Below are 72,089 nucleotides of genomic sequence, written 5' to 3'. Positions count from 1 at the left end.
TAGCATTATGTTTGTTAATTATATATTTAAATTAGGGGTGCACCGATTGCAGTTTTCTGGCCGATCAACGATCACCGATCCTTAGGCAACCTTACCTGCCGATCTCGATCTTGTTTCTTTCATAACTAAAAGACAGTTACTTCAATGTTTCCATTTTTATTGAGTAATTTGATATGAATACTCACAAAACATGAGGTAGTGTCCTCAAATATAAATGAACATATAAATGAGCATTGCTGTTTGAACTACAAAATCATATTTTTTCTTCCAGACTTTAATTTCTCTAATTTTGTAAAAAAAAATATATATATATAGCTGTTATGACACACTTGTCCAAAAAATAGGGAGGGAGGCAGCCTGCACTGCACCTCTCTCGGGAATGGGAGAAAAGGCTGATTTAACCCTCTGGGGCCTAGGGGTAGGAAACACACTTTCACTGACTGGGGCATGATCACACATTTCATCACACTTAATTCATGGCAAATAAATTATTTCTTATATATTTGTTTTGCCATTACACTCATCTTTATTTTAATATATATTGTAAATATGTCAGATTTTTGTTAAGTTTGAAATTTGACATCAAAGTATAGACATTGCAAAATGCAGTTTGGAACACTTGCAGAAACATTATAAAAGTACATAGTAAGCAATGCTGCCAGTTTGTTTTGATCCCAGATATCTGATCACCAAAGTCTTGGCTACATGAAGATGACTAAATGGTGTAGATGCAACATTAATTTGGATAAATAAATAAGAAAAACCTAACTCATGTAACTATTTCTGGCTCCTTTAATTGAATATGTAGCAACTTTCATGTGTATGAATGAGCCATTGTCACCTGGCCACGTCCCCAACCCCCTTTTATGGCGCTGAAGGGGATGTATCTGGATCGCGTTTCACCGTTGCGCTGTTAATCAAATTACCATGCGAATGCGATTTGAATACGCGCTAATGCGGCTATTTAGAATGTGAATAGCGATCTTCGGGTGAGAGCGGTACTACACGCCCCCGATGCAGGTAAAACAAAGAAAGATGACATGGTTTACTTTTTTTGCCGATTTAACCTAATTAAAAAAACTTTAATACTTCCGACAATGGACGTTTTGAAAAGAAGACAGATTACGGATTTAGCCAGCGTTTTTTTCATGATTATACATTAAGATTTCAGCGAGATATTTATAAACTGAAATAGACGCGAAAAGTACGCGATGTCGTCGACGACATACTCGATCCCAAAGAGTTAAAAGCATATAACTAAGATCGGTGGATCTCATGGGAATATGGTCGATTTCTGATCCCCTCAAATTAACGTGATCGAGGCCGATCGATCGGTGCGCCGATCGATCGGTGCACCCCTAATTTAAATGTGTCTTGATATCTTTTAATGTGTGTCTTGATTTTATCATGAGTTGACACACATTAAATTAATAAACAAAAAATAAAAACACATAGTTAGATCTACTCTAATTAGGGCTAAACTTAAAATAAATATATGAATAAAAATGAAATAAATCCAAGGTACAAAAATGTACCTTTCACATCTGAATCTGAAAAGTTGTACCTTTATAACTCGTTTTGGGAACATAATTGTACCCTAAGGACCAATTGTGGACCTTTAAAGGTACCATTATATTTTTTGTTCTCCTAAGAACAAAATTGTACCCCTGCGGTACCTTTTTTTCTGACAGTGTGGAGTGTGACCAAGCATTCGATTCGTTGAGGAGTGCCCTGGCGAATTGTGTGGTCCTAGCACATCCTGACTTTGACAAGCCATTTATACTGGCGGTGGATGCATCCCTCAATGGGTTGGGAGCAGTACTAGCTCAGGTGCAGGAGGGATCGGATGTACCGAGGCCAGTGGTGTTCGCGAGCAAGTCACTTACTCGAAGCCAGGCTAACTACCCTGCGCATAGGCTGGAGTTTTTGGCACTTAAATGGGCAGTTTGTGACAAGTTTAGCCACTGGCTAAAAGGGCACCAATTTACGGTATGGACTGATAATAACTCGCTCACTTATATCATGACCAAGCCGAGGTTAGACGCGTGTGAGTGTCAAAGAGAGAGTTGGGTGTCAAAGCTGGCCCCCTACAACTTTGCCATTAAACATATTCCAGGCCGGCTGAACATTGTTGCCGATGCATTGAGCAGGACCCCGTTTGTGAAGCCCCTAAGCCAGCGACTGTTGTCAGAATCCTATCATGACATGCTGACTGATGTGCGGAGTGGCGTGGTTCAGGATGTATTTAGATTGACTTGTCATCCACAGGTTTACGGTGAACCTTCCCAGTCAGTGCCTGTCTCCCGGGTATCTATGCAGGAGGTTGAGGATTCGGCCTTATTGGATGCGGTCACGGAATGGGGTTCAGCATCGCATCTGAGGGCTGTGAGTATGGCAGATCACATATCTGAGGTGATTGCCCCTGGCCGACATACTTTACCTGCTTTTTCACTGGATGAGCTGCAGGCTCGCCAGAGGCAGGATGCAACTATAGCAGCAGTGATCCCATATGTGCTGAGAAATCGCAGACCAACTCGACAAGAGCGTTATAGAGCGCTCCCTGCAGCCCTGAAACTAGTTAAGCACTGGGATAAGCTCAGAATGCACAATGGCATCCTCTATAGAGTTTCCAAGGACCCCACCACCAAATGCAGCAGATTCCAGTATGTCTTGCCCAAGTCATTGTTTACTGAAGCACTTAGAAGTGTGCATGATCTTGCTGGCCATCAGGGTCAGCCGCGCACACTCAGTTTAGTGCGTTAGAGATTTTTCTGGACTGGTATGGAACAGGATGTCAGAGACTATGTCAGGAAGTGTGAAGGTGTGTGCTCAGTAAGACGCCAGAACCAGCTGTGAGAGCTCCACTAGAGAGCATTAAAACATCTGCCCCGTTGGAGCTGGTATGTATTGATTTCTGGTCTGCTGAAGGCAAACAACAAATCGGTTGATGTGTTGGTCATTACTGGCCACTTCACCAAGCTGGCCCATGATTTTCCCTGTCAGGACCAGACTGCAAAGAGGGTAGCCCGAAAACTGTGGGACAGCTTTTTCTGCATTTATGGGTTCCCTGAACGTCTCCACTCAGACCAAGGAGCTAGTTTTGAAAGTGAGCTGGTAGCTGAGCTCCTTCACCTGTCTGGCGTGTCCAAATCATGTACCTCCCCTTACCACCCAATGGGGAATGGTGGTACTGAACGTTTTAATAGGACACTGGGTAACATGTTGCGGTCATTGCCAAATACGGCAAAGCAAAAATGGCCTCAGTTGATTCAGTCCATGACCTTCGTTTATAATTGTACCGTCCATGAAACCACAGGCTTTGCACCTTTCTATTTGATGTTTGGCCGAGTCCCTAGGCTGCCGGTGGATATGATGTTCTGCAGTGTGTTGGTAGATGATGCTGCTTGTGATCATGACATGTATGTGAAATCTCTGGTGAGTGATTTGCAATCTGCTATGTTGCTTGCGCAGGAGCATTGCAGAGCAGAAACATCAAGCATTGCAGGGCAGAGCAGAAACATCAAGCATTGCAGTACAATAAAAGGGCAAAGGGGCTGTCACTGAATATAGGTGAGAGAGTGCTGGTTGCTAACAAGAACTGCAGGGGAAAGAGGAAGCTCGCAGACAAATGGGAGAAAACTGTGTATACAGTGATTGAGTCACAACCCTCCCTTCACATTTACCGTATCCGTGACCAGGCCGGTGCTGAGAAGGTGGTGCATCGCAATCTGCTGCTACAGGTGAACTTCTTGCCTCTGAATTTGGGTCCTGACTGTGAGTCAGTAATGGCTACTGGGGACTGTGGAGGTTCGATGGAAACGGCGTCAGTTGATGGCAGTGATCTGATGTATACGCAAGCCAGCTCGGTTAGTGCTGAACTTCCAGCAGACAGCGTTTCCCCTCCACACGACACGTTTCTCAATTCCCGTACCAGTTCCTGGGTGTTGGAGCAGGCATCCACGTTGGAGAACAACATCCCAGACTCCCGGAGTGTCGGATCTTCTGAGTCCCAGAGCTGCACTGTTGCACCTAGTCTGGCCATCCCTTCTGCCAATTCTTTAGTTGCATGTCCTACATCACGCTTTGGTTGCGGTCTTAGACCGGTTTGTAGATTGATCGAGTCAATGGCTCAGTGGCAGGCTGTTTTGAATACTGAGCTTCCGACAAGGATCATTCATTTGTAGAAAAACAAATTAATAAAAATTTCTTGGATGGCCTGCAGGTTCTGTTCTTGCCCCTGTAGGCTATGTCATGTCATTACTGTGTAATTGAGGGGGCCTATATGTATGCTTTCTATATTTTTTTTTGCATGGGTTGTGGTACCACGGTTGCCTGTTATGTTGGGCCTCGTGCACAGTGGTGTTATGGGCACCACTGTGTTCTGTGGGGAGTTTAGGGACTTGATCAACCTCTCTTCTCTCCTAACCCTGAGTGGGGGTAGCATCTGTGCTGTTTCTCCGTTGGCTTGTTTTGGCTGTGGTGGTACTTGTCTTGTGTTTACCTTGCTTTCTCCCTTGATCTTTGTGTAATTCTAGGGGGGTGAATGTAACAGCGCAGAAGTTCATCTGCCTTTGTATAATTACACAAAGATCTACCAGAGACTTTTATTTGATACCTGGTCACGAGGCTGATATTCCACATTTTATTTTCCCTCCCCTGCGGGACTCTTTCCTGTAGCCCGGAGGCATAGGAGGAGGTAGGAGCTGTTGCGCTCACTCTATTGTAATAATATCATATATATTTTATTACCGATAACTTTCCTATGTATAACATAATTATAAGCATATAGATTACATAAGAACATAAGAAATTTACAAACGAGAGGAGGCCATTCGGCCCATCAAGCTCGTTTGGGGAGAACTTAGCTAATATCTCAGAGTTGTTAAAATCTTATCTAGCTCTGATTTAAAGGAACCCATGGTTTTAGCTTCCACTACAATAGCAGGAAGACTTTTCCATACTCTGACTACACGCTGTGTAAAGAAGTGCTTCCTCAAATTTGTTTTAAAATGTTCTCCCGCTAATTTCCACTTATGGCCACGAGTTCTAGTATTTAGACTAATATTGAAATAGTCATTTGGCTGAACAGCATCCAGACCCGTTAGAATCTTATAGACCTGAATCATATCCCCCCTTAGTCTCCTTTGCTCAAGGCTGAACAGATTCAGTTCCGCTAACCTCTCCTCGTAAGACATTCCTCTAAGACCAGGAATCATTCTCGTAGCTCTTCGTTGCACCTTTTCTAAGGCAGCAATGTCCTTCTTGAGGTATGGTGACCAAACCTGCACACAGTATTCTAGGTGGGGTCTTACCAAGGAATTATATAAGTGTAACATCACCTCCCTTGACTTAAACTCCACACATCTAGAGATATAACCCAACATTCTGTTCGCCTTTTTTATTGCTTCCCCACATTGGCGAGAGTGGGACATGGAAGCATCAACATACATACCGAGATCTTTCTCGTAATCAGCTACCTTTATTTCAGTGGAACCCATAAAATATCTGTACTGTATATTTCTGCTCCCTGCATGGATTACCTTACATTTATCTGTGTTAAATTTCATCTGCCAAGTATCAGCCCATTCGCTAATTAAATCCAGATCCCGTTGAAGCCTCTCTGCTGCTAGATTAGTATCTGCTACCCCGCCCACCTTAGTGTCGTCTGCAAATTTAACCAGTTTACTGTATGTATTCGTGTCAATATCATTAATGTAAATTAGGAACAATAGTGGTCCTAAAATTGAACCCTGCGGTACCCCACTATAAACGGAGGCCCACTGTGACATAGTGCCTCTAATAACTACTCGCTGCTTCCTATCAGTTAGCCAGTTTTTGATCCAAGCTGCCACAGTTCCTAAAATTCCTGCAGCTTTAAGCTTTAACAAGAGCCGTTTGTGGGGGACAACATCAAAGGCTTTCTGGAAATCTAAGTAAATCACATCATAGGCCTTTTTGTGATCAATTTCACTTGTAGCTTCCTCAAAGAACTCAAGCAGATTCGTTAAGCAGGATCTACCTCTCCTAAATCCATGTTGGCTATCCTTTATAATGTTATTTGCATCTAGGTAATCTACCATTTTCACTTGAATTATAGCTTCCATTATTTTTCCAGTAATGCTAGTTAAACTGATTGGCCTATAGTTTGCTGGATTACTTCTATCCCCTTTTTTGAATATGGGTGTTATATTAGCATGCTTCCAATCTGATGGTACCACACCCGCAGATAACGATTTCTGGAATATTAAAGTCAAAGGTTGGCTAATAATATCCCTCATCTCTTTCAAGACTAAAGGTAAGATGCCATCAGGCCCCTGCGATTTATTTATTTTGAGTTTAGCTAGGCTTAGTATCACATCAACCTCAGTTATACATATATTGGTCATAGACGATGCTGTATTCGTATTAATTGGTGGTAAATTACTTGTGTTCTCTATTGTGAACACCCTTGAAAAATAATCATTAAACTCGTTTACCATATCAATTTCGTTATCAATTATAAGGCCCTCACTATCCTGCAAATTAGTGATTTCAGCTTTTAGTGCTCTCTTGGAGTTAAAATATTGGAAGAAACCTTTACTGTCATGCTTAGCCTCCAATGCAATTTTTCTTTCTACATCCCTCTTTGATAGCCTAATGTCATTTTTTAACTCTGCCTGTAGACTTTGATACTCCTGCTTGATTTTGAAATCATTAGTTATTTTCCAGTTGTGGAACAGAGCCCTTTTCCTCCTGACTTTATTCTTAATTTCCTTAGTAAACCACCTTGGTTGTCGTTTCTGGAAACAGGTATGAAGTCCTCTTGCACTTGCAACAATGTGCTTTTGAAAAATTCCCATGCAAATTATAGTATTAAGTTAACATATTATCCATAACAGAATAAAAGTGATATAACTTTATATAGTAAGGAGCGGGTGGTTAGCGACCTGGGTTAATCTATCTTCTATGATTGCTCCTGGCAGGAAAGGTGTCCGTTTATCCCCAGTATATTATCGGCCAGTGAACAAACATTTTTGTGATTACCAGGAATAAAACTGGATGGTTCAAACCATGGGTCATTCCTTTATTTAACCGGCGGACCAAGCAACACCAAACACAACGCAGAGGCAACACCCCGGTCCGCTCTGGTTACACAAACTCGCAGGCAAAGCTGGCAAGGAAATACTCCCTTTTAATAGGAAGAAACTTTGAGCAAAACCCAGATCAAGGGGGTGACCCACCTAGTATTAGGGTTATATTGGTCGCAACAACACAGCGGGTGCATGTATTATTCTTTATGACATAGTGTGTTCAATACAGCTCTAACTTGCCTCATGCACAACAGCCTAAAAAGGAAAAATTAACTACAGAAGGGAAAGAAATTTTGAGATCATTTGTTACTTACTGCTCCAAGGCCTTTTGTGTTCGCCCTTCAACGTAGGCCCTTGCAGCTTCCTCTACAAGGGCATGTCTTTGCTCTATTGTGTGGAGAAACCCAGGACACCCAAGCAACCCCAGTAAACCAGAAGCCTCCATAACAGCATTGCGTGCATCCTGCACTGTTTCTGCATCTTGTATCTATATGACAAATGGATATTCAGCAATACATTTGTTAGTGGTAGTCCTGATGGGCACAATAAATGTAATGACACCTTATTGTAAAATATAATATGGCATGTGCTACATTCTAACATAAGCATAATTTGTTTGCTAAAATCTGTCATGATGAACTTGCCAAACATACTTAAACCAACTATCCCTAAATCAAAACATCCAGTAAGCAGATCTTTAATAAGCAAGATGAATGTTTTCCCACTTATCCCTCCATGTGATGACACTTGAGGTGATATTTACCTTTTGCAGCTTCTCCCTAAGTTCCCAGTCATCCACTTCCTCAACACTGATTTGAGAAGTTGGAAGATGAGACACATACAGCAATACAGGCGCTCTGAAAAAAAGGATGGCTTGATGCCTCCATGTACAAGGGCTACAGACAGCATCTGTCCAACAAGTCTGTATTCCCCAGCATCCAAAGCTGAAACAAATTGTTACACAAGAAAAGGTATACAACCAGACACAAATGGACTTCAATATCCTGGGTGCCATTAGTACTGGCCAGCTGTGTGTATATTTATATAGACACAGTATGTGTTGGTCAGTTGATAAACAAATTGTCAGTGAATGTTTAAACAAGTAAACTGTGGAGGTTACATATGCATGTGTGTGTGTCTGTGTATAAAAATGAGTGCTGCATACCAAGGGACACCAAAGACAAGTTTTTCTTGTCTTCTTGTCCATAAAAGTAAATGCTGTCCTTAACTTCCACGATCAGCAAGCAAAGGAATTCCCTTGTTGGCCTGCCATCATCTACAGCCCCCTCGGTGATGCCATCATTGTCAACAAAGACAACATTGAGGCGATGAGCTGGAGAAAACTGTTACTCTATAGGAAATTAAGACAAAAAAATGTTTTTCAAATAACTGAGCACCACGTTGTCAAAGTTGGTATTGTATTTATATATAATATAATGACACTAGCCAATATCACTATATTAACATTTTACCTAAATCAAGCTCAAATGCAATCACCAGACTCTTCAGCAGCCAATCCTCAGATACATGCACAGACAGTAAGTGAATCAGAGTAAGGTTACTATTAACTTACAGGTTACAGAGTTTATTGTAGCTATTGTGCTATTTTTCCTGCTGTTCAATACATTTGGCCAAACTGTCCTATTATGAAAGACTGAGTGCTACGAACAGATTATTCTCTCTAATCAGAGCCTAATAACTCTAATAAGAGTTTCAAATGGAATGACAATGCACAATATAAGCACCAGTTTGACAAAACAGAAGGGGTGATTTTATATGGGACACACAAGAACAACAGTTTAACTCCACTGCCTTTTTGTCCAACTCCTGTTCGAAAGTAAAAAAAAAAAAAAACACACACACGCACACACACAGACATTTGCTTGACAAAATTCGACACAGATGAATGACAAGCACCCATCCCCCTTTTGGCTGCATTAATCATGTTTAGCTCAATCATGTTTCATGAGGCATTTTTACCGATCCATTTGTCAGGCAACCATTGTTAGATCATACAGTCTGACAGGGAACACAGTTAAGACTGAGAGCAAACAATATGACGTGATGATGTTGTAAGACTGCTGTTGTCACAGAGTGTATAGCTGCCTTTAGTGTTCCTGGTGTAAATGTTATACTTTTTAAAACAACCAACTCTTTATTTAGCCTTGCATTGTAGCTCTTGCACTGCAAACAACCAGAGACTGTCAAAAATATTCCTCAAAAGCTCGAGTTACAGCTACCATAAGCCAGACAAGCAGAAATAAAATTTTGTTGTCATGTGGGAATGGGAGTGACAAAGTAAAGTCAGTCCTTTAATCTACTCCCTTTCTAACTAGCATCATTACCAGTAATATACTGGCATAGATTCCGTGGGTTGTGAGCAGTTGTCATCAGCAGATATGGCAGGAACCCCCCGAGACATAAATAAATAAATAGCATTGACCAATAGCATTGTTTTATAAAAAAAATTTAAAAAAAAGACAAAATATGTAGATACGAGGTTTCTGCCTGACAGCGTAAATGCTGGAGTCACTGAAAATGAATGGATCCAATTCCATAAAGCATCACAGTTTATGGCTGCTGAATGTAACTTCATTAGTGGTGTTTCTACTTACTCGTTTGCTATATCCTCATCCAAGTGTTCATCACTAGATAACAAAATCACTGGCCTGAAAAGAAAAATAAAACGGATAACTTGCCATCAGGAAGCATCTACCACATATGAATTTTCTAAAATTACCTGGTTAACATTGGCTATGAATTATACATTAAGGTATCAAAATAGTATTGACTTAACTAGTAAATGGTACAGGCACTGATAACCAATAGACTGCTTATATACTGTATATATAACTGAAGCTGATGTTTTGCAAAGCCTAGCTAAGCTCAAATAAATAAATCACAGGGCCCTGATGGCATCTTACCTATAGTGTTAAAAGAGATGAGGGATATTATTTGCCGACCTTTAACTTTACTGTTTCAAAAATCCTTATCTGAAGGTGTGGTACCTTCTGATTGGAAGCATGCCAACATAACGCCCATTTTCAAAAAAGGGGATAGAAGTAATTTGTCAAACTATAGGCCAATCAGTCTAACTTGTATAACTGGTAAAGTTATGGAGGCTATAATCAAAGAGAAAATGGTAGATTACCTGGACTCAAATAACATTTTGAGGGATAGCCAGCATGGATTTAGGAGAGGTAGATCCTGTTTAACAAATCTGTTGGAGTTTTTTGAGGAAGCTACTCAGGAAGTTGATGATAAGAAGGCCTATGATGTCATCTACTTAGATTTCCAAAAGGCTTTTGATGTTGTCCCCCACAAGAGGCTCTCACTTAAACTCAATGCGACAGGTATTTTAGGAACTGTAGCGACCTGGATTGATAACTGGTTAACAGATAGGAAGCAGCGAGTAGTTATAAGAGGCACAATGTCACAGTGGGCCTGCGTTCATAGTGGGGTACCACAGGGTTCAATTTTAGGACCACTATTGTTCCTAATTTACATAAATGATATAGACACCAATATAAACAGTAAACTGGTGAAATTTGCAGATGACATCAAGGTGGGTGGTGTAGCAGATACTGAACTAGCGGCTCAGCAGCTACAGCGGGATCTTGATTTAATTAGTGACTGGGCCGATACCTGGCAGATGAAATTTAACATAGACAAATGTAAGGTACTCCATGTAGGGAGCAGAAATATAAAGTACAGGTATTTTATGGGACCTACTGAAATAAAGGTAGCTGATTATGAGAAAGACCTTGGTGTGTATGATGATACTTCCATGTCTCATTCTCGCCAGTGCGGGGAAGCAATAAAAAAAGGCCAATAGGATGTTGGGGTATATCTCCAGGTGTGTGGAGTTTAAGTCAAGGGAGGTAATACTAAGATTATACAATTCCTTGGTGAGACCTCACCTAGAATATTGTGTGCAGGTTTGGTCACCATATCTTAAAAAGAACATTGCGGCCTTAGAAAAGGTGCAGCGTAGGGCCACAAGAATGATTCCTGGTCTTAGAGGAATGTCATACGAGGAAAGGTTATTTGAGCTAAATTTGTTCAGCCTCAAGCAAAGGAGACTGAGGGGGGACATGATCCAGGTCTATAAGATTCTAACAGGTTTGGATGCTGTTCAACCAAATAGTTACTTCAGCATTAGTTCAAATACAAGAACTCGTGGCCATAGGTGGAAATTAGCGGGAAAACATTTCAAACTGGATTTAAGGAAGCACTTCTTTATACAGCGTGTAGTCAGAGTATGGAATAGTCTTCCTGATAACGTAGTGCAAGCTGAATCCTTGGGTTCCTTTAAATCAGAGCTAGATAAGATTTTAACAACTCTGAGCTATTAAAGTTCTCCCCAAGTGAGCTCGATGGGCCGAATGGCCTCCTCTCGTTTGTATAGTTCTTATGTTCTTATAGTCAAATGACACATCAGGACGGCATCTATAAACGACGCAGTCAAACGACAGAAGAGGATGTCATGCATAACGATGAAGAGAACGGCATATCATAACGACGTTTCGACATGTTTGGTCGATATGCAATACAACATGTAAAACGGCAGGGGTGCTAAGACGACAGAAGTACAGTGTAAAGTAGAATTGATGCATACAAATGTTTTGTTGGGTGAGCAATCGACATTGTCAAAATAGATTTGTCACAAACGAATGTTTTGTTACGTTCTTATTCGACGTGGACAGTGTACTAATGACATATTTTTGGCACAAATGGAACGTACAAATGTATATGGATGCATTTTTGGCACTAATGGAACCCCATACAAACACAGGAAAGAAGCTCTGTCATGCCAAATGTCTCACCTCTATGGAACGCCGTCTGAGTATGCGTGCCGAGACCATCTCAAGAATGAGGAGCGTTTATCCTGCCCCACAAGGATCGTGTTAACTGCAATGTGGTACAGAAGTACGGATTAACACTATTCGAATTATAATTTAATCCGTTCACATTTATGCTCCTCTTTGCATAAGCCCAAACACACTCAGAGTGCATTCAATGCGTGTATACACGCACAGACATGCGCACTACGTACAGTGCGGATTTAAATTATTTGAAAGATTTAAGACAATTAATCATGTGCCTGTAAAATCAATAATTGTTATAATTATTACATATTTTACTCTATACAGACAGGTGTATGTGCATGAGATCTTACTTTTAAATGCAAAACAGGCTGTCGCTTGTGACTCTCCTTTAAAAACTCGCGTGCTTCCCGCCGTTAGGGTTAAACTGTTCTGTGAATTTGGATTACAGGTAAATTACCAAATTAGTTTTACAGCCAAAATGTTCGCCTATGTCAGATACATAGATGACGGATGTAAAGAAATCTTTCCCACTTCAGATGTAAAGGATTTTGACAGTAAGTGTTTCAACGTAAAATTTACTGGGTGCGCTGGCAGGAGGATTTTTTCAAGAGTCAGATATTGTTCCTGAGAGGTAAGTCGCAATATCTCAAATACTTTGTTAGTAATATAACTTGAAAAGTTAAATACAAGTTAATTGAATAGGTTTAGGTAACACTAGTTAACTTAAATATTTGTTTTGACTAACAACGTATGCTAAACGTGCTACTACCGCTGAGTTAAAACGTTTTTTTTTTCATCTGGGAGCAATGTAGTGTCTCAGACAACTATTAGTATTGGGTGATACTAGGGGTGGGCGATATATTGAATATACTCGATGTATCTCGGCTTGTTCCACGTGTGATGTAGTAAATGACTATATCGTGAAGATTGAGTATAAATCCTAACGTTATTGGTAAACAGACAGTATGTACTTCGCTTTCCAGTTTTGCTTTTCTGCCCCATCAAAGCAGACAGCTCGCTCCCCCGCCCATCCAGAAAATTCTCCTAGCGCATGCACGTTTTTTTTTTTACCGCTTTCGTGTTGCGCTTCTCTGCTCGCACCCCGCCCATCCAGAAAACTCTCTGCATGCGCGTTTTGTGCTTCACTAAGCGGAGAGAAGTGAATCCGCGGAGATAAGTGAAAGCCCGCAGAGAGATTAATTGGAGATGGAGGCGGACAACTTCGTGCCAAAGAAAAACAGCAACGGTCTGTTATTTGGCAGTGGTTTGGATATCGTTGAGCAAAGTATGCCACAAGTCCATTGCCACAAAAGGTAGCAGTACCACAAACTCGTTTCATCACCTGAAAACCCATCCACTGCAAAATGAAGAATGCCTCAAACTTCGTATGTCCACATCTACACCTACACCAAAGAAAATTGAGCCAGCCCAGAAGCAAATAACTCTGGCTGCTTCATTTGCTAAATCAATCCCATACAAGAAAAAAAGTGCAAAATGGAAAGAGATCACGACCGCATTAACAAAACATATCGCCACAAATATGGTCCCAATTAGTATAGTGGAAAAGCCCGGCTTCAAAAATCTCATAAGGACACTTGACCCAAAGTATCAACTATCTGGTCGCAATTTTTTTGCTGCGAATGCGCTACCGGAGTTGTACATTAAAGTGAGAAAAAAGGTGGCCGACCAGCTAACAAACGTGAGCCACTTCTCCACAACTGCAGATCTGTGGTCCAGCAGAACCTGTGAACCTTATCTCAGTTTAACAGTACATTACATCCACGAGTGGGAGTTGAAAAGTTTCTGCCTCCAAACTAGCTTTTTCCCAGATGATCATACAGGAGAGATAATTGCACAGGGGCTGAAAGTGCTCTCATGTCATGGAACTTGTCAGAAACCTGTCATTTGTGAGTGGACAGCAAAGTAAGAATTTCATTGTACTGAGAAATACTACTTTTTCTGTACATATGATAATAAACGCTTTGAATCTTGAATCTTGAATCTTGAATCACGACGGATAATAGGGCTAATATAGTCAAAGCCATGAGCCTGAATGAGTGGACTAGACTACAGTGTTTTGGCCACAGGCTGCACCTTGCCGTTGGTGAGTATTTGTTTAGATTTGTTTATTATTAGCAGTAAACTGATTACTAATAGACATCAAATAAGAACTGTGTTTAATTATTTTGTCATTAAATAAAAAATTAGGTGTGAGTATTTAATTTTTTTTCATCCAAATGTATTTTAAGTACTATAAAATATGTAAAGCATATATTGCCTGAAATATTTGGTCAAAGTTTAAAATCTGTGAGATTTGTTGATAATAATAGAAAATAAATAATAATAATAATAATAAAATAATAATCATAATTATTAGGCATGTTGTTGTGACTGTCTAAGGGAGAAGTAAGGTGTGAGGCAGATGTGACCACAAGTGGTACTAATGGTTTGAGTTTTGTTGAATTTGTCATACAAGATATTTGTCAAATAAGTTAAAGAGAAGTAAGTTAGACTATTATTGATTTAATTAGGCAGTGTAAGTCGCTCTGGATAAGAGCATCTGCTAAATGTGTGAGGGCTTGTATTTAATTAGATACATTTTGTCAACCGCTTGACACCATTAATAATACAGTTCCAGATATAGGCTAGGGCATTAGGCTAAGTGAATCTATTGTTGGATTTCACAACAATTATAATATCTTTTTACTTTCTTTTTATTCTCAAGATTGAAGCATGCAAGACCCCCGTATCAAGTGTGCAGCTGTTGTTTGCAAGAAGATTGTGAGCAGCTTCTCATTCAGTTGGAAGAGGAGGAAAGACCTGGCCTTAGCACAGAAAGAGCTAAATATCCCTTAACACCAGCTGATCAGCTGGAGTGAGCAATTTCTCAGGTCTTTACCTCAGACAAAAAAACAAGGCATCTCGTTCTGACCTGGCAAGACCTCGAGGTCCTTGAGTCAGTGAAGAAGGCTCTTAAACCCCTTGTGGAATTCACTGATGCTCTATCAGGTGTCCTACGTGAAGCCTGTGCTTAATCTCTTCCACTCTACCATCTTAGCAGTTCAAGAGGATGACACTACATTGATCCAGTCCTTTAGAACCTCCATCCTGGATTACTTGAGGAAGAAACGTTTCACCCACAACTGCAGACCTGCCGATGGTTCCAACACCATCATTAAGTTTGCAGATGACACCACGGTGATTGGCCTCATCAATGATAATGATGAGGCCGCCTACATGGAGGAGGTGGGTCGTCTGGCTGAGTGGTGCGACACCAATAACCTGTTGCTTAACACAGAGAAGACCAAGGAACTCATCGTGGACTACAGGAGGAATGCTGACCCACATCCACCCATCTACATTAAAGGGACGGCTGTGGAGCGTGTGAGCAGCTTCAAGTTCCTGGGTGTCCACATCTCGAGGATCTCACTTGGACGATCAACTGCTCCAAGCTGATCAAGAAGGCTCACCAGCGCCTCTTCTTCTTGAGGACTCTAAGGAAGAACCACCTGTCCTCAGATATCCTGGTGAACTTATATCCTGGTGAAGCGGTGTCTGAATAGGGCTGGGAAAATCATCAAAGACCCCAGTCATCCAGCACATGGACTTTTCACTCTCCTGCCCTCTGGGAGGCGCTACAGGAGCCTCCGGACTAAGACCACCCGGTTCCGGAACAGCTTCTTCCCTACAGAGGTCAGACTCTTGAATTCTGCCTCCTGACCTAACTGCACTACTGTAAATGCTGTATAAACAATCATTTTTGTACAATACGGAAATTATAATAATACAACTGTTTATAACTTGTATTATAGTATATTCACACATACCTTTTTACCATGTACATTGTAACATACCCGTAATAGACTAATATTTTTTGTACTCTAATATCTATAATAGACCCATTTTGTAATATATCTATATATCTATATTATTCCTAATATATATTTTTGTAAATATTATTGCTAAAAGCACTTTCTGGATGGATGCAAACTGCATTTCGTTGCCAGGTACTTGTGACATGTGCAGTTGAATTCTATTCTATTCTATTCTAAATTTGCTGAGCCTGCCACAAACACTCTGCTGGACATGGCATCACTAGTGGATCCCAGATTCAAAATGGCATATGTTTCTGCAGAAAAGATGGATGAAATCAAGTTCAGAGCTATACTGGAGATGGCAGAGAGATCTGACCAGGGCACAGTGGGGTCAGCTGCTCCACAGCCTCATAAAGCATCAACAGTATCAGAGCTAGAGCCACCAAAAAAGAAAACCCTTGGAAGTTTCTTTAAAATGCCAACAGCATCCCTTGCCATTGCCACAGCACCACTCAGAGAGCAAATGGAAACGGAGTTGTCTGTCTACTTGTAATCTGTTGGTGCTGACAGTGAATCAAATCGCCTGCAGTGGTGGAACAATCATGAGGAACTGTACCCAAATCTGAAAAATTTGGCAAAAAAAGTATCTGTGTGTGCCCGCAACCAGTTCCCCATGGGAAAAGGGTGTTTAGTACCAGTGGCAATGTAGTTACATGCCACCGGGCGTCACTCAAGCCAGAAGCTGTTGACAGGTTTGTGTTTTTGGCACAAAACCTATAGAGAACTTGTTACTGATTGCTTGTCACAACTGTAAAGTTGCAGTTTCCCAGTTTAAATGAAGAGTTTGCCATATTAAACTTTGGTTTAAAATATAGACTTTGTTATGTTAAACGTTGGTTTAAAATAAAGAGTTCTATGTTAAACTTAAGTTTAAAATAAAGTTTGCTATACTATCCTTTCATTTAAAATAAAAACATTTATATTATATAAGCATTATATTGATGTCATTTTATTCAATATAGGGCCGAATTTATCATTTATATAGTGATTTCGAGGTAATTTCAAGATATCGAGATATATATCGTGTATCATGATATAGCTTAAAAATATTGCGATATAATTTTTTTGCCATATCACCCAGCCCTAAATGGACTGCATTTATATAGTGCTTTTTACTACTCTTATGAGTACCAAAGCGCTTTACAGTTATGCCTCACATTCACCCATCCACACTCACATTCACACACCGGTGGTGGAGGCTGCCATGCAGGGTGCCAACCAGCTCACCGGGAGCAATTTGGGGTTTAGTGTCTTCAAGGACACTTCAATGAAGTCAGGAGGACCCGGGGCTCAAACCTGCAACCCTCCGGTTGCCGAACGGTAGCACTACCTCCTGCACCACCTAGCCCTAGTCCACACCCTCACTGCCAACCTCCGAGAAAGCGGAGGCCAAGGCAAAACATGTATGTTTCCCATGTTCGATGGCATTTTGGAGAAATGGGCTTATTAATTAAATAGTTTATGGGCAAAATAAAACAATTGTCTGTCTGTGCGTGCATGCGCGCGTGTGTGACGTAAAAATAGTGACTGGTATTTTAATTATAGGGTGAAATGGTGGTGCAGTGGTTACCACTGTCACCTCCCCCCTCTAGGACCAGAGTTTGAGTCTCTGCCATGGCTCCATGTGTGGAGTTTGTGTATTTTTCCCGTGCTGTTGTGGGGTTTCCTCTGGGTACTCTGGTTTACCATTGGTGCCCCATCCTGGGTTGTGCCCTTAGCCTCTGGGATAGGCTCTGGACCCCCCTATGACCCTGAGTAGGACAAGCGGTTACAGAACATGGATGGATGTTTAACATACTAAAATTGCACATTGTAGTGGGTCTTTATTTGCTACGAAGCCGTCTTGTTTTCTGATCTGCTCTTATTTACTTTTTAAAATTTTGATGCTGCATTAGATAATTCACTTGAATGCCTCTTGTGTATCTGCCTTTGTCACACTAGTAACTTTATTTCTTCTCACTTTTTATTAACATACACATTTTACCTTTTACCTTTTGTGAAAGTGTTCCAAAATAGAGATCAGTTATATTTTGCTAAAAAATATGACTGCTTTCAATTTATAGCTATGTGTCACGATGCAGGGCAGAAGCAGGCGAATGAAGCCGTGAATACGGGAACACAGGGTTTAATTCCACAAAAGGCAGGCAACAACACATTGACACTACAATGACTGGACTGGGGAAACAAACGGAAATGCGGACTAAATACAATGGACTAATTGACAACGATCAGGAACAGCTGGTAAACACGGTGAATCCACATGGGGTTAACGAGATGGCGTGGCACACGAGAGGAGCGGAAAGTAAACACATTCCAAGAAATATACAGTGCAGGCAAAATGACAATGGTTAACTGTATTAATCACTGTTTGTATTTGAGTCTTGTATTACACTTTGATTCCTAATTATGCTTTTATCCATGTTACCAGACAAATCAGAAAAAAGCCACAGAAGAAGCAAAAAAAGCCAATCTCTTGACTACTACGTGATAGAAAAATGAAGAGAAAACAGTCTTCACCTTGCCCAACACCAAACAAAAAATTCAGAGAAGATACCCTTTCAGATATGTTCTTTGAAGAGGATGATGATGATGGTGGGGTTGTTCCAAAAAAACTTTATTAGGAGGCAAAGAAGAAACTATGCCGCTACCAAAAAAAGTACGAAGACGTGTTTACAGCAACTTGAAACAATAAAAAAGTAAGGGTGTTTTGAATAACCTTCAACCTGATTTTATGCTTTTCTGTCAAGGTGTTCTGATATGAGAATTTGTCTTTGTCTCATTTTTAGATGTAATCTGCTTATCTTAGCAATGTAGCAAAACCTAGATGGAAATATGGTCCATCATAATATACTATGACAATTGAAAGGTTTTCACTGAAAATTGGCTGGCTGGCTTGTTAAAAAAAAATTCTATAGTATTATTGAGCCATGGAATCATTATTCCATTATTCAGTAGTTGTGTGAATACTTTTCAGTTCATGGTGTGATATTTTGTACACTGTGCCAAAATTGTGTGGTTTGTGGGTGCTACTGGTTTCGGTCACTTTAGTACCACATACCAGTCAAATTTGATGTTCCAGTTACAGTGGTACCTTGATTTACGAGCATAATTCGTTCCAGAAACATGCTTGTAATCCAAAGCACTCGTATATCAAAGCGAATTTTCCTATTAGAAATAATGGAAACTCATATGATCCATTCCACAACTCAAAAATATTCATATAAAAATTATTAATACAAAATATAAAGTAAAAATACATAAAACAAATTAACCTGCACTTTACCTTTGAAAAGAATCGTGGATGGTGTGAGGGAGACGAGAGAGGAGAAGAGGAGGGTTATTTTGTAGGACGACTTTCACTATAATTAACGGAATCACTGCTATATCTGTTGGCTCACTGGAATCTTTTTCTGTTTGTGTGACTTTAACAAGGAACCCATCCAATGACAGCCTCTTTTGCCTCCTTTTCGATTTCGCAAAAATGTGGACATTGCATTGTCGTTAAACAGATTCATCGCTCGCTCTGCTATGCCCTTATTCAGGTGGTGCTTTTCTACTAAATTTTGACTATACGAGTGAGGCATGCCGACTGAGACGAACATGGGAGACGATTACCCACAATTCCACGCGCATGCGCTTCCTGTTTTGAAGCCGAGCGCACGTAAAAACAAGAAAAACAAGGAGCGCATGTGTGCCATATGATTTTTGATGATACTTGGCGCTCGTAAACCAGGACTTGCTCGGTTTCCAAGTCAAAATTTATTAAAAATCTTTGCTCGTCTTGCGGAACACTCGTAAACCGCGTTACTTGTAATCCGAGGTTCCACTGTATTTATGAATATTGCCTGATCTCCATAGCAAACGGGGAACCATCTGGGTGGAGTTCAGACTCTTACTGTATAATGTTATTCTTCATTCTCCGTAAAATACTTTTAATCGCATCTGTGTGAAATGTTCTGCACAAATAACCTTGTCTTGTCTTTGCTTTTTACTACAGTAAAATCCAGTTATAACAGACTTCAAGGGACTTGGCAAAATAGTCCAAAAATGCCCAGAACACAACTACAGGACACCATTTACTCATGCCACACCCCAGCAGACACACTTGTGATATAGATTATTATATTGTACATTTAGTAATCCAACTTCCAACGATGCTGAATAAACACGCGTGTATATATAGTTCTTAAATTCTTTACTTAAGCCAGATTCATGTGCATGAATATCACAGTTGACAACAACTGCAATATTACCAATACAATCACACATACACATACAATGAGCATGAGTAAACTTGTATATGTTGTGTAAATGTCAAAGTTAATAAATATCTTAGTTTGTTCTTTGATGAAAGACATATAGTTTTATTATACAGAAATGCAATAATTTACTGTTGTGATAAATGATGAAGAGCTGCATTTCTTTTATTCCTTTTAACAGCGTAACTGCATTTCCGCAGTAAACACCGCGAGGGCTCTTGGGATCGGTTCGCGAACCGTTCATTTGAGTCACCGACTGAGTGTCCGAAAACCCGTAAGTTCGATTCATTCATCGAACAGGTTCTCGGGTTTTTGGAGTCAGCGAGTTAGAGACCAGGTACTCGGCCGTTCGGGTGTTCTCGGGGGAATCGCGGGGGATGCTTTTGGATGTTGAATAGCCAAAAATCAGTTTTAAAAACGTTTTTAAATAATTTAAAAAATCGATTAATCGGTAACATTAACTCTAAAAGGACAGTTGCTCCTGAGCTTTGCTCGGTTGCCGGTCGGGGCCAGGAGGACATTTTCCACTTTTTTTCCCGCTCCGGCAGTAGCCTGCTTTGAGAGGGTTTTTTTGTGGTTTTTTGGCCTCCCTAGAGCAACTTCGCTTTAGTTTAGCTAAACGTGGTTCAGCAGGAAGTTAGTCTCGGGTAAGTAATTGTTAATTTGGTTATTTTAAAAGTTTAATTTAAAAGTTGTTATCGCTGACGCTGCCGGATAATTTATAATAAAGCACCGATTTAACGCAAGTGTTAATTTAGTGTTTTAGTGTACTCGGCACTTTGTTTTAACTATACGTTAATTAGATCAACTAAAAGTTTAAATACACTATATTAATATACTGGGCTGGGAGTAAAGGACGGGGTCATAGTGAGTTAGGTAATTATGGGGCCAGCTCAGTGTTGTGTTTGCAAGATGTTTGCCCTTCTGGATGCTTGCGTCCAGTCGGACTTCGTCTGCGAGAGATGTAGGTTAGTTGACTCACTCATGGTCCAGGTTCGTGACCTAGAGGAGCGACTGGCTCTCATCCAACATAACAATGAGTTAAAGGAGAGAGTTAATACGCCTTCTAGGGAGACTGTGTGTACGTCACAAGCAGGGAGGGGGGAGAATGATGAACAGGTAGGTTGAGAGAGCTGGGTGAACATAGGTCGTAGACGTAGAAAAGGGCGTACACAATTCACAGAGGCGGCATCACCTGAAGTAACGGTGTCTAACCGCTTTCAGGTGCTTCCAGCTTTAGAGCCGGAAGAGACTGGGGAGGCAGGTGGGCCCTTGGGCACCAAGGAGCCGCCTAACCCCAGTAGGAGGGAGGTTGTGGTAGTAGGGGATTCAATTATAAGAGGTGTAGATAGTTATGTGTGCACCCGTGATAGAGGGTCCCGTACGTTGTCTTGCCTGCCTGGTGCCCAGGTAGGGGACCTTCCAGATCGAGTGGACAGGCTTTTGGCCCCAGCCGGGGTGGATCCAGTGGTCGTGGTGCATGTTGGCACCAATGACATAGGAAAGGGCAGGAGGGCTGTTCTGCAAGATAAATTTATAGAAGTCGCGGAAAAGCTTAGAAGCAGAACATCCACGGTGGTGTTCCCTGGAATACTTCCCGTGCCACGTGCAAGTCAGGCTAAGTTAGCTGAGATAAGAGGATTAAATGCGTGGCTAAAATGGTGGTGTAGGAAAGAGGGGTTCAGGTTTATGGGGCACTGGAAGACCTTCTGGAACAGGTGGGACCTGTTCAAGCCGGACGAGTTGCATCTGAACCATAGGGGAACCAGTGTATTGGGGAGGCGTATGTGCAGAATAGTTGAGGAATGTTTAAACTAGGGACTGGGGGGGCAGGGAGGTCAGTTAAGAATTTATGTGGTGTGAGACGGAAAGCCCAAATAAATATTAAAAGTAGACACTGTAAAAGGCCTACCATTAGTGGTCTGTATTTGAATGCTAGGGGTATTAGAAACAAAATTAATGACTTAGAGGCTTTAATTTCTTCAGACAATTACGACATTATAGGAATAACTGAAACATGGATGAGTGACAATGATGGTGATGAATATAATATGGATGGTTATACGTTGTTCCATAGAGACCGGATAGGCAAGAAGGGTTGCAGTATACGTAAAAGAAAACTTGCAGGCAAGGGAACTCACTGATAAAAATAAAAATTCAGAAGCTGTATGGATAAAACTTGATGCTAAAGATTCAAATGGCCTAATTGTCAGGGTTTGTTATAGAGCACCTAATGTAGCTGTAGAGGAAAGCAGAATGTTATATGATGATATCAGGATTATGAGTAATAAAAATTATGTGGTGGTTATGGGTGATTTTAATTTACCTGGGATACAGTGGGACACAGTCTCTGGCTCTTCTGTAAATGAACTTGAGATGGTGGAATTAGTACAGGATTGTTTTTTTACTCAGTTTGTTAATACTCCAACCAGGGGAGAAGCCGTTCTTGATCTTGTTTTCTCTAATAACCAGGATAGGATTGGAAAATTAGAGGTTTTAGACCCATTGTACGGTAGTGATCATAACATGGTTAAATTCGAGGTTAATTTTAGTGTCCGAATAGCAAAGTCGAAATTAAAAGTATACAATGTTAGGAAGGCTAACTTTAATGGTATGAGATGGAAATTAGAAACTGTAAACTGGACAGAGTTAAATAGCAAAACAGTTGAAGAGGCATGGGAATTTTTTAAAAGCACATTGTTGCAAGTGCAAGAGGACTTCATACCTGTTTCCAGCAAAACTAAATCTAGGAAACGACAACCAAGGTGGTTTACTAAGGAAATTAAGAATAAAGTCAGGAGGAAACGGGCTCTGTTCCACAATTGGAAAATAACTAATGATTTCAAAATTAAGCAGGAGTATCTAAGTCTACAGGCAGAGTTAAAAAATGACATTAGGCTATCCAAGAGGGATGTAGAAAGAGAAATTGCATTGGAGGCTAAGGATAACAGTAAAGGTTTCTTCCAATATTTTAACTCCAAGAGATCTCTAAAAGCTGAAATCACTAATTTGCAGGATAGTAAGGGCCTTATAATTGATAACGAAATTGATATAGTAGATGAGTTTAATGATTATTTTTCACGGGTGTTCACAGTAGAGAACACAAGTAACTTACCACCAATTAATACGAATACAACATCGTCTATGACCAATATATGTATAACTGAGGTTGATGTGATACTAAGCCTAGCTAAACTCAAAATAAATACACTCACCTAAAGGATTATTAGGAACACCATACTAATATGGTGTTTGACCCCCTTTCGCCTTTAGAACTGCCTTAATTCTACGTGGCATTGATTCAACATGGTGCTGAAAGCATTCTTTAGAAATGTTGGCCCATATTGATAGGATAGCATCTTGCAGTTGATGGAGATTTGTGGGATGCACATCCAGGGCACGAAGCTCCCGTTCCACCACATCCCAAAGATGCTCTATTGGGTTGAGATCTGGTGACTGTGGGGGGCATTTTAGTACAGTGAACTCATTGTCATGTTCAAGAAACCAATTTGAAATGATTCGAGCTTTGTGACATGGTGCATTATCCTGCTGGAAGTAGCCATCAGAGGATGGGTACATGGTGGTCATAAAGGGATGGACATGGTCAGAAACAATGCTCAGGTAGGCCGTGGCATTTAAACAATGCCCAATTGGCACTAAGGGGCCTAAAGTGTGCCAAGAAAACATCCCCCACACCATTACACCACCACCACCAGCCTGCACAGTGGTAACAAGGCATGATGGATCCATGTTCTCATTCTGTTTACGCCAAATTCTGACTCTACCATTTGAATGTCAACAGAAATCGAGACTCATCAGACCAGGCAACATTTTTCCAGTCTTCAACTGTCCAATTTTGGTGAGCTCGTGCAAATTGTAGCCTCTTTTTCCTATTTGTAGTGGAGATGAGTGGTACCCGGTGGGGTCTTCTGCTGTTGTAGCCCATCCGCCTCAAGGTTGTGCGTGTTGTGGCTTCACAAATGCTTTGCTGCATGCCTCGGTTGTAACGAGTGGTTATTTCAGTCAAAGTTGCTCTTCTATCAGCTTGAATCAGTCGGCCCATTCTCCTCTGACCTCTAGCATCAACAAGGCATTTTCGCCCACAGGACTGCCGCATACTGGATGTTTTTCCCTTTGCACACCATTCTTTGTAAACCCTAGAAATGGTTGTGCGTGAAAATCCCAGTAACTGAGCAGATTGTGAAATACTCAGACCGGCCCGTCTGGCACCAACAACCATGCCACGCTCAAAATTGCTTAAATCACCTTTCTTTCCCATTCTGACATTCAGTTTGGAGTTCAGGAGATTGTCTTGACCAGGACCACACCCCTAAATGCATTTAAGCAACTGCCATGTGATTGGTTGATGAAATAATTGCATTAATGAGAGATTGAACAGGTGTTCCTAATAATCCTTTAGGTGAGTGTAAATCGCAGGGCCCTGATGGCATCTTACCTATAGTCTTAAAAGAGATGAGGGATATTATTAGCCAACCTTTAACTTTAATATTCCTGAAATCGTTATCTGCGGGTGTGGTACCATCAGATTGGAAGCATGCTAATATAACACCCATATTCAAAAAAGGGGATAGAAGTAATCCAGCAAACTATAGGCCAATCAGTTTAACTAGCATTACTGGAAAAATAATGGAAGCTTTAATTCAAGTGAAAATGGTATATTACCTATATGCAAATAACATTTTAAAGGATAGCCAACATGGATTTAGGAGAGTTAGATCCTGCTTAATGAATCTATTTGAGTTCTTTGAGGAAGCTACAAGTGAAATTGATCACAAAAAGGCCTATGATGTGATTTACTTAGATTTCCGGAAGGCCTTTGATGTTGTCCCCCACAAACGGCTCTTGCTAAAGCTTAAAGCTGCAGGGATTTTAGGAACTGTGGCAGCTTGGATCGAAAACTGGCTAACTGACAGGAAGCAGCGAGTAGTTATTAGAGGCACAATGTCACAGTGGGCCTTCGTTCATAGTGGGGTACCGCAGGGTTCAATTTTAGGACCACTATTGTTCCTAATTTACATTAATGATATTGACACAAATACATACAGTAAACTGGTTAAATTTGCAGACGACACCAAGGTGGGCGGTGTAGCAGATACTGATCTAGCAGCAGAGAGGCTTCAACGGGATCTGGATTTAATTAGCGAATTCAAGATTCAAGATTCAAAGAACTTTATTAATACCAAAGGGAAATTGCTTTGTCTTGGTTATACAGTTGCTCTGATTAATAAGAATGGGCTGATACTTGGCAGATGAAATTTAACACAGATAAATGTAAGGTAATCCATGCAGGGAGTACAGATGTTTTATGGGTTCCACTGAAATAAAGGTAGCTGAATATGAGAAAGATCTCGGTATATATGTTGATGCTTCCATGTCCCACTCTCGCCAGTGTGGGGAAGCAATAAAAAAGGCCAACAGAATGTTGGGTTATATCTCTAGGTGTGTGGAGTTTAAGTCAAGGGAGGTGATGTTACACTTATATAATTCCTTGGTAAGACCCCACCTAGAATACTGTGTGCAGGTTTGGTCACCATACCTCAAGAAGGACATTGCTGCCTTAGAAAAGGTGCAACGAAGAGTTACGAGAATGATTCCTGGTCTTAGAGGAATGTCTTATGAGGAGAGGTTAGCGGAACTGAATCTGTTCAGCTTGAGCAAAGGAGACTAAGGGGGGATATGATTCAGGTCTATAAGATTCTAACGGGTCTGGATGCTGTTCAGCCAAATGACTATTTCAATATTAGTCTAAATACTAGAACTCGTGGCCATAAGTGGAAATTAGCGGGAGAACATTTTTAAACAAATTTGAGGAAGCACTTCTTTACACAGCGTGTAGTCAGAGTATGGAATAGTCTTCCTGCTAGTGTAGCGGAAGCTCAAACCATGGGTTCCTTTAAATCAGAGCTAGATAAGATTTTAACAACTCTGAGCTATTAGCTAAGTTCTCCCCAAACGAGCTTGATGGGCCGAATGGCCTCCTCTCGTTTGTAAATTTCTTATGTTCTTATGATTCATTCAGACTTACGAATCGGTTCAACCCGTTCACTAAAAATAACGATTCGTTCGTGAATCGGCCATCACTAGTTCTTAAAGGTGCACAGCCGGGACCAGCGGACCTCGTCCATTATGGACGATATTCCGTTATAACGGAGTCCATTATAACGGGATTTTAATGTAATGAACTGTCAAAGTAGACTGTGACTATTAGCAGTAGTGTAGAAAATATCTGATTTAAGTCGAATTGTAACGACCATAACTGCAATACAACTAGGTCTGGAGCTCTACTGACTTAGATGTGTATGAACTCTACTGACCCAGTAGCTTAACTCTTGCCTTACATATCCATTCTTCCCTGTTGCATGTCAACAGAAGCAATCTAAGTGGACAGCGACAGACCTAGCAGCAAGTAAAAACAAAATATAAAAATGTTGTCCATAATGGTAAGCATTTCATAACGAAATGATGTTATTGTTCTGCCTGATCCCACAGCCACACCTGTGTTAGACACTTTGGCCTCTTGTGTAAGTTTCATGTGTCTTGTTTAAAAGATATTCTGTCATGAAATTTTCTTGCTTTAACAACTTTAGTGTTTCTCATTTTGCAGTTTTGATGGCCCCAGTACATCTAGGGCTGGTGATGAAGACACATTGTCTGCAGACACTGACATGCCGAGGTAAGCCCAAATGTGAACTGGTTTGGATATGTTTGCAATCTGAAGAACTCTATTTTATGAACAATAGACCTTGTTGCAGGATTTGACCAGACCACAGTCTCCGTCAGCAAGGAGTCAAGTGAGTAACTACTCATTATTACTTAAAACATACTGTACTTGGAGTCTTTGTCAAAGTGAACTTTGTCATCTTTCCATATACAAGTACACAGAATGGCAACGCTCAGGCTAAACAGTTTAAACATCCATTTTCCAACCTACTTATCTTTCTTGGGTCACGGAGGCAGTTTAAACATGTAATTTGAATTCACACATAATGTACATAGACAAAGGATCATAAGACACACAATTCCAACTAAGTGAACAAGGACAGTGCAAACAAGCTGAGAAGCATTTCAAGTCCATCCATCCATCCATTACCTACCGCTTGTCCGGGGTTCAGGTCGCGGGGGTAGCAGCTTCAGGAAAGCTACCCAGACATCCCTCTCCCCAGCTACCTCTACCAGCTCCTTGGGGAGGACGCCGAGGCGTTCCAAGGCCAGCTGAGAGATATAATCCCTCCAGCGTGTCCTGGGTCTGCCCCGGGGCCTCCTCCCTATAGGACATGCACGGAAAACCTCTCCGGGTAGCCGCCCAGGAGGCATCCACGCCAGATGTCCAAACCACCTCAACTGGCTCCTTTTGACGGTTCTACTCTGAAACCCTCCCGGATACCCGAACTTCTCACCCTATCCCTAAGGGAGAGCCCAGACACCCTGCAAAGAAACCTCATTTCTGCCGCCTGTATTCGGGATCTCATTCTTTCGGTCATTACCCATAGCTCATGACCATAGGTGAGGGTATGGACAAAGATGGACCAATAGATCGAGAGCTTTGCCTTCTGGCTCAATTCTTTCTTAGCCACGACGAACCGGTTAAGCGCCTGCAAAACTGTAGACGCCGCTCCGATTCGTCTGTCCAGCTCCCGATCTCGCCTACCCTCACTCATGAACAAGACCCCGAGATACTTGAACTCCTCCACTTGAGGCAGTACCTCTTCCCTGACCTGAAGAGGGCAATCCACCCATTTCTGGCTGAGAACCATGGTCTTGGACTTGGAGGTGCTAATCCTCATCCCCGCCGCTTCGCACTCGGCCGCGAACCACCCCAGAGTACATTGGAGATCCCCAGCAGATGAAGCCAACAGGACAACATCATCTGCAAAAAGCAGCGAGGCAATCCTGAGGCCACCGAACTGGACACCCTCAACACCCTGGCTGCGCCTAGAAATCCGGTCCATAAATACTATAAACAGGACTAATGACAAAGGGCAGCCCTGGCAGAGCCCAACCCGCACTGGGAACACGTCCGACTTATTACCGGCAATGCGGACCAAGCTTCTGCTCCGTTCATATAGGGACCGAATCGCCCACAACAGTGGACCACGGACCCCATACTCCCGAAGCACCCCCCACAGAGCACCTCGGGGGACCCGGTCGTAAGCCTTCTCCAAATCCACAAAACACATGTAGACTGGATAAGCAAACTCCCAGGCCCCCTCCAGTACCCTTGCAAGGGTATAAAGCTGGTCCAGTGTTTCACGGCCAGGATGAAAACTGCATTATTCCTCCTGAATCCGAGATTCGACTATCGATCTCACCCTCCTCTCCAGTACCCCGGAATAGACTTTCCCAGGGAGGCTGAGAAGCGTGATCCCCCTGTAGTTGGAACACACCCTCCGGTCCCCTTTCTTAAATAAGGGGACCACCACCCCGGTCTGCCAATCCAGCGGCACCGTCCCTGACCTCCACACGCTGTTGAAAAGCCGTGTCAGCCACGACAACCCCACAACATCCAGAGACTTCAGGTACTCGGGGCGGATCTCGTCCACCCCTGGTGCCCGGCCACCACGTAGCTCTTTAACTCTCTGGGGTCGAGTATGTCATCGGTGAGATCGCGTACTTTTCGCGTCTATTTCAGTTTATATCTTGCTGAAATCTTAATGTAGAATCATGAAAAAAACGCTGGCTAAATCCGTAATCTGTCTTCTTTTCAAAACGTCCATTTTCGGAAGTATTAAAGTTTTTTTAATTAGGTTAAATCGGCAAAAAAGTAAACCATGTCATCTTACTTTGTTTTACCTGCATCGGGGGCGTGTAGTACCGCTCTCACCCGAAGATTGCTATTCACATTCTAAATAGCCGCATTAGCGCGTATTCAAATCGCTTTCGCATGGTAATTTGATTAACAACGCAACGGTGAAACGCGATCCAGATACATCCCCATCAGCGCCATAAAAGGGGGTGGGGGACGTGGCCAGGTGACAATGGCTCATTCATACACATGAAAGTTGCTACATATTCAATGAAAGGAGCCAGAAATAGTGACATGAGTTAGGTTTTTCTTATTTATTTATCCAAATGAATGTTGCATCTACACCCTTTAGTCATCTTCATGTAGCCAAGACTTTGGTGATCAGATATCTGGGATCAAAACAAACTGGCAGCATTGCTTACTATGTACTTTTATAATGTTTCTGCAAGTGTTCCAAACTGCATTTTGCAATGTCTATACTTTGATGTCAAATTTCAAACTTAACAAAAATCTGACATATTTACAATATAATGTATATTAAAATAAAGATGAGTGTAATGGCAAAACAAATATATAAGAAATAATTTATTTGCCATGAATTAAGTTTATGATATTTGAAGAATGTGTGATCATGCCCCAGTCAGTGAAAGTGTGTTTCCTACCCCTAGACCCCAGAGGGTTAACCACCCGGGCCACCTCAGCCCCAGTGATGGGCAAGCCCCCTCCAGCACCCTCAGGCTCTGTGCCCTCAGATGTCTCAAAGGCAGTGTGCGTAGATGTCAAAGTATTCCTTCTACTGTACCTCCGGGTGATGTCCCCAGGTGAGGTCAATAGCACCCCCTCCCCACTATAAATAGTAGGAACCAGGAGCTGCTTCCCCCTCCTGATATTCCGGATTGTTTGCCAGAACCTTTTTGAGGCCGATCGAAAGTCACTTTCCATGGCCTCACCAAACTCCTCCCATGCCCAGGTTTTTGCTTCTGCGACCGCCCGAGCCGCATTCCGCCTGGCCTGCCGGTACCCGTCAGCTGCCTCCGGAGACCCCCAGGCTCAATTCCCGGTAAGCCTCCTTCTTCAACTTGACAACCCCCCTAACCTTTGGTGTCTACCATCGGGTACGGGGGTTACTGCCACGACTGGCACCGACCACCCAGCAGCCACAACTCTGTACGGCCGCTTCCACAATTGTATTAAAATGGATGAGAGAGGGATATAGGGCTCTCGAAGGAAGAAACAGGCACGCTTAGGTTCACTCAAATACACTTTAATAAGCAATACAAAATGATCTCGCATTAACACCAATACTAAGCTATCATATTGAAGGCAATGCAAAATAACTCGTACTACAATGGGTATTTCAATTCAATTCAATTTTATTTATATAGCGCATTATCACAACATTACATTGTCTCAATGCGCTTTACATTTCTGCCTCGTAAGGACCCCCCATTGAGTAAGCCAAAGGCAACGGTGGCAAGGAAAAACTCCCTAAGAGGAAGAAACCTTGGGAGGAACCAGACCCAAAGGGGGAGCCCATCCTCCAGGGGCCGGTATCAAATAATATATATCTTATAGCTAATAGTATTAGATGCAAGGTACGAATATATATAGAAAAGAAGCAATAATACATAAAAGAAGCAAGGAAACATAAAAGAAGTTTCGAAATATTATCACAAGCGGCGATAATTTACTCGCAACAATCAATGGAAAGCATAAGCAGTTGCAAAGCTATTTACACTCGGACGTGCTATCATCACCCACCTTTACACATGGACTGGGGAGCCCTTTCAGTCCTGGCAGGAGACCAACACATGAGTTCCGAGAAAGTGCCGGGCAATGCGCGCTCTATCCCACGGCTGAACTCCGGTCAGTACTGGGATCTCCCCCTTCCTTTATACTAAATTTAGAGTTGCGTGCGGGCAGGGGGTAAGCTGGTCAGGCTCACCCCTTCCCCCCAGGCAATATGTACTCCAATTCCCCCTTTTGTCCGAGTGATGCTGCTTGCGATAACATACTACAACAGGCATCCTTGCGCCAGGTGTCTGCGCAATGCCTCCCTGTTCCCCCCTAAAGGCAATATAGGGTGCTGTATACCGATCCCCTGCCCATCTCCTGAAACCAAGATAAGAATTCTGCATGCTGATCTAATGCCCCAGATTAGCATCCTGGTTTCTTTTTATGAGCCCAAGTTATTCATGACAAAATTAGGTTTTACAGGGGATTGGTAAATAACGTGTTCGTGCAGTCTAGTAAAATTCGGGGTGAATCATGGACGATTGATCTGAATTTCAGGACGATCAGTCCACACGCGATCGGAATTAATCCACAATTACAACTTCCCAGAATATTATAGTAAAGGATTAATTCCATGTCACGTGGGTGACGTAATCGTCCGCAAATTCATCCTAATACACACAATGGAGGTCCGGAACAGTGTCCATTCAGACTCAATGTCCTCAACCTCCCCCGGTATGCAGTTGGAATTCTGCCGGAGGTGCGAGTTAAAGCTCTGGCGAACAGGAGCCTCTGCCCTGATGTTCCCAGCAGACCCTCACTATACGCTTGGGCGTACCAGGTCTGACCGGCTTCCTCCCCCGCCACCTGAGCCTACTCACCACCAGGTGGTGATCAGTTGACAGCTCTGCCCCTCTCTTTACCCGAGTGTCCAAGACAGAAGGCCGCAGATCAAATGATACGATTATAAAATCGATCATCGACCTGTAGCCCCGGGCGTGTTCGTACCATGTTCACCTATGGACACCCTAATGCTCGAACATGGTGTTCATTATGGACAAACCATGCATTGCACAGAAGTCCAATAACAGAACACCACTCGGGTTCAGATCAGGTTAGCCGTTCCTCCCAATCACCCTCCTCCAGGTCACACTGTTATTGCCCATGTGAGCATTGAAGTCCCCCAGCAAAACGATGGAATCCCCTCGTGGTGCGCTAACCAGCATGCCACTAAGGGAAGAAGGCCGGGTATTCTGAACCATCATTCGGCGCATAAGCGCAGATGACAGTCAGACACCTATCCCCAACCCGAGGGCGCAGGGAAACAGCCCTCTCATTCACCAGCGTAAATTCCGTTGTTAATGCACCAAGCTGTGGGGCCACCAGTAGCCCCACCCCAGCCCGGCGTCACTCACCTGCTGCAACTCCAGAAGAAAAGCGCGTCCAGCCCCTCTCCAGGAGATTGGTTCCAGAACCCACGCTATGCGTTGAGGTGAGCCCGACTATATCTAGTCGATATCTCTCAACCTCACGCACAAGCTCAGGCTCCTTCCCCACCAGAGAGGTGACATTCCATGTCCTGAAAGCTAGTTTTATCAGTTTTATCAGACCGCCAGGGCCTACCTTGGCCGCCACCCAATCCACAATGCACCGAACCCCTGACATTCCCCTTGCGGGTGGTGGGCCCATCTGGGGACAGTCCCGCGTGCCTGTTTTGGGCTATGCCCGGCCGGGCACCACGGGCCAAGGCCCGGCCACCAGGCACTCACCAACGGGCCCCTCCCCCAGGCCTGGCTCCAGGGTGGGGCCCCGGTGACCCTAGTCCGGGCGAGGGAAACGAGACTTTGTTATAATACCTTATCATAGGGTTCTTTTGGATTGCTCTTTGTCTGGCCCCTCTCCTGGGACCTTTTTGCCTTGGGAGACCCTACCAGCGGCTATTGCCCCAGACAACATAGCCCCCAGGGTCACTGAGGCACACAAACCCCTCCACCACGATAAGGTGGCAATCCAAGGAGAGGCATTTCAAGTAAATGAAGTCATATGTAACGCATTCCTTCTCAGGACATTACAAAAGGAAGCTGCTCCTGTCTGTTGAAAGTGAGAAGCTAGATGTGAAATACAAAAGGCTCCTGATAAGGAAAACAAAGCTGGAAATAAAAAAACAAACTGCAGAATGATGCAAGTATACACTAGTGCTGTAGTTCTCGAAACCGGTCTTGGTCTCGAGACCGGTCTTGAGACCAATTTTTTGTGGTCTCGGTCTTGTCTTGGTCTCGACTCTATTTGGTCTCGGTCTTGTCTTGGTCTCGACCCTATTTGGTCTCGGTCTTGTCTTGGTCTCGGATATAGCGGTCTCGATGGGATGGGGAAAAAAAGAGAAAACAGCACATCCTCACAGAACAGTATCATTATTCATTAAGCGCCTCAATTCAAACGCAACCAGTCAGATGCATCTACTTTAAAAACATTACATTGTATACATTTTCACAATGGACACTGCCAGTGCACAGTCCACACACTTCATACACATCGCATGATATCGAAGTCGGCAAAGAAATGTTCCAAAACGTCACCATGTCACATGGTACAAAATCCTCGCGAGAGCAAGACGACTTGAGACAGACCGTGCAGCACAAACTGGAACTGCCTCCATGACGACACAACTTTGCCCTTATTGGCTGAAGATTTTAGTCACAAGCATGACGTTTGTATCCCAGGAAGTTCCATTGCTTTATCTGCTATTTCTCCCGAAAAGCACATAAAGCAGTGAGAACTGGTTTCAGTTCATTTACCTGGTAAAATAAAGATTAAATAAATTACATAAATGCTCTAACAGTACAAGTAAGTTAGTGGTTTATTTATTGTTAGTTACTGTAATGTTGTGCTGCTTTATTTGTTTAATCGTCCAATCTGTGAAGAAGGCATGCAGGTGATATTTGTATAGATTTATCTACACCCTTCTGGAAGTGCTGCCATTGCAGTCAGGTCTCACAGACTACGAGGAGTAGAAGTTGTCCGACTTGGCTGCAGTCAGTTTATACTCCACCCCTGCAGCCGCTGGCAGATCGCGCTCCATGTTGCGTCAGCTGCAGACAGACCTAAGCCCAAGTCGAACGCACCCATTGCTTCAAGGGAGGATGGGCAAAATTACAATGTTGTCGGTGATTGGGTGTTGTGCTGGCGTTCAGTAAACCTCTGCTCGATAAGCCATCGAGTTGTCTGTCTCAGCGCATTCTCTAAAACGGAGAAAATTTGGTTGATCGAGTTTTATAGTCTGTGTGTATCAACGTGATCGTCCTTATTTTTTATCGATAAAAAAATCGAGATCGTTTTATTGCCCAGCACTAATAGCATTCTCTTCAATTCAAAGCAGAGGATCATTACATAGCCGTATTCATAGCTTACCCGAGGCCTCTCTCCCTGGTATAAGAGACTTAATATGAACATCTTTCTGGTACATCCCATCTCTTTCCCTTGACGAGGTCTGATAAAATGGTTATAGGAGAGGATTGCTGAAAATATTATTTTCCATCAGCCCTCATAACTATGACAAATCTGGGAGATTTTAAATGAGAGACATATGGACATATGGACAATATAATTGAAAAGATAACATGAATTTGATTTAACGAGTAATGACACTTTACAGCAATGCCTTTTTTCTCTACAGTTGATCTGAGTAATGTGATGTCCATTCTAGCCCTAGTCTGTTTTCGGTCTTGGGCTTGGTCTCGACCAGTCTTGGTCTTGGTCTCGCCTTAGTGTGTCTTGGTCTTGGTCTTGGACTTGGTCTTGGTCTTGGTACCCTCAAGTCTCGGCAGTGTCTTGGTCTTGATACCCTCCGGTCTCGGCAATGTCTTGGTCTCGGTTTAGGCGGTCTTGACTACAACACTAGTATACACACCAAGAGCAAAAAGTACATTGCTTGAACAGTTTTTGATTTTCTGTTCTCTCTACACAGCTTCAATCACAGCCTGAATAAAGAATTTGAATAAAGAAAAGTATCAGTTTTGAGCGCATGTGTTTCATTTATCTAACAATACATGATGTGGGGGTTGGGGCTCGATGCTCACCAGTGACCTTACATGAAGTAGTTGTTCCTGTAAAAGTCCCTCACAATCCTTCTATCCATTCTCTCTTCAAGAGCTGGAATGTCCTCCCACTGCTCCTCCACCAGCACTGTGAGCAGTCTCTCACGGCGTATTCTTGCAATATTCTGGCACAGACACCCACAATGTTGCATGCTCGGTCTGGCCTTACTCTGAGGCTCTTCAGGTACTGGAATCTGCAAGGGTTAAAGCTGGAGAGCTCTGTTAGCCTAAAAAGTTGCCTTGCAATAATTGTGAAATGTGTATGTATTTCAAACCTAGATTTTAATTGCCCAAAGGTCATCTCTATCCGTGCCCTTGTTCTGGTGTGTTCATTGTTAAATTGCCCACACCACATACCTGTATATTGAGGCTGTAGGGGAACCATCCACTGGCCCAATGGCGGAATCCAATTGGACAGCCGAAGGCTTGAAATGCGTGTGGATCCTTCCGAGCACTCCTGTAAAGTTACTTACCCGTTTTAGGTAAAGACTGAATTATATCTGACTCCAATTTAATTAAAGATCTTTATGGCAATTTTAGTCATGACATTTCTGTGATTTAGATTACTCCTGGGCTGTGCCTTCTGTTGCTGAACTCCCACTAATCCCGGACAGTGGGGCACACCGGATTCGCCTCGGCCGATCCGTGGATCTGCTATGTAGGTTTAGAAGTTTGGAAATCACTACAATGTAATACAGTGCCAGCCTAGAATCTGAGCTAGTGAGGGCCACAGAGGTTAAGCCGGTGTTTGCCATAAGTCAGCGTGTGCACGCCTCAGAGGCTGGGCCGGACGTTATCGTAACCCAGCATGTGCGTACCTCAGAGGCTGAGCCGGACTTTATGCCGTAACCCAGCGTGTGCGCGCCTCAGAGGCTGGGCCGGACTTTGCCGTAACCCAGCATGTGCGCACCTCAGAGGCTGAGCCGGTATTGAGGGAATAATTAATAAAATAAAGGGAATGATTCTATAAGGCTGTAACTAATCAAAACAAGAACTGACTGGCCCGCCGGCAAGGCTACCTAATCGGAACAGATAGGGGGGGCGAGAGAGAATATCAGCGGCCCCTACTTATCTTTTAGCCTTCCAGAAGGACAATTACGAGCCGGCTAGAATCACACATGTGGTTGTCACGTACACGGAAGGTACCGAGAAAGGGGGGGGGATGCCCAAAGGGCTTTAAAAGGGATACAGCTGATACATATGGCAGAGCCTCCTCCTGTACATGCTGAATGTATGTCAGACGGCCGCTCCCGGATTGCAATCTGTCAGACAATAAACCGGTGATTTGCAACTTCTCCCCGTGTCAGCTGTGAATCTCTTCTCATCCACGGACCCGGTGGAGACGCCGTGCTCCAACAATTTGGGGGCTCGTCCGGGATCCCCAGGAGATTCGCAAGATTTGGCTAAGGGTTGACGCGGCCTACTTGGACACAGATAACTGCGAGGCGCCGACTAGAAGAGGTGAGCAGAGCCTGTTACATCAAAATCTGCACATTGGATATGTCAAATTGAGCAGTTTGAAGTGTCCAGGGGCCCGTCGGTAAATTAAGACAGAGGAGAGGTTGCACGCACTGTGTTTATACAGTATATTGGGTATGTCTATGTATTGTGTATGCATTGTGTCCAGGTATCGTGCGCAGAGAAATAGAACCTTAAGGAGCGGAGGGTACAGGACCCACGCAGGGAAATAGAATTTTAAGGAGCGGAGGGTACGGGACCCACGCAGGGAAATAGAATTTTAAGGAGCGGAGGGTACGGGACCCCCGCAGGGAAATAGAATTTTAGGGAGCGGAGGGTACGAGACCCCCGCATTGTCCTTGGTGTGGCAACCCCACTATTTGCTGACGAGCGGTAGAAAAGCTGGGTGGGAGACCTGGGGAATTCAGGACCCCCGAATTCTAGATTGGGAGGAGGGAATACGGTCCCCCTCTCTAACAAACAAAAAACAAAAAAAAAAAGAAAGGGTGAATCAAAGCACCAGCTTGGGTGCAGTTGTACTGGTTTGTGTGTGAGCAGGGTTGTGGGTTCTTCCTGTTCAGGGTGCTTGCCGCTCGCTCTGTGTTGGTTGAACTTGCCCATGGCTCTGCTGTCACTGCTTGCGGTCTTACAGTTTGTCAGAACCGAAGGGGAGTTCTCAGCAATTGGACGCCCAAAAGCGTGCCAGCCCGGCCGCACCCGCTGACTCAGTACGGGCAGGGCCGACAGGTACCTCGGGCGTTCATTACAACTGCCGAGCAGGACCTCGCCTAGGGTGAGTTCTAAGAACACCCTTAGCTTGGACTCTCGGGAGGGTGGGTGACGCCTGAAGGCTATTTTGCCGGCCTTGGTCGAGTCAGAACACCGGTAGTGCGGTCGATAAGCTGACTCCCACCTGGGTTGTCTCAGTTGTGCGTACAGAACACCCCCTTCCAAGTTGACATTGCTGGGAATCGGGGGGGTTTCGGCTGGGAGCGGGCCTGTTTGACTGGGATTGGGCTTGTGGGGCGTGCCCTGTTCAGGGGGGACACAACAGTAAGCTGCTCTGAATATAGTCTTATTATTTTAGAAGTTGTTGATTTATGTATTGGTGGTGTTTGTTGGTAGGACATTCGACTAAGATAAGGAGGTGTACTGAGTGTGGGTGGCTGAACCCACATCCGGAGGCAGAAGGGCTGCTAGACGAGGAATTAAAACAGTCAGGACTGATTAAAAATGGACCGCGAATTTGATTGGGAGCTAGATGACGGGGGATGGGCGCCCCCGGAAAGTGCAGTGTGGAAGCCACTAGTAAAGCAGATCCAGGTGGTGAAGGAAGCCATAGAAGGGGCAAGTGGTGAAGAAGATAAGGATAAGGAGGTAGCTGACGCCTGGGAGCGTATGTGTGCAGTGGTCCGGGGTGCTGGACAACAGATAGGAGACAGGCGCTCATTGGGAGAGCTATTGTGGAAAACGGAGAGAGAGCATGCTAGGCAGAGGGATGAAGCAGCACGTAAGAGAGAGAGCGCTAATCTGATGCAGAAGTGGGGAAAATAATTACGTACGCAGTTTTGGGCTAAATCGGGGGAAGCCCACGTATATGTTCAACAGATAAGTTGCAAGTAAAGATGTATAAAGCAGAAATAAGTACAAAGTAGAAGAGATCAAGTTAGCAGGGGTCTGGATAGAGCATTTGTGCATTTCCATAAAACGTCATTGACAGTAGTGGAAGTGCGGGTTGGTAAATTTAGAACTTTGATAAATCTTAAAATAATGTAGTTGAATAAAATATTGTGATTAATAGATTTTATGGATTATAGAGACTAAGTTTAGAGATAAAGGGTATTAAAGCACATCTTTGTGAGAAAAATAACAGTTTATAGACAAGAGGTTTTAGTATATGTGTGCCCGTAGATAATTGGGTGCAGTGTTAGGGATTTTAGTTAGGAGAGAAAATAAGTAGAAAATAAATAATAATAATAATAATAATAATAATAATAATAATAAAAAATAATAATAAATCATTTAGAGCCACACATCAAGGTGAAGTAGCTACAGTCAGGGAGAGAATTCGAAAAGAAAAAAAAAAGAATAGAGCAAGGGTTGACTGTGAGTAACTCTGTTCATTTTTAGACAGGAAAACAGTTCAAGTGACAGTAGAGTGCAGAAAAGCATTCAAATGCAGGCCCCGGTAAAGGCAGCAGAAACACCAGTACAGCAGTTGGGGAGAGAGCACCCCCTGCTTAAAGCGAGGATAGAAAAGATGTCTAAAAAGTGGGGGAATAGAACAAAGGCCCTGGTAACTAAGTGGCCTAAAGGGGGCACATGGGATGTGGCAGTGTGTGAGGAGATGGAGACTGATAAAGTATCATAAGGCTAATAAGAACACAGAAAGGCGTAAATTGAAAAGGAGTGAGGAACTGGAGGTACTGAGGTTATTTAAAGCAAAGGGAGAGGCCTGGAGAAGGGAGCAGAAAGTCATGAGAAAGGCACTAAATGTGAAGAGGGGTGAGAAAGAAGAGATGAGACAGGAAGAAATATGGCCACTGTCATATCAAAGTCAGTGTCCGTTAGTGGAAGCCCCCCCTCCTTCATACAAGGGTCAGTTTCCAGTAATAGAGGGGAAGGTAGAATTCAGAGGTGAGGTGAGGTGAGGTGACACAGAAGGATGAAGGAAGTAGGGAGCAGAATGGAACGGCAAATTGTTTAGATGGATACAGGGAAGTGAGTGCATTGCTGCGGCAGGCAGTGCAGGAAGGACTGCGAGGGAGTGAGAGAAGAACAGAAGGCCAGGCATGTGGGCCTGAGAAACAAGGGAGTGAGATAAAGGTGGGGTACGGAGCAAGTGATAGTAATGCAGAAGGGCTGGTGCATCTGCTGGACACCCCTAACCCTCCATCTAAAGGATGGAGTCAGTTTCAGGAGAAGGAGACAGAAACAGAGAGTGAGGAAGGAGTAGAGAAGGATAATGCAGATCATAGAATAGTGAGAAGCAGGAGGGCTGTGAAGCCCCCCACCAGGTACACTCCGATGCTTCCGCTGAGGGTGAACGGAGCACAGACACAGTATGTGCCGTGGGCAGGACAGGATCTGGAGGGCCTGATTCTCAGACTCCCACTTCTGGCAAAAGGGGCCGGAAAATGGATAAAAGCATTTGAGGAGGAAACTATGGGTCGGCTCCTGGCGGTAGGGGACATAAAGGTGGTTCTGGCTTGCGTTTTGGGGTAGACGGAATGGAGAGACTGCTGCGAAGCAGTGGCCTGGCAGCGGTGACAGGGACTCCTGTGAATGAGGCATGTCACTTTGACGGTTACCGTACTAACTGCTGGCATCAGCTGCGACTAATGTTTCCTCCACGGCTGAGTGTGGTTGAAATGAAGGTGGAGCCCATCAAGGAGGGGGAGAGCCCAGCTGCCTATCTGCAAGCTCAAGAAAAGCGGTGGCGCACTGAGAAGGAGCAGGACCTGCAGAATCCGGCATTCAGAGGAGGAGGACTTTGCTAAAGAGTGTGAGAGGGAACTGACAAAGAAATGGAATCAGATGCAGCTGGAGGGGCTGACCGCTAAAAAGAAAAAAGTCCAGGCACCAGTGGTCTCTCCGGACCCAAGCCCCGGGGGCAGCCTGTGGACAGCCGACAGTCTCCTGTCGCTGGGGCCCCCCATGATACTAATTGGCCTCAGGTCCCTAATTGGAACAGACTGAGTAGATACAATGGATGGGGGTTTCCTCAAAGGGCACCCATTTACCCACAAATTTGATGATCCCAGACTCTGGAGAGACTGGGGAACAGGGTGGTTCAGCTGGTGTGCTAGAGCTGTGATCAGCCAGGACACACCTGTATGTTCCAAAATCTTGTTTAGTGGAAGTTCAGATAGGTTACAAACATGTAAATATGCCCATATTAATATTAGAGCATATCCCAGTGAATTTGTTAGGCAGAGATGCTTTGTGTCAGCTGCAGATAGATATAAAATGTACAGAGGGGGGCGTAGAGGTGCTCAGTGGACAGCCTTCTGCGACAAAATTTGTTGTTCAATAGGGGACAGCATAGTTCATATGGGATTGAAGATGTTACTGATAAAGTTGGGGAAATTCTAGAACAGTGGGGCCCATTTATACAGGAACAATATAGCAATAGGCTGAATTGGACATAGAACAAACATACTTGTTTGTTGTGATGGAGAGATTTCAGTGTGATGGAATGCAGGCTGCTACCGAAGGTGAGTTGATGAGAGTCAGTGGAGTGCAGAGTATGTAGGAGACTTAAGAGGTTTGTGGCTGTGGAGCATGATAGGAGTGCAGTGTGAAGGGAAATAAAGTGTAGAGGAATGTTGGCAGGAGACAAAATGTGGAGGTTAGTTTATGATTTGTGTGCAGCGAAATAGTTAGTGGAGGATCAATCAGTGGGAGATCCCAGTCCTCACACCCTGCTAACAGATGTGCCACCCAGTGCAGAGTGGTTCACAGTTGTGGATTTGTAGATGGCATTTTTCAGTGTGTCCCTAACACAACAGTCACAGTTTTTGTTTGCGATGACCTATAGGTCCACGCAAGGATACTGCAAGGATGTGAACACATGCTTAGGGCAGATTTAGATGGATTGAATTTAAGAAGCACAGTGCTACAGTATGTGGGTGATCTGCTCTGTGTTATACACAGGCACTGAAGCCGTCGTTGCTGAAGGTCTTAGCGAAAGGGGGGCTTGAGGTGCCCAAAGCTAAGCTGCAATACTGATAAGAACAGGCTGCATGCTTGGGGTGTGAGTTCAGCCTTATGAGGCCTCTGTGTGGAAACAAAGGGGATGCTAAGGACTCTGATGGTCTGTTTCACAACCGTGATGGATTTTTGGTTGTGCCTTTGTCGTGTGGTTGACACCTTAATAATGCATGCGCATGGTCTTGACCATTGCGCAAGGGGGGAGTGCTATGAAAAGAAAAAAAAAAAAACAAGGTTTATGAGTTGAAGTTGTACATGGGGTGTCTAACTCAAATATGCAAAGTTATTTTCAAGCAGGAAGAGGGGAAAGCAAGACGGCAAGAGAAGAACAGACACAGGAGGTTTGCAGGCAGGGTATGCAGTGGTGGCCAGACAAGGCCAGGATTATGTAACCTTGAAGGCAGACAGACTGGGGGGAGCCCAGTCAGCCCAGAGAGCCGAGGTGATAGCGGTTATCGAGGCCCTGAAATTAGCAGAAGGGAAAGAAGTTACCATATACTCAGACTCAGCATATGCTGTAGGCGCAGTGCATGTGGAACTCAGCCAATGGCTGAGGGCAGGATTCTTGACCGCGGGAAACAAGCCAATAAAACACGAAGCAGAAATGAGGGAATTGGCAAAGGCCTTGATGCTTCCCAAAAAAGTGACAGTGGTCAAGTGCAAGGGACATGAAGGGTCGGGAACAATGGTAGCGAAAGGAAATCAGGCCGCAGATGAGGAAGCAAAGAGGGTCGCAGGGTACGTGGTGTCCAAACAGATGATCACGGTAGAGGAGGAAGTTCACCCGAATTACCGATTGACCCTGGAGAAAGCGTTGGGATTGAGACATGCGTTTGGAACTGTGTATCATCCGCAGTCCCAGGGAAAAGTGGAGCGAATGAACCAAACAATAAAACAAAAATTGGCAAAAATCTGCGCGCAGACCAAAATGAATTGGGTTGACGCTTTACCACTGGCAATGATGTCAGTGAGGTGTTCCATAAACAGGGGGACCGGATTCACCCCCTTTGAGCTCCAGACAGGCAGGCAGTTCCCAGGACCCCAGAAAGGGTTAACCTGGACCCCCGACGAGAAGGGGGAGCAAAATCCTAGGGCATATTATGATTGTTTGCAAGGTCTCGTTGCAGATTTCTCTAAACAGGTCCAGGAGGCGAGACCAGAGAACCAGCCAGCCAAACCACACACGGCGGAGTGGGTCCTCCTGAAAGTCATCAAACGGAAGTGGTCAGAGCCCAGGTGGACGGGCCCCTTCCAGGTTACGGAGAGGACGTCACACGCGGTTCGTCTGAAAGGCAAACGCGACACGTGGTTTCACTGGAGCCAGTGCGCGGCTGCGGAGGACCCAGGGAGAACCACAGCAGAGATCCAGGAGGCCCTGAGGGAAGGAACCCAGAGCGTCAGTTCGGCTGAACTAGATGCAACTCAGGTCTCAACAGAAGGGGCAGAATAATCCCCTGACCTGAGCAACCGGAGCAGGGTAGTCCACCCCTGCTCCAACGACCAGAAAGAACAAAAGCACCTCATCCACCACCAGACAACGCTAGGACCAGGATGAAGATCAAGATAAAAAGGGGAATGTTGGGGGGAAACAAGTGTGTTATGTGTGATGCTTAAAATGCTTAAAGTGTTAATGATTAGTGGTTTGTGAGCCATGCCAGCCATGGACCCCGAAGGGGGGCCGCGCCTGTGGCGGGCTGGGAGTGGAATTTCCCTGAAGCTCAGGGTTTTTGCCCTCCTTCCTAGGCTGGATGGACAGATTGTGTGTGGAACTCATTGGAGTCCTAAAGGGGGGAGTGTGCGCTATGTTTGGGGAAGAATGCTGTACTTACATTCCCAACAACACAGCACCAGACGGCTCAGTGATCAGGGCACTCGAGGGTCTCCGGACCCTCTCCAAAACAATGCATGCACACTCCGGGATCAATAACATCTGGGATGCTTGGCTGACCTCAGCGTTCGGACAGTGGAAAGGCTTAATGGGCTCGCTTTTATTATCCTTTGCTACTTTTACTGCGATTTTAGTTACAGATGAAGTCGCTTCAATTTTCCCAGCCCTGCCGGAGGCCATTCGGCTGACAGCCGAAAGCCAGCCAGTTCCCAGCCAAAAACCAGCCGAAGGAGTTGACCCCCCTTCTTCTGGAGGTGTGCCTCAGTAATCCTTTAAACCCGCCCATTTATCCACTTGCAGGGTGTTACCATTAGATGGCGCTTCCTTAACAAAAACAAATTTCAGCTGTGGTCAGATGTCCAACAGGTATCAACCTGAAGCTTTTGGTAGCCATCAGCAAACTTCTGGCTTAATTCTGCCTGGATATTTGACCACTGTTCTTGGCAGAATTGGTAGTTGGTTTCCTAGTATGGCTTTAAAGAATAACCTACAAATTTTCAATATGTTTGAGAACATATAGGTGAACTGTTCCATAAAGCAGGAACAGTTCTGAAGCTTGGCATACTTATCAGGAGTGAAAATTTATTATTCCAATATTTATTTATTTATTTATTGTTTTGTACTATTCCTGTAATATAGAAAAGCTCAAAAGTCTTGGCAAAAAAATTCATGATGTGATTTTTACATTTTCTCAGCACCAAATAGATTTTTGAAAAGTGTATGTTTGATTTGAACAAAAATAGAATAATCACACTCCAAATGGTCTCAGATAATTGATGCTAAGTTTGTGCTGAATAAAAGCATTTGATTCACTTTGGGATAAATGTGTTTTAGGTCAAGGGTGAAATATTTTTAACACTAGAATCACTGAGTTTTTATTTTCTGGTGCAAGTCCCGAGGTGTTCTTCACCCCTGCTGAGATTTTCACAGGTCTTCAGCTCGATTCTCCTCCTGCTTTTGTTGTGCAAACCACCCTGTGAGGCCTGGCACATTTGCATTTGTTTACTCAGAGTAGCTCAGATCCAAGTCAGGCCAAACCTCTGTGTGACATGGAAACCTTCAGAAAAGCCTGCCGTATCTATGCAAATTATCCCACACACTGACTGACCTGCAAATATGAAAGACACACATTCACAAAATATATGGACACACAAGTTTGCATGTCACACACAGAGGTTTGGCCTGCCTTGGATTTGAGCCACTCTGAGTAAGCAAATGCCGGGCCTCACAGGTAATGGGTGTGTCTGCACAACAAAAGCAGGAGGACAATGGAGCTGAAGACCTGTGAAAATTTTTGCTGAACTGAAGAAGCGTCTGAGTGCCACGGAAACAAAGGTTGCAGCCCTGACGGAAGCACTGAGCGCCACAGAGTCCCAGCTCACAAGCACAAGGTCTGCACTGGAGGCTGTGACACAGAGACTCATCCTGCTGGAACAGGACAGACCAGAGAATACAGGACACCAACCGGGTTGCAGTCCAGTTGTGAGGAGGCAACTTTTTCAAACTCCAAATGATGAAGATGATCAACAGACATGTGGATCCACCACCCCCGCCGCTCAGCCAGCCAGTGCCACCCCTTCCTGCACCCCCTGCACGCCACTGCCAGGTCCTTTGCCAGAGATCTCCACCAGGACTGTATCTATTGAACGGGAGGAAGTCTTCTACTGGGACTGCTTTGTGCGAGGCCAGTATAGGCCAGAGGTGTATGCAGCCAATTTATTTATGGCTCTTACACCTTTTGAGACCTATACGGGCTGGGTGAAGCATGCGAACTGGTGCGGCACAAATGGCAAGAGGGAGTTGCCTCATAACTTAAAGGAAAAAATACAATGTTATCTGGTCAAGAGGTTCCCAGAGCTGACAGGGGAGCAGTGGCATAGAATAAGAAACAGAATCAATGAGAGACTGAGGAGCCCCCGAAAGATTGATCCAGAGACACCTCGCCTTGGTTTCTCCCCCCACTGAATGTTAATGACACATGCCTGAATAAACAAAACACATGAAAGCAATAAAATTGAGCCTCGTTACCTTTTGTTTTTGCCACTATTGAGTACTGTACTATACAGTGCAGTATTTGCAATAAAAATGCATCTCCTATTGATCTCGTATCAAGATATAATGATAAGACTACTACAGAGAATTTGTTGTATTTGTGATAAAAAAATGTTGGTGGCCCATTAGCCGTGAACAAAGATCAATGCTGCGCAGATTTTCGCAGGCCTTTAGCTCCATTGTCCTGCTTTTGCTGTGTAAACACACCCATTACCTGTGAGGCCTGGCATATTTCCATTTATTTACTCAGACTGCTAGCTCAATTCCAAGGCAGCCCAAACCTATGTGTGTGATATCTATACAAAATATCCCACACACTGACTGACCTGCAAATACGAAGACACAGACTCACAGAATATATGGAGAGACAAGCCTGTTTTATTTATAGAAAAGAGTGAATATAGAATAAAAAGTTGCCAATAGAATGAAATGAGTAGCAATGAGTAGGTTTGCAGACCATGGACCATGACTTCACTCAGTTTATGACATATATGAACAAACATACGTTGGGGACTGATGTGTTAGCGGGTTTTCATTCTATTAATTTCATTCTATTAGCAACTTTTTATTCTATAAACGATATTTTCGTATAGATATGGCAAGCATCTGTCACACACATAGGTTTGGGCTGCCTTAGATTTGAGTTAGCAGTCTGAGTAAATAAATGCAAATGTGCCAGGGTCCACAGGTAAGTAGTGCGTTTGCACAACGAAAGCAGAAGGGCAATGGAGCTGAAGGCCTGCTCAAATCTGCTCAGGCTTAGTAGTTCTAGGTATTTTTCACCAGAATATAAAAAGCTCAGTAATTTTAGTGTTAACAGAGACAACATCTACTGTTATATTTATATTAAACAGTGCAATATGAAAATACAAAACCAGTACAAAATAGATTATATTCTATTCAAATATACATTCTGTCCCTCTTTGTTCAACATCCTGTCCATCTTATTACTTTATTTAGGCCTGTAATTAGTGTGTTGCACACATCCTGGGTCAGTCTCACCAAAAAAAAGAAGTGAATTAAATTTAAAAAACTCTAAAATTAAATATACTAATCAGTTACAGTTACCTGATAACAGGGAAACTCACTGCAGCTTAATTTATCACTGCTCCTCCTGGTGGATAGGTAAATCACTGCAAGTGTTATACACAGAAAAGGTTTAGGGGCGGATCATGCCGGCCCCCTTGTTCATGACATCACCAAGGGGGATCTCATTACAGTCAAGGTCCCACCCAGATCCCAGCAGGGACCTGTCAGGGACCAGCCATGGCCCCATCAAGGAAACAGGGGAAATTTCAAGCGACTGCATCTGTACTTGCGGGTGTTGTTGTATTCCCTGCCTGCGTGCACTGTCAGTTTGTCTCATCACTACCGTGATAGAGAAGCAGGATGGCACCTATGCGCGGATGATGCCTCTCCTGCCTGTCGGGCCGGAGAGGGGCAAAGGTCATTTGGACAGCTTTGAACTACAACTCCCCCGCCAATAGGGTGATCTCCTTGCGGAGATCAAAAGGGGGAAGGCAAAATTTCATAAATAAGGGAAAATATTACTAATCAGCATAATCAGGGTGATCTCCTTGCGGAGATCAAAAGGGGGAATTGAGGGAATAATTAATAAAATAAAGGGAATGATTCTATAAGGCTGTAACTAATCAAAACAAGAACTGACTGGCGCGCCGGCAAGGCAAGGCTACCTAATCGGAACAGATAGGGGGGGCGACAGAGAATATCAGCGACCCCTACTTATGTTTTAGCCTTCCAGAAGGACAATTACGAGCCGGCTAGAATCACACATGTGGTTGTCACGTACACGGAAGGTACCGAGAAAGGGGGGGGGGATGCCCAAAGGGCTTTAAAAGGGATACAGCTGATACATATGGCAGAGCCTCCTCCTGTACATGCTGAATGTATGTGAGACGGCCGCTCCCGGATTGCAATCTGTCAGACAATAAACCAGTGATTTGCAACTTCTCCCCGTGTCAGCTGTGAATCTCTTCTCCTCCACGGACCCGGTGGAGACGCCGTGCTCCAACAGTATTCACCGCAACTCAACTTGGGCAGTCGCATCGGGTTTCGGCGAAACGGGGTCGAGTCAGAGGCTGCAAGAGAGTGTTAGAATAACCCCAGTCTCTAAGAAACATACAGAGGTTAACAAAGTCAGACAGCCAAGAAGTAATCAAAACACTGTTTATTCATAATTAATATATAACACATCAATTTAACTAAATATAACTTTAAGGTAATTTTAACATGTGGCCACAAGTCCTAAACTATATAATCCAATCAGATAGTAACTGCAGAAAATATCTGATTACAGATGTAGATTCATACAGCACTATGTGGGACCTCTGATTACAGAGTATCTCCCCATGCTACTCTGGAGCTCTTTCATAAGTATTCCAAACCAAGTGACAGACTGTACCAAATTTCGTGATTGATTATTTTAGGGCCTGCTCTGATCTTGTGTGTGTGTCCTGGAGAACTGTTGATCTTATCAATTCTCAGACCCTCAGCCAATCAAATTGCTTTAGCAGGAATGTGACAATTCCTTTGTTCTACCAGGTGATAAGATCCTCCACTTTGGTGGGTTTAGTCTTACATTCTATATTTCTCTTATGTGAAAACATACCGCTTTAAGGTTGAGAGTATTGTGCCCATCGTACTGTGACCATTCAAACGAGACCAAACATGGGTGTATGTGTCCCTATTGTTAGTCTGAGGTAATACCTCCTGTGTTGGTGTGAGTTAGCGAGTGTAGGATGCATCTGCGTCTTGACGCAGCCAGGCCTTGTCGCTGGAATTTGGCTGCAGGGTTCTGGCTGCCCAGTGGGGGTGAGGTGTTCCTTTTGATGTGGTGATCGGGTGATTTGGGTCCAGTCTTGTCGGAGCCAGTGGACCTTTGCACAGGACACTGGGTGGAGCATTACAGGCTTGCCAGAGCTCAGACCGACGGGGCCTGCAAGGCCTCCAGCCTTACAAGGCTATGGAATGATTTCATGTTCACATAGTCTGCCTCCATTCGTCAAGCTGGGGCCTGTATCCATACGTGGGTGCAGTCTACAGTACCCAAGACATTGGGGAAACCTGAGGGAGAGATTTAACTTAATACAGACATATGAATATTTAAGTCATATTTCATATTCAAAAAAGGGGATAGAAGTAATCCAGCAAACTATAGGCCAATCAGTTTAACTAGCATTACTGGAAAAATAATGGAAGCTATAATTCAAGTGAAAATGGTAGATTACCTAGATGCAAATAACATTATAAAGGATAGCCAACATGGATTTAGGAGAGGTAGATCCTGCTTAACGAATCTGCTTGAGTTCTTTGAGGAAGCTACAAGTGAAATTGATTACAAAAAGGCCTATGATGTGATTTACTTAGATTTCCAGAAAGCCTTTGATGTTGTCCCCCACAAACGGCTCTTGTTAAAGCTTAAAGCTGCAGGAATTTTAGGAACTGTGGCAGCTTGGATCAAAAACTGGCTAACTGATAGGAAGCAGCGAGTAGTTATTAGAGGCACTATGTCACAGTGGGCCTCCGTTTATAGTGGGGTACCGCAGGGTTCAATTTTAGGACCACTATTGTTCCTAATTTACATTAATGATATTGACACTAATACATACAGTAAACTGGTTAAATTTGCAGACGACACTAAGGTGGGCGGGGTAGCAGATACTAATCTAGCAGCAGAGAGGCTTCAACGGGATCTGGATTTAATTAGCGAATGGGCTGATACTTGGCAGATGAAATTTAACACAGATAAATGTAAGGTAATCCATGCAGGGAGCAGAAATATACAGTACAGATATTTTATGGGTTCCACTGAAATAAAGGTAGCTGATTACGAGAAAGATCTCGGTATGTATGTTGATGCTTCCATGTCCCACTCTCGCCAATGTGGGGAAGCAATAAAAAAGGCGAACAGAATGTTGGGTTATATCTCTAGATGTGTGGAGTTTAAGTCAAGGGAGGTGATGTTACACTTATATAATTCCTTGGTAAGACCCCACCTAGAATACTGTGTGCAGGTTTGGTCACCATACCTCAAGAAGGACATTGCTGCCTTAGAAAAGGTGCAACGAAGAGCTACGAGAATGATTCCTGGTCTTAGAGGAATGTCTTACGAGGAGAGGTTAGCGGAACTGAATCTGTTCAGCCTTGAGCAAAGGAGACTAAGGGGGGATATGATTCAGGTCTATAAGATTCTAACGGGTCTGGATGCTGTTCAGCCAAATGACTATTTCAATATTAGTCTAAATACTAGAACTCGTGGCCATAAGTGGAAATTAGCGGGAGAACATTTTAAAACAAATTTGAGGAAGCACTTCTTTACACAACGTGTAGTCAGAGTATGGAATAGTCTTCCTGCTATTGTAGTGGAAGCTAAAACCATGGGTTCCTTTAAATCAGAGCTAGATAAGATTTTAACAACTCTGAGATATTAGCTAAGTTCTCCCCAAACGAGCTTGATGGGCCGAATGGCCTCCTCTCGTTTGTAAATTTCTTATGTTCTTATGTTCTTATGTAAGTCTACTTCAACTGTCACATACCTGCTACTGCATAAAAGTCCTCCTTGATCCTCTGTGTTGATTGATGGTCAGAAAAGGTGATAAAAATGTTCACAAATTGTGTTTGTGTGAGAGTAAGAGAGGGGGGGAGGGGGGGGGGGTGCCTACATGTAAGCTTGCACACAGTCAGAGTTAACAATGACAATGTTTTGGGATGTGTTTAATAATAATAGTAATAGTGAATTAAAACAGAATACGTAAAATAAGAAAAAAGTTAGAAGAGTAAGAATTAATACAATTTTTAAATTATAAAAATTGATTAGAGACATCTTCACTAAATAGTATCTGGGCCAAAAGTGTGCAAATGCTCAACATAGGAAATTATTCAGGTCTCAACAGAAGGGGCAGAATAATCCCCTGACCTGAGCAACCGGTAATTATATAGACTTGTTTTATTCAGTCAGACATAAAACATGCATAATAATATTAGCCTATAGAGTTATGTGTCATTTGTGTACAAAACTACAGTTTTGTGCAAAGACTGTGTGTGTATGAGAGAGAGAAAATTGCCTTTACAGCCTTCATTTTTATATAATGCTATGAGTAGATTTGGTGTCCAACTTTATGTATGGTATTTTAGCTTGCCATAAAGTTACAGTTTGCAGCTGTTACAGCTTAGTTATTATTATCATGTAATATTAGTAAAGCTTTGCTTTGCTGAAATGGATGATTTATCATTGAGAGGTAACCAGAGAAATAACACTAGTGAAATTAACATTCCTGCCTCTCTCTGTGTTTCTTTGACATCCATTTTCACCTTCAAGGTGGGGATTGTGACACTGTGGCCATCTCTCCCAAGATGAATCCCTGAATAGTGAAAGAGCATATCATTTTTTTAACATGGTTACTCTTTTCCTTGTAAGCTGCTGTGCTTTATTTTAATTTTTGAAATCACACAACGTGCACATATATCGTCTGGTATGTCATGTGCTTTCGCATATCGTATAAATAATCAGTGGGCCGCCATGACCAAAAAAATGCCAGGGCCATTTTTTGGTTCCAGTCCAGCCCTGGTTTACTCTGTCCCTGTAGACCCTTGGGGCTGGTGGTCTGAATGCTGCTTGTATTATCCGAGCACCCTTCTCCACAGGGTCTTCAACAAATGGGAAGGCCATAATTATGTACTCAGTCTTCTCTGGTTTTCAGTCTTCATTATGTCATGAAGCTAACATCTTGTTCTCTTTTTTTCCCTCCTCCTCATTATTATTACATGACATTTGTCAGATGCTTTTATCCAAAGTGGACAATAGTATTCTTATGAGTAATATTATTGTTAATATTTTGTGTATATATATATATATATATATATATATATATATGTGTGTGTGTGTGTGATTATTATTAATAATAATCTTTTTGGTAAATGTTTTCAATGTACCCCTGTTCATATTTTTCGGGTTTTTTTCTCTCAATTTCAGTCATTGCATTTCATGTTTGACCTTTGTAATATGGGTACGCTTTTATTTTAATTATTTTGGAATTAATTGGAATGCTGAAACATGATTATTATAGGCTTTATTATATTGATCACGTGACATGAGTTGTTAGAATGCGGAATTTCGTCTGATGGAACAATCTTTTGGAAATCTGTTCCCACACGTTGGACGTTTTAGAAGACAATGCTTAACTTGCCGAGACACCCCCCAAATGATTTTGGCTACAAGGAAAACGTATCCTCCAATAGGATAGAAATGCTGCGCTGCCGTTTCCATGACCAGTTCTCGTGCAGTATACAATACCGACTGGTTGGAGAACTGGTCGTAAGTCCATGCGGTTGGTAAACAGGTAGGTCTTTAATTGAGGAGGGTCTAGATGTCCTACGTTTTCCTTGTAGCCAAAAACATTTGGGGGGGTGTAGCCTCCTTTTCTTACATGATGAATTAATTAGCCGTCTGGATCTGGCACGGCATGTCCTGTTTTTCTGGTCAAGTGCTGCAGGTATGACCATGCTGCCAATTTAAAACAATGCCAAACAGATTTTATACAACCTGTTAAGTTGGCACATTTTCAAAACTGCATTATGAGTGACATTTTAGTGTGAGTTTGGACGGAAGGTGGAGGGAATTAACTATTCAGACAGAGATAGATATATGATAGACTCTTAAGAACCTATTTAATTGAAACTGCTGACAGTAGTGTGCATTTGGGCTTGTAAATTTGCTTATTTAAAGAAAATAAATGTAAGAGTATATTCCTTACCTAAGTTGGGTCCTTGACAGCTTGTATGGATCAAAATACTATTGACTGCCCCCATCTTTTGTCAACATTTTACCTCCTGAACTGTCTTCACTGCAGTTCTAGCTTGGCATGTGGAGAGTTTAACTCATATCATTCATAGCAAACCCAGACCATCTACTTCCACCCTATGAACTGAATTCAACTCACCACCAAGTGGCCACCAAATAATAGCTCTGTGCTTCTCATCACCTGAGTGTCCAAAACACAGCCTTAAGTCATATGACCCATCTATGAAGCTGATCATTCACCTTTGGCCTAAGGTGCTCTGGCAGCATGTGCATTTATGCGGAACCTTGCATTTAAATATGTTTGTTATGGACAATCCATAATTTGCACAATAAGTTCACCACTCAGGTTTAGTCATGTACCCCCATCTCCATTGTTTCCCCTGAAATCTTCTGTTAGGACTATAGATTCTAAATAAAGAACATATTCGTGCAGTTCACCCCATTTCCTTTATATGGGCTGGGTACTCTGAACAGCTATTTGGAGGAGCCAACTCACAGTACTGTAGAGGCAACCCTTTTGTCCACCAGGAAGAAGTCCAGCTAAACAGACCTTACTTTAATAGTTAAAAGTTTAACATTATTAGCTGCTAATTAATTAAAGATAATCAAAGGATAACCAACTACAAAATGTTCTAAAATGGGCACATGAAGTGGAATGGCTAGTTTGAATGAGTTGCAGCTGACCCTGGCAATGGTGATCAAAGTGGTTTTCCATTACACAAGCACTGACTTGTAAAATAAATCTGATAAATGTAGTGCGATAACATTTTTCACAGCATTGATGTTAAAGATGATATGTGATGTTATGTTAGCTTTTTAGACATGGGTACTTTTAGATAATCTAGCTTATATTTTATCAAACACATGAAAAAAATTGAAAGTAGCTTGCCAAAAGTTATTTTTTCCTTTTCAATTTCATTGCTTTCAAAAGCACAGCTTTGTAGTATATTAATAAAATTCCTGAATTCTCAGCATCACTGCACAGTAAATATGAATCAGGAAGAAGGTTGTTTGATTAGCTGAACACCCAAGAGCTTTGATAAATTTTCACTGTCCTTTCGGTCATCTGTACATATGATAAATTACATTTTCTTGTGACACACACATGCAGGCAGGCATAAACACACACAAATTACAGAATCATTACAAGAATAAGAGATCCAGCAGAACTTTATCCTAATAATAAAATAATAAAATACTAAATAAAATAATAAAAACGATAAAAAAACAAACCTATGGTACAAACTAACAGCTTATAATTCAGAGCAATATAGTAGTAGTTATAAAATTACTTCCATTTTAAAGTCTTTATACAATCAACATCATTTGACGGCAATCTGGCTGCATATAAGAATTAAGACACTCCTGATTTCAAGATTTGTTTGTACAACAAATTTATTTGTAGCAGAGACCCTAATATGGGTTTGACCAAAACACATCAGCCTTTGCTTTTTAAGTCATAGGGGGAGTATGGTGAAGTAATATGTTAAGAGGTGCCTGGAGCAAACGTAGTCACTCTGGTCTAGCAGGAATACATCCTTCCATTTCCAGGACTTCTGGCCAGCCTTCATATTTATTAGTCTCTGCATTATTTTTTATGTGCTACAAACAAACACAGAAGTGACTCTAAACCAGTGATTGACAGTTTTGAGATGTAATGCAATACAATACAATAATTTCAATTGCAAAATCTGATAGCATCAGAGACAATGCGACGGTTTACCTGTTCAAAGGGACTCTTGGTTTTGATCCCCTTTCCTCCAACAAATATCCAGTTATCTCTGAACCCCAACGAGTTAATGCTGGTACTACCCAGTTCAAAAATAAGCTTCTTTGCATCATCGCTGAGTCTGTCAATTAATAGGGATAATAAAATCAATATACATATATTAGAATCAGCTGATTGTAATAAGAGAATATTGAATTGTAAATGTTTTAATGGAATATGTCTCAAGTATTAAGCCAAGTTTTCTTTTAGTTCAATAACATTTTGCAAATCTGGTGAAATAGTTATCTTATGCAAGAGCAGAAAAAAAACGTACTTTGTGGCCGCATCATCAAAACTGGCTATCATCACCACGGTGCCATCTGTGATGGTCTTCAGAAAAGTTATTAGGTTGTTGACATCTGGAAGGACCCGAAGTCTAAACTTTAGACCAATAATTTTACATTTATTCACTGTGTATCATTAAAAACACACAGGATATATCAAATCCAAAGCCATACATTAAAGAAATGTAAAAAAAAAACTGTATACCTCCGCCCCACATATCAAATATGCCTGTCTTGATAAGCTCCCCAGACCTTCCTGTAAAAAAGAAACAATTAAATTGTTCTAATTCCCAATGTTAGAAAAGTAAGATCTTGGGGTAAGATAGGACTTTTGCCTGCAAAGGTTAGTTTTCAAGATTCTGTTCATATTCTGTGACAAGGGTTATATGATTCTGTTGTTTTTTTAATGACCAGTGAATGGTCTATCATTTATTACGTCACAAATGCTAATATTCAGATATACTGATAGAGTTTAAAACATGATTTTCTTCTGAATTTTGATACCATCCTAGTAGTGCTCTGCTGAAGGACAGACAGGCCATCAATACCATTCAGAAGTGCAATGTTTATCCCTCTTCCTACGTTGTTCTTCACTCCACTCATCAATCTATAAAGTGAAGGAGGACATGAGATGACAGATGGCATGATTTGAGGACATGAGTCCAGAAGTTAAGCGTAAATATAGAATGAATCTAGACCTGACCATAACCAGCTTTACTTACATGTTGTCCTCAAAACAAATTTTGGGTCCAACCACACTAGCAGCCCCACTGGCCATCTTAAAGGAAAAGTGTCCCTCTGGACAAGGTTTGGACACTCCACACTTGTACCTAGGAGCTTTAGAAGCTAACAAAGAAAATCAAAACATTTTACACCATGAGAATCACAATCAGCTATGGCACATATATAAAACAAAACAAGCAAATAGTCCACATCAACACACCCAGCTGGTATGCACTGAAGAAAGCATTCCTTGTTTCACACATTTAATCACTTGTAATCATCCAAAACATACTGAAACGCTGATTATAATCATTTGATGTTATCAGTTTATTTAAAAGCTACTTACATTCATTCTCAGAAGAATCCAATCTCACTGTAAAGACACGATATTTTTGGCTTAATATACCTTAAACAGTATACTGTATATAAGTCCATAAGAAAATCACACACAAGGTTCAAGATCTTGGTACTGGCATACATGTAAATACCATTCAATATAGGGTAAGCTTGGGAAAATAGTCATGGATCTCATGATACTCATAAAGGCCGGGTTAAACATTACTTTCTTGATAAATGGGAGGGAAACAAACAGCTCAACACAAAGCAGCATAAGGAATGAATTCCCTGTGTGCAAAAGTAGGGGCACTAAGCAGCTTTCCAAAGCTCTACAATTAAGGGAAGGTAATAGACAAGTGAATTCTATGGAAGTTTTTATTAGACATTATTTATAACCCACAAAAAACAATCCACAAATACGTACCAGTACATAGTTAAATATTTGTGAATCAATCCACAAATATGCATTTTTGTATTTGTCGTGTAAAATCATATCCACAAAAATACTTAGTGATTTGTCCACATGAAACGTGTTTTGCACATTTGCAGATAATGTCCTGTGTATCTGTGAAACACGTTACATTTGTGACTTCCCTCCAATTTATTTGCAGATTTTTGTCCAATTCATACCACAGCTGAACTGTATTTAAAAAAAAATCCTAATTTTTGCACACAAAACATCACAAATATAGCACTAACCAAACACTGAATTTTTTATGTGCTGATTGTAGCGGGATCAGCTTCACAAACCTTAATTAAGAACTCTTATTTTAGCCTTCTTCCAGTATGCCGCCACTTTTTGGTATAGATAATAACTGTACCTCATATTTGTAGATTTTTTTCTACTAATTAGCTGCAGTACAAATCGGACAAAAATCTGAAAATAAATAGGAGTGAAGTCAGAAATGTCGCGTGATCCACAAATCGACAGGAAGAGATCCACAAATATGCAAAATCCTTATCACTGTGGAAGTGATTTTACGCAACGTACGAAAATATATTTTGGATTGTGTCGTGCTTGTGATGGTTTTTTGACAGATCAGCCTCCAAACAAAATTGGAAAAAAATCAACAAATAGGAGAGAGGTCACAAATGTAACATGATCTACAAATATACAAAACCCTTTTCATGTGTACAAATCGCTCCGTATTTTTGTGGCCATGATTTTACACGAAACAAATAAAAATACATATTTGTGGATTGTGACGCATCTGTGATATTTTTTTTCCCCTACAGATTAGCTGTGGTACATATTGGACAAAAATCCTCATATAAATAGGAGGGAAGTCACAAATGCTACACAATACACAATTAGACAGGGTGTGATCCACAGATGCGCACAACACGTTTCATATGTACAAATTGCTCCGTATTTTTGTGGTAGGGCTGTGCGATATCAAAATGCTCACATGATGGCTGAGTACCACATCCCATGTGCTGGCGTGTACCATTGCAAACAGTCATCCAAATGATGAAAAAATTAAGCTGTAAACAGTGTATTTTGCAATGCCATGAAATAAACAACAGCAAACACAGTGGGATGATGATAAAGTAAGTTCATCCGCTGTGGTGACCACTAACTTGAGCAGCCAAAAGAAGATAAAGTAAGTTACTCAGTTACGAGAAACTCAGAATCATAATGTTCATATACAGTGCTGACAGAAAGTCCCATTTGTAGCTAAGAAGAGATTAAATAAATCCCCAATATTTACTTCTCTAGATCTCCTCGTTGCTATTTTATGTGGGTTGTCTATGTGCTAGTGATTCTTTCTGGAAACTGCCTGGGATACAAACGTCATGCGTGTAACTAAACTCTTCAGCCAATAAGGGCAAAGGTGTGTTGTCACAGAGGCGGTTCCAGTTTGTGCAGCTGGGTGAGAGGTCGCAGTGCATCTAACCGTACAGCATTGTGTCAGGATCAGAATGCGTTGCTTTAAGCCAGCGCTGTAAGCAAGTCAAACGCATCCAATGACCGGACTGGGGAAACAAACTGAAACGCGGACTTAATACAGAGGACTAATGAAAACAACCAGAAACAGCTGATCACATGGGGATCCCACACGAGGTTAAGGAGGGGGCATGGCACACGAAGGGAGCGGACGATCGGGGCAGGGCAGGGGTAATGTTGGGATAAGATCTTTATTGTTTTGAAAGCCATTAAGGAAAAAAATGCTCTTCTTGTTTTATCCTGTTCATTTTGTGTTTAAATGCTTAAAAAAAAAAAAAAAAAAAAAAACATATTTAGGTGTAATTTTGGGGGGCCGGGAACCAATTAATTGGTTTTCCATTATTTCTTATGGGAAAAATTCGATCAGAACTCAAACTTTTTAGGATTCGATCCGGAGTCCGGAACGGATTAAATTCGAGAACCGAGGTACGACTGTATCAGTAAAAAATGCAAAAATTAATATTACTTCATTATACTGTAATTGTAAGACCAGCAATTTACAAATAAAAAAGTAACTGTGTACAGCACGACTACAGAATCACCCTATAATAGAACAAGATGTCACACCTCTGAATATACCTGCCCCCCCTCCTCGAAAGCTTGACACAGTGCAGAAACAAGTTTTGACATTTCCATCCCTCCAGAATGAATACCAGCATTGCCCTGACAGCAAACACAACAGGATTAGAGTTGTGACTAACACAAATACTATTTACTGGTGCATTATCAGCATTCGGTACTTAAGTGAAATCCAGGTCCTTTTAATTGAAATGGTAGGTTGCAAATCCTGTCCTAGCTCAAAGTGTCCGGGATGACATGGATTATGTGGTCACCCTAATTTACTTTACATACAAAGCCATGCTGTGCTTTTCTGCTCGCCCCGCTCTATCTTTGTTGTCTCTTTGCTCACAGGTCTAGAAGTAGTGTCTGTCAGCCAGAGCAGGAGTTTAGACAAAACCAGTTTAATGGAGGGTAGGGTTTCTCTGCATGAACTGACAGAAAAGTATATTTATCATATGTGTTTATTCATATAAACCAAGCATTATATATTATTCACCTTTTATATTTTAGTTGTTTTCAACTGTTTATGTTTTCATAAGGAATTATGTGGCAGTGTCGGGGAATCATGTGGCTCAGTGGGCTACACCTCTCTGCCTGTCATCAGTTCAACCCCAGCCTCAGCACATCTGCAGGTCCTTCAGGAAGGCCCTTAACCCCCAGCTTCCTGGGTGCTGCTACAGGTTGCTGCCCTTTACAGCCAACTTGCTCTTACCAACAGAAAATAAGAAAAAAAAAATCCTCTCAGGGATCAATATAGTATCTATTACTACTATTAGTGTTATAATTCAAACTTCTTGTTATATTTACAGAATTTTGATCAACAAATTCCCATGACCATTTTATGACTTCGCCAGAACTTCAATCTAAATTTCAAGGAATCGATTCAAAAAAAGATTTTTTTGTTCAACCCATTCAGGAACTGTGTGCTAAGTTATGTGATCATCATGTAGAGGAACCAGCTGTTATGATCTTGCATTCATCCATATGAGTATACCTTCCTTTGCATATAATTTTACAGATATGCATGTTGCTTTTCTCTATTGATCAGACACACACTAGCAAAAAGCTTCATAGTTCAATTTCTATCTGGTCTAACAATGACCACACTAGACTATCTTTTCTAGCTATTCCATTCTACCAGATAGAAACTCTAATTTATTCGTTGCATTTGCAATAATAAAAAACAATAATTACTGAATTGTAAAAATTAGTGCTAAAAGACTAATTATTTGCGTGTGCCATTATAATTGTCCTAATGTGACATAAGTGTGCATTACATGTCACAAAAGAACAAAATAATGTTAACTTGAAGCATACCCAACATGTTACAGAATGTGTAAAGTTGAAACATTTGACATTATAAGAAAAATAACAACAATGATTCCATTAATAATGCCGTGGTGCATTTTGCATGTAAAAGGAAGGAAGGTCCTTGGGTGTGTGTTGCAGTTGTTAACATCTGCATGGAATTATAAGTTAGAAATGACTTTGCACATTTTGTGAATCTGTTTATTTTGTATATTAAATGTGTTCCTTCCAGTAACCACTTGAATGACACCAACTCACTCTCAAGTTTATTTTCACACTGGAAGTTGAATTTCACACATTCTGTATCTAAATTTCTCTGCTAGCATAGCAGAACAATCTTTTTCACTGGTAGCACATTGTGTTCATACGAGAAGTGCACTATGGTATCTCAAAACTCCACAAAGAATTGCACATACATGCATGCTCACGTCTTTCTTTTGTACTGTCTGATATTTGGACTTCATATGGTCTTTACACATTCTACTCTTCAATTTAACAATAGTTGTTTTACATAAAAATATTTCTTAACACTGTGCACAAGACCACACTAAATGTATGATGTCGACAACACACACACATACAAACACCTTATTTGTTTATAGCATCTAATGTTTCAACTTTACATATTCTATAACATATTGGGTACACTTCAAGATAACATTTCGTTCTTTGTTGACATGATGCATGCGCTGACGTAGAAAATACAATCAAGATACTGCTGAAGAGAGATTTGATTGTTGGATTGTATGAATGTTGATTTTTTTTTTTTTTTTAAATAGCTCTCAAAAATCCCATGACTTTTCCAAAACTTTGATACTTTTTTTTCCTATAACTTTTCCAGGTCTGGAAAACGTGATTTCATAATTCCATGATTTTCATGATGGTGCAAACCCTGTATTTGATATATTTATGCTGTGAGCCTTACTAATGTATTTTCCGGTGAGTGTATTTATTTTTTAGCATCAATAATCTTGCATTTTTTAGTTCAGTACATTGTGCCTATGCATGTGTGCTGTATAGGTAGTTATTTTATTGTTACTGCTGTGATAGTGTGAAACAACACAACTGTCAAATTTTATCTATGAGCGTCCTTAATATCACCCATTCATTGAGCCACCGGAAGGTCAGATGACATTACATCATAAACAGGAAATTAGGAGAATAGGCTGCACTTATCTATTAATATTTTCATGCAAGACAAAAGTAATGAGTAAGTAATGAATCTATTTATATTTCAGTACTTTAAATTGTGTTATTTCATTAGAAAAGGTAACTAGTTACGTTATTCGTTACTGCCAAAAGTAGGGGAATTATACTGACACGTTATTACCAACACTGGTACTGTTTTAGAAGTTAACATCCAGTCAAACATATCCCTGGGTGCAAGTATGTAAAAAAAATCATCTTGATGACTAAATACTTCTGAAAGTCTATTCCATGAAAAACTTACCAAAAATCTTTCCAAGGTTAAAATCTATGTTTATATCCAGAAGCTGAATGGTGAAGAATACCAGAAATGACACAATAGAAAAAAGTAGTGCCAGTTTCAGGACCCCTAATGTAGAAGAAATTGAAAATTGATTAAACAAATAGTTTACTAATGTCAGAAAACAACAAGTCAACATATTACATTTTATTCCAGTTTTTCCAAAAACTGTCCTTCAGTCTAATACATCAGTGCATAGTTAACAAATAAAACCGAAATGAAAGTGTTAGCCAAAGTAACACATGGAAGAATTTCTGGAATAAAACATCAAATGTCCTAAATATATGCAAAGCCACAAGCAGACAAATACAGTGGTAACTCAATTCTCGAACTCATTAGAACTCAAATTTCTTAAAAGTCGAACCAACCAGTTCGAAATTTTTTTTACCTAGAACTCAATCTGAATCTCAGAAGTCAAACCATGAACGCCGACCTAAGATAACTTGTATGCGCGGGCACGTCTCTCAGTGGAAACAAAGGGTAACGCTTCAGTCTCAGCCTCGCATTTGCTATGATATTATCGTGCAAGTTTACACTAGCTGAATACATAAATACAGTAAAAATACATTTAGACAATGATAAACAGTAACAGTGATTATTATATAATAAAATACATTTTAAAATAAAGATTTCTTACTAATTATTTTAATATTAACAATAAACCATTAATACATTTAATTATAATAATATTGTCGTGCCCAGCGGGGACGGAACGGAGACAAAGGCGCAGACGTCAGGGTATCGGGGAATACGGGGTTTAATTACAGGTAAGGCAGGCAAAACGCAGACGGACAATACAATGACCGGACTGGGGAAACAAACTGAAACGCAGACTAAATACAGAGGACTAATGACAACAACCAGAAACAGCTGATCATACGGGGATTCCACATGGGGTTAACGAGGGGGCGTGGCACACAAAAGGAGCGGACGATCGGGGCATGACACGTTTTTTTTTTTTAACTTTACACGTTGTTTGGATACATTTATTTTCTTACTTTAAAAATTACTGTTTTGATAAATGTGCTTAGGTGTGTTGAGTACAGTATATGCTTTTCTTGTTTTGTCCGGTTCATTTTGTGTTTAAATGCTTAAAATAATAATAATAATAATAATTTCTGTGTAATTTTTGGGGCGGGGAACCAATTAATTGGTTTTCCATTATTTTTTATGGGGAAAATTCGATCAGAATTCGAACTTCTTAGGATTCGATCCAGAGTTCTGGATGGATTAATTTCAAGTTCTGAGGTACCACTGTACAGGAAAAACACACAAAACACAATACACCAGAACATACAAAACAAAAATATGCTCAGACCTGAGACACAAACACATAAACATAAATATAGCCATACTAATACAGCTGCACAGATATGCACAAACACAGATACATTACATGTAGACTTACCCCCGGTTCTCATTGCTTCTCAGCAATAGGCCAGCTGGACGTTAAACAGGGACCTAAGAATAGACAAAACTGGTTATCCATTTTTAATAGATAATACATACAAGGGAGGGACAGAGAACTGTGCATTAGACCGAAAAGGAGACTGCATTTGCAACTTAATACATTGGTAAAATGTTTTTTTTTTGATTGATTGATTGATTTATTCAATATGAGATACAAATGGAAAACTGTGTATAACTCCAGAAAGACATGATTATGGTAAATAGTGTATTAATAAGTATGCACCATCATTACAACATTAAGATACAAACATGCTAACATTCTTACTAACAGAGAGGAGTCATAATTTAAAAGGCTAGATGGAATAAAAGTATATTCAATATCAGAACAATTATTTGATTGGCAACCATACAAAAAGGACTAAATTACAATTAAAGTACACCTCACCCAGTGTCACCAAATTCACCAACAGTACCCTAACAGTCAGAAACCATAAAAAAGTGCATGACAAATGATCTATTTACGGTATAATTTCGCCAATAAGTTGCCTGTGATACACATATAACTAGCATTACACAGAACCACAAGCATGCAATATTGGCGATACGGTAACACATCAAGTATGCTAGGACATTGTTACAGAGTGATCTGGAGACTTTTTAGTCTGTCCAGGCAAACAGTGTAACAATGCAGGGCACTGCTAACAAAATACATTGCAATTCGAGGAATGCCCATTACCAGAGGCTAAACAACATGACTACGGCAGTGCAAGAAGCTAAATGACCTCATATTTAAAATACGACTCATGCTTAATCAAGTATTACAAAAATACATTCAGAAGTTTTCTTACCCATCTTGATAAAATGCCCCGATGAATTTTATGGTAGGCCTATTATATCATGTTCACCTTTATTTGTAATAGATATTTTAGTCTTCATTAATGAGTTGGTAAAATTAAGTGTGCGTATTTGTCGTTTGAATCTGCTGACATTTTAGGTGTGGGCGAGTACGGTGGAAGAAGCAGCCACATCAGCGAAACTTTTGAACTGAATAAACGAGAAGAACCTCTACAAATAGCTAGCAAGATACAATAAGGAGACCACGTTTAGCTACCTATAACGACTTTATATTTTACATTTATATGCCAAACATGTAACACTGTAGTGTTAGCTAGCAAACAGGCATTTATCCTTAATTTGTCATCTTCAAGAATATGATTAAAAGCATATTAACCTCACAAATAAAAACACACAGTCTGTTAACTCGTGCAAAACACGAAGGCAAGAAAAGTATGTAGTGGAGTGTATTACGAATAAGAATGAAAAGTCAGCCACGGCTGTTATACTACCTGTACGACGCACAAGCAGTGAGTGACACAGAAAGAGAGGGGGGAAAGAGATCTACTTCTGGTGCCCATCGAGTAAACATTTCAAAATAAAAGCCCCAGTAGTCCATAACTAAACCGCGTTGTAACATTGATCAAGATTAACTTTACTGACATTTAAAATAATATTATGAAAAAACACGGATATTAATAAAAATGGTATTTTACATTATGTATAAATATGTGTCTCACATATTACTTGTGAGACTGAGTGATTCAGTCTCACAAGTAAGAACAGCTTCACACATACACGTATACGTACATTTAACATACACACATACACATCTTTACTTTCACATTGTCAGACAGAATCCAATGGTGTAGACACGAGTTTGATATCGGGGGATACAACTTAATCGTATAAAGACAAAGGTCTTTTGAGAAGACGTTACGATTACCGATTACGTCACAGGAAGTTGCGCGAGCAAATTGGTGGCAGTAAAATGGAAAGAACAAACGGAGGTGAATGAGCAAAAACCCTAAAATAAAGAAATAAAATGTCGTGTTGTGCTGTTGCATGTCAAAGTAGAAATTCAAAAAAACGAGCTTCATTTCTATAGGATACCATCGTCATTTGAAGCGAAACAAGTCTAGATAATATTCATAACTATAATTCAGAGTGTGTCAGAATTAATAAGCCTAACGGCATATAATTAGCCCTATAAATAGAAGTAACATCCGGCCACTGTAACTTGGGCCATTTAGTTGGGTCATTGACCCACTGAAAATTAAGACAGTAAGTATGGATCAGCGTATACCTAAGCCAATATCTAAGCGTAAATTAATTAACGTACGATAATTTATCTTTTGCTGGGAAAGCTTTCAAATTTGTCAGATTAAAAGTCGTCGGATTATTCATACACTGCCCGGCCAAAAAAGGCGCCATTTGAATTTATGTCAGCAAATACCCAGCAAACATGCCCCTTTGGGGCCCATGTGGGGCCACTGTGGGCAGCCCCCCATTACCGGCGTGAAATGCGGATTTACTGGTGAGACGAACTGCTTGTTCGGAGATGATTAGTTTCGTTTAATTTTAGAAAGTTACGCAGTCCAATAAATGTATAGCAACACATATGCTTCAGGTAGCCTAAATCATTACCGCTGCGCATCAATATAGATGTCCATATATAAAGGAACGTTTAATACTACATCTTACCTTATATTTAAGTATAGCCTATATTTAGCCGATCAAGCGGATACGCATTGAACAGACAAGAACGGAGCAATTTAGCATTCATTGTGGGTTTCAACAACTCAAGATGCGGTTAAACTGAATGCGGTTAGAGATGTATATTAACTAGTGCTGGGCAAGTTAACGCGTTATTATCGCGTTAACGCAGTACTTTATTAACGCCGACAATTATTTTATCGCGAATTAACGCAGTTTATTATATTAGTAGTAGTATTATTTTGAAAGTCTGTTGCTCGCTGGCTCTGAATCAGAGCATGTGAGCGGAGTGGAGCGGAGCGTGAGCGAGGAGCGCAGCCGGCTGAATTTGGTCAGAGCGCGAAGCGGTTTTTTCATTAAGGCTGGAGCGGTCGCTCTGTCTCTCCAATTTCGCTCCGATACCGCTCACACTACGATTCTGAGGCGCGCCCAAATCTACCCAGAATTCATCTGTACAATTATCAAGACTGTTACACAAATTGGAACGAGATGGAATTCGCAAAGTATTTCACAAAGGAAACTGATAAATCATACAAGTGTACTATTCTTATCAAACGTATAGATGACAATAATGTAGAGCAAGAACAATAATGTGGTGAAATTGTTTCAGTGAGTAAAGATTCACTTTGGAATCACCTTTCTCAGAAACATGAGAGGGTGCTACACGAACAGGCGGAAGCCAAAGCAAAACGCGAGCAAGTTTTATATGGTTGTAGCATATCAAGTCTATAGTAAATTAAAGTATAAAAGCCTATAAAGTAAAGATCGGTAATCAAATTAATTCATATTGTCATTCAAAGTAGGTCTAATAGGATTTTTTAAATTTCACGTAACGCTGTCAGTGAAATTTTTATTTTATAGAGAGACGCAGCAGCAGCATCAACAGAAAAAAATTGAGAAATTTAAAACGTGCATGTATATTTAGGCTATTAAGGCCACTGATTCCTTTATTTTTAAGCCTATTTTTGCGTGGAATGCCATTGCCAAACCTGTCTGTTGTTGTCTATATGTTGCTTAAAAATAAATATTTTCTGTTCTGACTGGCAATGTTGCCGTTGCTCATATTTCTTTATGACATAAGGCTTCGGTTTAAGGTGACTTTTGTAAGGCATGCAGATTATTTGTCCCTCTTTTAAATTGGAGCGAGCGTGGAGCGATTTGACTGGAGCGGGAGGAAATTTTAGTGGAGCGAGGAGCGGTGTTGAGCGGAGCAGCTTAGTGCGAATTAGAGCGGAGGAGCGGGAGGAGCCAACAGCCTCGTGAGCGAGGAGCGGAAATTCTCACCGCTCCACTCCGCTCACATGCTCTGCTCTGAATACACCTACAAACCATGGGTCACAGGAAGGGAGGGATGTTGATCAGTACTGGCTTGGAATGGGCTTCATCACGCGTTTCAATCAATGAGAGCATTTGGGGTGGGGCTAAGACTGCTGCATTGTTACATGTGCTTTTATTCAGCACAAACTCAGCACCAATAATCTGAGACCACTTAAAATGTTATTATTCTATTTTTTGTTAAAATCTTTAAACATATACTTTTCAAAAACCTATTTTCAGACATGCTGAGAAATTGTAAAAAATCACATTATAGACATTTCTAGGTAAGACTTTTGAGCTCTGAAGCTTAGACACAGGGGTTGGCTACACATAGGTGAAAGAGACATTCTGAAATTTTATGTGGTTTGGTTACTAAAGTGTTAGAATTTTGGAGTGACACTCTTTTTCCTCAAAGTCAGTGGCTTTCACAATGAATATTGATTGAAACGCAAGAAAGTAGCAACAATAAAATCCCTTTCACAGTTTATTGGTAGATGGAATGAAAAATGAAACTGTGACCATATAAATATAGAAAGCGATAAATATGATGCAGTGACTATTATTAACACTCGGGACGAGGGCATCGTCAACCGCGTATCTTTCTTGTGTATTTCAGTTTAGATCTCGCTGAAATCATTATGTAGAATCATGAAAAAAACACTGACTAAATCTGTAATCGGTCTTCTTTTCAAAACTTTCATTGTTGGAAGTATTAAAGTTTTTTAAATTAGGTTAAATAGGCAAAAAAGCAAACTGTACCACCTTTCTTTGTCTTACTTGCATCAGGAGTGTATAGGACTGCTCTCAGCTGAAGATCACTATTCACGTTCTAAATAGGATGGGTTTGAACTGGCGATCTTGTGATTACAAGCAGATAGGCTTAGCACACTGAGCCATGGACACAGGTACAAGAATCACTGCTGAAAATGGCAACAATTTCTACCTATATATATTTGAAAAGTAAACCGTCCAAGGTTTCTGAGGGTGTTTTTTAAATGTGTATATGACAAAAACTCGCAGTGTTATTTAAATGATTTGGCGAAATTTCTGTCAGGCGGGACCGCCGACCCCAGAGGGTTAAAATAAAGTGCACAAAACACTACTTTTGAATTCATTATTAAATTTTGCGCATAACATTGCGATTAATCACGATTAATCAGACAAATCATGCGATTAATCACGATTAAAGATTTTAATCGTTGCCCAGCACTAATATTAACGTAACATTTTACTCACAGGGAGTGCCTTTAAATGGGGCTATCATGGGATGATCAATAATGTTTTTTTTATTAGCTTTCGTGTATCGGAGTCAGGGCTGTCCGGGCTTTCTCTCCTAAAGGTCTTCCTGATTCGAAACACCTGTCTCGAGATCGCGAGCTTCCCGCTGCACTCAAACGCCCAGCGCGTGTCCCCAATCCATCCATTCAGCTTCTGTACCCGCGTGTCCTATTCGGGGTCGCTGGGTGTTCGGAGCCTATCGCTGAAGCAACGGTACAGGGCAGGGAATGTGTCCCCAGTGACCACACAAAATAAATGGCAGGGCCAGAACACTCTATGATGGGATTGTTTTCTAACCCACAGCCAAAATGAGACACACAGCTTTAGATGACGACAATAATAATAATAATAAACTATCATTAATGATAATAATAATAATCATAACAATTAATTAATAATGACCATCAACAACAATAATAATTATTGATGTTGCTGTTGATAATAATGAATTATTATTAATTTCATTAATCACTAATAATAATTAAATGCTTTGGTGACTGTGTGCAGTTCTAATTAGAAAGGCCAGGGCTGTCAGACAAAACTGCTGCAGGCCCTCCATGGGCTTACTCACAGGGGGCCTGTGTGGGTTTACTGTGGGCCAGCCCAACTGTGGGCATGCCCACAGAAATCCCACATTGGGGCCCAAAGGGCAAAACTGCTGCGGGCCCAGCGTGGGCTAACCCGTATGGGCCCCACGTGGGATTAGTGTGGGTTTGCCCAGCCCATACTTGCCCACAGTAAAACCCCACCTGCCCATGCGGGGTCCAAATGGGCATGTTTGCTGGGTACTTGAGCCAATGACTGGATCGTTATTACAGCTCAGCAACGTTATGCAGCAATAAAGTCAGCTGACTACCTGAATCTACTGAATGGCCAGGTTACACCTCCATGCATCTTCAATGGTTTTTTTTCTTCCCTGATTGAACTTGCTGAAATTGTGCCCTCCCTCTGCTCAACATCAGCAACTTTGACTTTGATTATTTAATGACTGGGGACTTTGTGTAATAGTGCTGTTGTTGTGTTTTTGTTTATTAAGGTTATGTGTGTGAGTGCGTGGGTGCATGTGTGGAAGTGAGAGTATTTTTAGGAATTAGTATTTTTTTTAAATTATTTTAGTAATTCTTAATTTAAGAATTAAATATTTATTATCCATGATGCACTGCAAATTTCGTTGTACATTGTGCAATGACAATAAAGCTACTACTACTAAAACTGTTCTTAAGTGTTTGTTGTTAGGGAGACAATGGTTTGCTTCTGTAGTTGTAGTCCATCATGTTTTCGCTGAAAGTACTCCAGTGGTTTTCCAATAAGTTTTGGGTGCTTTGTTTCCATATGCTGCTTGAGTTTTGATGGTCTTAGAACTTCGTTTGAAAGTGTTAATCCACAATACACGCACTGTGCCTTGGTCTTACAGGGCTGGTTTAAAGCAATGCATTCTGGTCCTGACGCAATGCATCATGGTTAGATTTAAACGTGGTGCTGGCGGCCCTATACGGACCAATAGCCAGTCTCAATTTTAAATTCTCGGCCCAATCTGTAGCCTTTCGTGGCTCATCAGTGGTTGAGAAACATGGTTTTAAAAGATATTTTGTTCCCTGTTAAATCAGCTTTAAAAGACAAGAAAAAAAAGTCTATTCCATTGTGTACGCTTGGTTGGAAAGGTAGGTTGAAAATCATTTCTTTCTTTAATAGTTTCAGATTTGATTAATTATTTATTGTTACAAACTTTTTATCACACTTTAACCATTTTAACATCTATGACAATGCTAACGTTACCATGCTCGACCTTTTGTGTAATGTATTTGTATGTTACTATTAATTTGAGTTGTATTACTATGGCGTAAGATCACTCTCAAAATACATGTGCATACTGAAAATTATCACAATTGTGCTTTTCAATTTTCAATATAATACAAGATAGTAATTGTGATCACTTAGGGATTTAGAGTAATTTTTTACTGTCTTGTTTTTACAGATGTTCCTTTGAGAACTTTGTTACCCACAGGGCAACTTATACAAAGTCAATGCACACGTAAGTTGAAAACAAATCTACATCTGTCTTGATGTATGTCTAAATATTTAATGCTGTATTCTCTATTGTTGACCTTACAGCAACAGAGAGGATCCTTCTGCAAATGTTGGGGGAGTTGCAGAGCCAGGTCCAACACCTGACAGATTGTTACCCAAAGACCTCCCTTTTTGGGTAACAGTCCTGCAGACACATCATTAACAACGGCAAGTGCACTGTACAAAATTGCTTTAAGAACATAAGAACATAAGAAATTTACAAACGAGAGGAGGCCATTCGGCCCATCAAGCTCGTTTGGGGAGAACTTAGCTAATAGCTCAGAGTTGTTAAAATCTTATCTAGCTCTGATTTAAAGGAACCATGGTTTTAGCTTCCACTACAATAGCAGGAAGACTATTCCATACTCTGACTACACGCTGTGTAAAGAAGTGCTTCCTCAAATTTGTTTTAAAATGTTCTCCCGCTAATTTCCACTTATGGCCACGAGTTCTAGTATTTAGACTAATATTGAAATAGTCATTTGGCTGAACAGCATCCAGACCCGTTAGAATCTTATAGACCTGAATCATATCCCCCCTTAGTCTCCTTTGCTCAAGGCTGAACAGATTCAGTTCCGTTAACCTCTCCTCGTAAGACATTCCTCTAAGACCAGGAATCATTCTCGTAGCTCTTCGTTGCACCTTTTCTAAGGCAGCAATGTCCTTCTTGAGGTATGGTGACCAAACCTGCACACAGTATTCTAGGTGGGGTCTTACCAATGAATTATATAAGTGTAACATCACCTCCCTTGACTTAAACTCCACACATCTAGAGATATAACCCAACATTCTGTTTGCCTTTTTTATTGCTTCCCCACATTGGCGAGAGTGGGACATGGAAGCATCAACATACATACCGAGATCTTTCTCGTAATCAGCTACCTTTATTTCAGTGGAACCCATAAAATATCTGTACTGTATATTTTTGCTCCCTGCATGGATTACCTTACATTTATCTGTGTTAAATTTCATCTGCCAGGTATCAGCCCATTCGCTAATTAAATCCAGATCCCGTTGAAGCCTCTCTGCTGCTAGATTAGTATCTGCTACCCCGCCCACCTTAGTGTCGTCTGCAAATTTAACCAGTTTACTGTATGTATTCGTGTCAATATCATTAATGTAAATTAGGAACAATAGTGGTCCTAAAATTGAACCCTGCGGTACCCCACTATAAACGGAGGCCCACTGTGACATAGTGCCTCTAATAACTACTCGCTGCTTCCTATCAGTTAGCCAGTTTTTGATCCAAGCTGCCACAGTTCCTAAAATTCCTGCAGCTTTAAGCTTTAACAAGAGCCGTTTGTGGGGGACAACATCAAAGGCTTTCTGGAAATCTAAGTAAATCACATCATAGGCCTTTTTGTGATCAATTTCACTTGTAGCTTCCTCAAAGAACTCAAGCAGATTCGTTAAGCAGGATCTACCTCTCCTAAATCCATGTTGGCTATCCTTTATAATGTTATTTGCATCTAGGTAATCTACCATTTTCACTTGAATTATAGCTTCCATTATTTTTCCAGTAATGCTAGTTAAACTGATTGGCCTATAGTTTGCTGGATTACTTCTATCCCCTTTTTTGAATATGGGTGTTATATTAGCATGCTTCCAATCTGATGGTACCACACCCGCAGATAACGATTTCTGGAATATTAAAGTCAAAGGTTGGCTAATAATATCCCTCATCTCTTTCAAGACTAAAGGTAAGATGCCATCAGGCCCCTGCGATTTATTTATTTTGAGTTTAGCTAGGCTTAGTATCACATCAACCTCAGTTATACATATATTGGTCATAGACGATGCTGTATTCGTATTAATTGGTGGTAAGTTACTTGTGCGGATAAGCGGGAGAAAATGGATGGATGGATGGAAGTTACTTGTGTTCTCTATTGTGAACACCCTTGAAAAATAATCATTAAACTCGTTTACCATATCAATTTCGTTATCAATTATAAGGCCCTTACTATCCTGCAAATTAGTGATTTCAGCTTTTAGTGCTCTCTTGGAGTTAAAATATTGGAAGAAACCTTTACTGTCATGCTTAGCCTCCAATGCAATTTTTCTTTCTACATCCCTCTTTGACAGCCTAATGTCATTTTTTAACTCTGCCTGTAGACTTAGATACTCCTGCTTGATTTTGAAATCATTAGTTATTTTCCAGTTGTGGAACAGAGCCCTTTTCCTCCTGACTTTATTCTTAATTTCCTTAGTAAATTTCCTTGGTTGTCGTTTCCTAGATTTAGTTTTGCTGGAAACAGGTATGAAGTCCTCTTGCACTTGCAACAATGTGCTTTTGAAAAATTCCCATGCCTCTTCAACTATTTTGCTATTTAACTCTGTCCAGTTTACAGTTTCTAATTTCCGTCTCATACCATTAAAGTTAGCCTTCCTAACATTGTATACTTTTAATTTAGACTTTGCTCTTCGGACACTAAAATTAACCTCGAATTTAACCATGTTATGATCACTACCGGACAATGGGTCTAAAACCTCTAATTTTCCAATCCTATCCTGGTTATTACAAAAAACGAGATCAAGAAGGGCTTCTCCCCTGGTAGGAGTATTAACAAACTGAGTAAAAAAACAATCCTGTACTAATTCCACCATCTCAAGTTCATTTACAGAAGAGCCAGAGACTGTGTCCCACTGTATCCCAGGTAAATTAAAATCACCCATAACCACCACATCATTTTTATTACTCATAATCCTGATATGATCATATAATATTCTGCTTTCCTCTACAGCTACATTAGGTGCCCTATAACAAACCCCGACAATAAGGCCATTTGAATCTTTAGCATCGAGTTTGATCCATACAGCTTCTGAATTTTTATTTTTATTAGTGAGATCCCTTGCCTGCAAGTTTTCTTTTACGTATACTGCAACACCACCTCCCTTCTTGCCTATCCGGTCTCTACGGAACAACGTATAACCATCCATATTATGTTCATCACCATCATTGTCACTCATCCATGTTTCAGTTATTCCTATAATGTCGTAATTGTCTGAAGAAATTAAAGCCTCTAAGTCATTAATTTTGTTTCTAATACTCCTAGCATTCAAATACAGACCACTAATGGTAGGCCTTTTACAGTGTCTACTTTTAATATTTATTTGGGCTTTCCGTCTCTCCCCACATAAATTCTTAACTGACCTCCCTGCCCCCCCAGTCCCTAGTTTAAACATTCCTCAACTATTCTGCACATACGCCTCCCCAATACACTGGTTCCCCTATGGTTCAGATGCAACCCGTCCGGCTTGAACAGGTCCCACCTGTTCCAGAAGGTCTTCCAGTGCCCCATAAACCTGAACCCCTCTTTCCTACACCACCATTTTAGACACGCATTTAATCCCCTTATCTCAGCTAATTTTGCCTGACTTGCACGTGGCACGGGAAGTATTCCAGAGAATACCACCGTGGATGTTCTGCTTCTAAGCTTATCCGCGACTTCTATAAATTTATCTTGCAGAACAGCCCTTCTGCCCTTTCCTATGTCATT

General features: G+C 41.5%; 2 protein-coding genes and 1 long non-coding RNA gene across 18 annotated transcripts; 1 reads left to right on the top strand and 2 right to left on the bottom strand.

The window, feature by feature from the left end:
• The first annotated feature begins 20,121 nt into the window (after positions 1 to 20,121).
• LOC140588319 (uncharacterized) lies at positions 20,122 to 44,970 on the top strand. Of its 7 annotated transcripts, none has more exons than XM_072710298.1 (7): positions 20,122 to 20,307; positions 26,424 to 26,494; positions 26,659 to 26,727; positions 26,795 to 26,845; positions 29,466 to 29,618; positions 29,768 to 29,857; positions 41,938 to 44,970. In XM_072710298.1, exons 3-7 carry the CDS (start codon positions 26,664 to 26,666, stop codon positions 42,204 to 42,206), a joined length of 627 nt encoding a protein of 208 aa, XP_072566399.1. In that variant the 5' UTR covers positions 20,122 to 20,307; positions 26,424 to 26,494; positions 26,659 to 26,663; the 3' UTR covers positions 42,207 to 44,970. The 7 variants fall into 7 exon arrangements, with proteins under 7 accessions (XP_072566399.1, XP_072566402.1, XP_072566401.1 ...); XM_072710296.1 differs by lacking the exon at positions 20,122 to 20,307 and adding an exon at positions 20,328 to 20,370; XM_072710302.1 differs by lacking the exon at positions 20,122 to 20,307 and adding an exon at positions 20,329 to 20,370 and having other exon boundaries at positions 26,807 to 26,845.
• On the bottom strand, positions 30,118 to 38,165 carry LOC140588320 (uncharacterized). Of its 2 annotated transcripts, none has more exons than XR_011989683.1 (3): positions 35,815 to 38,165; positions 34,608 to 35,129; positions 30,118 to 34,425 (listed from the first exon to the last, which is right to left on the bottom strand). It is a non-coding gene; the product is annotated as an uncharacterized lncRNA (long non-coding RNA). The 2 variants fall into 2 exon arrangements; XR_011989684.1 differs by having other exon boundaries at positions 34,608 to 35,125.
• Positions 44,971 to 46,662: 1,692 nt separating the features above from the next.
• LOC111838515 (protein FAM3C-like) lies at positions 46,663 to 63,139 on the bottom strand. Of its 9 annotated transcripts, XR_011989682.1 has the most exons (12): positions 62,727 to 62,800; positions 61,379 to 61,431; positions 59,935 to 60,039; positions 57,183 to 57,278; positions 54,678 to 54,704; positions 54,331 to 54,454; positions 54,157 to 54,215; positions 53,814 to 53,864; positions 53,599 to 53,683; positions 53,280 to 53,406; positions 47,464 to 47,820; positions 46,663 to 46,835 (listed from the first exon to the last, which is right to left on the bottom strand). XR_011989682.1 is itself a non-coding variant. In XM_023801569.2 (11 exons), the coding sequence occupies exons 2-11, from the start codon at positions 61,389 to 61,391 to the stop codon at positions 47,794 to 47,796; spliced, it is 714 nt and encodes a 237-aa protein (XP_023657337.1). In that variant the 5' UTR covers positions 61,392 to 61,431; positions 62,727 to 62,800; the 3' UTR covers positions 46,910 to 47,793. The 9 variants fall into 9 exon arrangements, 8 of the variants coding, with proteins under 8 accessions (XP_023657337.1, XP_023657335.1, XP_023657336.1 ...); XM_023801569.2 differs by lacking the exon at positions 46,663 to 46,835 and having other exon boundaries at positions 46,910 to 47,820; XM_023801567.2 differs by lacking the exons at positions 46,663 to 46,835; positions 47,464 to 47,820; positions 62,727 to 62,800 and adding exons at positions 52,934 to 53,158; positions 63,025 to 63,139.
• Between the last annotated feature and the right edge of the window lie 8,950 nt (positions 63,140 to 72,089).

Source organism: Paramormyrops kingsleyae, chromosome 3, assembly GCF_048594095.1.
Source record: "Paramormyrops kingsleyae isolate MSU_618 chromosome 3, PKINGS_0.4, whole genome shotgun sequence".
Lineage (NCBI taxonomy): Eukaryota > Metazoa > Chordata > Actinopteri > Osteoglossiformes > Mormyridae > Paramormyrops > Paramormyrops kingsleyae.
The sequence above is the reverse complement of the archived record's forward strand: the minus strand, read 5'-3'. Positions and strand labels throughout refer to the sequence as shown.

Coding starts and splice junctions, on each gene's coding strand:
- LOC140588319 (XM_072710298.1), top strand. CDS start 26,664: ATGGCCCCAGTACATCTAGGGCTGGTGATGAAGACACATTGTCTGCAG. Junction 26,728..26,794: donor GCAGACACTGACATGCCGAG/GTAAGCCCAAAT, acceptor TATGAACAATAG/ACCTTGTTGCAGGATTTGAC. Junction 26,846..29,465: donor CTCCGTCAGCAAGGAGTCAA/GTGAGTAACTAC, acceptor TCCTACCCCTAG/ACCCCAGAGGGTTAACCACC.
- LOC111838515 (XM_023801567.2), bottom strand. Junction 54,705..57,182: donor GGGGGCAGGTATATTCAGAG/GTGTGACATCTT, acceptor GTGTCTTTACAG/TGAGATTGGATTCTTCTGAG. Junction 54,455..54,677: donor GGATTCTTCTGAGAATGAAT/GTAAGTAGCTTT, acceptor TTTCTTTGTTAG/CTTCTAAAGCTCCTAGGTAC.